At 38.7% G+C, this 64,170-nt stretch overlaps 1 protein-coding gene and 1 pseudogene across 2 annotated transcripts; one reads left to right on the plus strand and one right to left on the minus strand.

The window, feature by feature from the left end:
* Positions 1 to 6,929: 6,929 nt before the first annotated feature.
* On the minus strand, positions 6,930 to 41,015 carry CUL4B (cullin 4B). 2 transcript variants are annotated; one of them, XM_059910520.1, is made up of 21 exons: positions 40,835 to 41,015; positions 39,546 to 40,094; positions 37,267 to 37,382; positions 28,362 to 28,465; positions 26,948 to 27,017; positions 26,106 to 26,179; positions 25,143 to 25,305; positions 24,774 to 24,863; positions 24,391 to 24,473; positions 23,691 to 23,758; positions 22,642 to 22,760; positions 21,835 to 22,027; positions 20,408 to 20,512; positions 19,803 to 19,913; positions 19,262 to 19,347; positions 18,039 to 18,146; positions 17,051 to 17,164; positions 16,224 to 16,329; positions 14,937 to 15,109; positions 12,125 to 12,277; positions 6,930 to 9,647 (listed from the first exon to the last, which is right to left on the minus strand). In XM_059910520.1, the coding sequence occupies exons 1-21, from the start codon at positions 40,860 to 40,862 to the stop codon at positions 9,552 to 9,554; spliced, it is 2,709 nt and encodes a 902-aa protein (XP_059766503.1). In that variant the 5' UTR covers positions 40,863 to 41,015; the 3' UTR covers positions 6,930 to 9,551. The 2 variants fall into 2 exon arrangements, with proteins under 2 accessions (XP_059766503.1, XP_059766502.1); XM_059910519.1 differs by having other exon boundaries at positions 19,256 to 19,347.
* Positions 41,016 to 55,603: 14,588 nt separating this feature from the next.
* Positions 55,604 to 55,958, plus strand: LOC132357513 (large ribosomal subunit protein P1-like; annotated as a pseudogene).
* Positions 55,959 to 64,170: the final 8,212 nt, after the last annotated feature.

Consider the following 64,170-nt stretch of genomic DNA (forward strand, 5'->3'; position numbering starts at 1 on the left):
CAAAGGCAGAATATGATAGGTTAAAGATATATAACTATAAAATCTAAAGCAACCTCTAAAATAACAGTTATAGTTAATAAAACAACAAAAGTGATAAAATAAAATCATAACAATGCTCAATTAATATTAACTTTAAGTCTAATTTATCACTTTTTCCATTTATGAATATTTTTGATTTGATATCTAAGAACTTTTTATCATAAATCCCCATAGATTGTTCCCTGTTTTTTCCTAAAAGTTTTATATATTACATTTAAGATCATGATAAAATTTGAAAAATGAAGCCAATTTAAGAGATAACATTAAGTGTACCAACATTTGCATTGTAAGGGTCCCAGGAGAAAAGAGAGAGAAGGGGATTGAAAATGTATTTAATGAAATTATGGCTGAAAATTTCCCAAACCTGAAGAAGGAAACAGATATGTATACAGCAAGCACAGAGGGTCGCAAACAAGATGAACCCGAACAGACCCACACCAAGACATATCATAATTAAAATGGCAAAAGTTAAAGTTAACTAAAGAGGTCTTGGGACTTCCCTGGTGGTCCAGTGGTTAAGACTCTGGGCTTCCACTGCAGGGGGCATGGGTTGGATCCCTGGTCAGGGAAAATCCTGCATGCTGCATGGCAGGAGTTCTATAGGCAGCAAGAGAAAAACAAAATCATATACAAGGGAATCCCCATAAGGCTATCAGCTGATTTCTCTGCAGACACTTTGCAGGCCAGTAGGGAGTGGCATGATAATGTTCAAAGTGTTGAAAGGGAAAAACCTGCAACCTAGGATACTGTACCCAGCAAGATTACCATTTATAAAAGAAAAAGAGATAAAGAACAAGACAAGCAAAAACTAAAAGACTTCATCAATACTAAACCTACCCTGAAAGAAACATTAAAGGGTCTTCTCTAAGTGGATAAGAAGAATGTATAGGAAAGGGAAAATCCCACTAGGAAAGGCAAATATATAGTAAGAACTGAGAATCAACCACTTAAGCCAGTATGAACATAAAAAGACAAAAAACGGTAAAAGCAACTATAACTAAAATAAACAGTTAAGGGATAAGCATGAAGATATAAAATAGGACATCAAAAACACAAAATGGGGGGAGGGGAGTAAAAAATGTAGACCTTCTAGAATGTTTTTGAACTTAAATGACTACCAGTTTAAAATTAGTAGATACAGGACTTCCCTGGTGGCGCAGTGGTTAAGAATCCGCCTGCCAATGAAGGGGACACAGGTTCGAGCCCTGGTCTGGGAAGATCCCACATGCCGCAGAGCAACTAAGCCTGTGCGCCACAACTACTGAGCATGTGCTCTAGAGCCCGCGAGCCACAACTACTGAGCCCGCGTGCCACAACTACTGACGCCCGCGCGCCTAGAGCCCGTGTTCCGCAACAAGAGAAGCCACCACAATGAGAAGCCCGTGCGCCGCAACGAAGAGTAGCGCCTGCTCGCCGCAACTAGAGAGAGCCCACACAGAGCAACGAAGACCCAACGCAGCCAAAAAAATAAAATAAATTAAAAAATAAAAAAATAAAAGTAGTAGATATAATTATAGGCCAACACATATGAACCCCATGGTAACCACAAATAAAAAACCAACAATAGATACACAAAAACTAAAAAGATAGGTACACAAGAAAACTACTAAGGAAAATCATCAAACCACAAGGGAAGAAACAAAAAGAAGAAGAAATGAACAGAGAAGAACTAACAAAAACAACTGGAAAACAAGTGATAAACTGGCAGTAAGTACACACCTATCAATAATTACTTTAAATGGCAATGGACTAAATGCTCCAATCAAAAGACAGAGGGTGGTTGATTTGATAAAAAAACAATACACTTGAATATGTTGCCTACAAGAGACTCACACCATATACAAAAATAAACACAAAATGTATTAAAGCCTAAATGTAAGACCTGAAACCATAAAACTCCTAGTAGAGAACATAGGCAGAGCAGTCTTTGACATAAATCGTAGCAATATTTTTTTGGATCTGTCTCCAAAGGCAAAAGAAATAAAAGCAAATATAAACAAATGGGACCTAATTAAACTTAAAATCTTTTGCAGAGCAAAGGAAACCATCAACTAAAGGAAAAAACAACCTATGGACTGGGAGAAAGTATTTGCAAATGATATGACCGACAAGTGATTAATATCCAGAATATACATAAACAACTCATACAACTCAATATCAAAAAAAAAAACCCCAAAATGGGCAGAAGACCTGAATAGACATTTTTCCAAAGAAGACATACAGATGGCTAACAGGAACATGAAAAGATGCTCAACATCGCCATTAGAGAAATGCAAATCAAAACAATGAGGTATCACCTCACACCTGTCAAAATGACTATCATCAATCAGTCTACAAATAACAGTTGCTGGTGAGATTGTGAAGAAAAGGGAATCCTCTGCACTGTTGGTGGGAATGTAAATTGGTACAGCCACAATCGAAAACAGTATGGAGGTTCCTCAAAAGACTAAAAATAGAACTACCATATGATTCAGCAATTCTACTCCTGGGTATATATCCACAAAAAATGAAAACACTAATTCAAAAAGATACATGCACCCCAGTGTTCACAGCAGCATTATTTACAATAGTCAAAATGTGAAAGCAACCCAAGTGTCCATCAACAGACAATTGGATTAAGAAGATGTGGTATATATATACAATGAAATATTACTCAGCCATAAGAAAAGAAATTCTGACATTTGCAGCAACATGGATGGACCTAGAGATTAGTATGCTTAGTGCAATAAGTCAGAGAAAGACAAATACTTAAATGCAGAGTTACAAAAATAATACAATGAATGTACATAGCAAAACGGAAACAGACTAAGATATAGAGAACAAACTAGTGGTTACCAGTGGGGAGAGGGAATGGAGGACCAGCAAGTTGGAGTATGGGATTAAGAGATACAAACTATTATGTATAAACTACATAAGCGACAAGGATATATTGTATAGCACAGAGAATTATAGCCATTGTCTTATAATTTTAATGGAGTATAATCTGTAAAAATACTGAATCACTATGCTGTACACCAAAACTAATATAATATTGTAAATCAACTTACTTCAATAAAAACATAAGAAAATAAAGCTTCCAAGAAAAAAATATTCTTAAGACCTTGTGGTAGGGAAATACTTTTTCAACGAGATACAAAAAAGTTCTAAACATCAAGGAAAAGATTGATAAATTTGAGTAAATTAAGAAATTCTGTACATCATAAGTCACCTGTAAGAGTGTAAAAAGTGGGACTTCCCTGGTGGCACAGTGGTTAAGAATCCGCCTGCCAATGCAGGGGATACGGGTTCGAACCCTGGTCCAGGAAGATCCCACATGCCACAGAGCAACTAAGCCCGTGCGCCACAACTACTGAGCCCATGTGCCACAACTTCTGCAGCCTGCATGCCTAGAGCCTGTGCTCTGCAACAAAGAGAAGCCACCACAATGAGAAGCCTGCACACAGCAACAAAGGGTAGCCCCTGCTCGCCACAACTAGAGAAAGCCTGAGCACAGCAACAAAGACCCAACGCAGCCAAAAAATAAATGTATTTTTTAAAAAGTGTAAAAAGTCAAGCTACAGTGTATCATACAATTGTCTCTAGTCATATGCAGTTATTGAGTACATGAAATGTGACTAATCCAAATTCAGATGGGCTGGAGGTGTAAAATACAGTCTGGGTTTTGAAGACTTTGTATAAAATGTAAAATCTCTCTAATAATTTTTATATTGATTTCATGTTGAAACAAAAATACTTTGGCTATGATGGCTGTGATGATTAACTTCATGTGTCAAGTTAACCAGGACACAATGTATCCAGATATTTGGTCAAACACTATTTCAGGTGTTGTCTGTGAGGGTGTTTTTGGATGAGATTAATATTTGAATTGGTAGATTGAGTAAAGCAGATTGCCCTTCCTAATGTGGGTGGGCCTCATCCAATCATAGGCTTGAATCGAACAAAAAGGCTAACCCTCCCATGAGTGGGAATTTCCTCCTGCCTGACTGCTGTGGTGAGACATCAGTCTTTTTCTGCCTTTGAACTCCAACTGAAACAGCTCTTCTTGTGTCTCCAGTCTGCTGGTTTTTTGGACTGGAACTACACCATTGGCTCTACTGACTGCAGATCATGGGACTTCTCAATCTTCATTACTGTGTGAGCCAGTTCCTTAGGATAAACCTCTCTCTCTCTCTCCACACACACACACACACACACACACACACACACACTCACTACTTGTTCTATGTCTCTGGAGAACCTCAATAGATTGGGTTAAATAAAATATATTAAAATTATTTTCATGTTTATTTTTGGCTTTTTTAAGGTGGCTACTAGAAAATGTAAAATTACACGTGGCTCACGTTATATTTCTATCGGCCACTGATGATCTAACATATATAAGGAACTTCTGTAAAAAAAGAAACAAATTTATATCCCCCAAGTGCTTTAGATATTGGAATTAACTGATACAGGATACAAAGTTACTAGTGTAAGAAAAATATTTACTTAAAAGAAAGAACGACAAAAATGAGCAAGCAACAGCAGATTATCAAAATGACTAGGCAGATTTATATAAGAAGCAAATAAGACTTTTAGAAATAAAAAATATAAACTGTTGAACTTAAAAGTTTGGTGGATGAATTAAAGAGAAGGTTGGGCACTGAAGACAGAATTAGTTTATTGGAAAACAGTTCTAAAGAAATTACCAAGAATGCAGCCTTAGGGATGGAAAATATGAAAGAGAGATAGAGATAGAGGATAAAATAAGAAACTCTACATGTCTGACTTAGTTCCAAGCGGAGAAAAGAGAAAGAATGGAGGAGAGGCAATATTTGAAAAACAAAATAATGGTTGAGGGCTTCCCTGGTGGCGCAGTGGTTAAGAATCCGCCTGCCAATGCAGGGGACACGGGTTCGATCCCTGGTCTGGGAAGATCCCACATGCCGTGGAGCAACTAAGCCCACGTGCCACAACTACTGAGCCTGTGCTCTAGAGCCCGCGAGCCACAACTACTGAGCCCACGTGCCACAACTACTGAAGCCCACGTGCCTAGAGCCCATGCTGCACAACAAGAGAAGCCACCGCAATGAGAAGCCCGCACACTGCAACCAAGAGTAGCCCCGGTTCCCCGCAACTAGAGAAAGCCCACGTGCAGCAACGAAGACCCAACATAGCCAAAAATAAAATAAATAATAAAAATAAATACATTTTAAAAAAACAGTAAAAAAAAAAAGATGTTATGGAACCAGCTTTTAACTTGGAGGAAGGGACAAAAAAACAAAAAAAGAAAAATAAAATAAAGTAGAGGGAGGGGACATGAGACAAGGAAATGTAGCTCTAGAGGGAGTGTGGCCCTGCAAACACCTTGATTTCAGGCCAGTAAAGCTGATTTCTGACTTCTGGCCTCTAGAAATGTGAGAGAATTAATTTCTGTTGTTTTAAGCCACTACATTTGTGGTAATTTGTTACAGCAGCCACAGGAATCTAATGCACCTACTATGGCTAGAAACTTCCCTAAGTGTTTGAGGTACATCAATGAACAAAACAAAGGTCTCTGCCCTAATGGAGCTTAAACTCTACACTAGCGGAGTAAACAGACAATATGCCGTTAAGTATCGTTAACAAGTAAATTGCATAGTATGTAAAAGGTAACAAATGATATGTAAAAAAGGAAAAAGAGCAGGGTGAGTGTGGAATCGGTAGTGTATGTGTGGTGGCATTGGTGGGCAAGTTGAAATTTTAAATAGAATGGCTATGGTAAGCTTCACTGAGAAGGTGGTGTTTGAGCAAAGACTAATGTTTTAATTTGTGGTGGTCATTTTTAAAAAGAGGACAAAACTAAAACATTGGACAACAACACTGTGTTAAGTTGGGGGAGAGGTGATCAGTATTAAAGTGTTTTAACATCTTTATATTAATTGGGAGGAAAATTTAGATATTTTTGACTTTGTTAAGCATACATGCTAACATATCAAGGGTAATCAGTAAAAGAATAGAAATAGAATATATAACTTCCAAATAAGTAGTGGGGAAAATGGAATAAAAAACAAAACTCAATATATAGTTTTTAAAGCTGAGAAAGGAGAAAAAGCAAAGAAAATTAGAAGAGATAAAGAGCAACCCGTAAGATGTTAGAAACAAATGCAAATGGATATAATTTTCCAGTTAAAGGACAGAAATTGTCTTCAACTACACCTCAATAAAAAAATAAATGTATATTATGAAAAAAATGACAGAAATTGTCAGATTAGGGGAAAGATGGGAAAATCCATCTAATATGGAAGAGACACACCTAAAATATAAGAATATAAGAAAAGGCTGTTAAGCAATGAAGAGATATACCAAGCAAATACTAGACAAAAGTCTGGGTAGTTATTTTAAGACAAAATACTAAAACTGACTCAAGAAGAAATAGAAAATCTGAAAAAAACTATTAAGAGATTGAATCAATAATCAAAAATCTCCCCATAAAAGAAAGCCCAGGACCAGATAGCTTTGTGAATTCTAGTAAATATTTAAAGAACTAACAGCAATCCTTCTCAACTTAAATCTAGACTAGTTTCATACTGACTTTACAAAACTATTTGACTTTGAGGATTTGGATAAAACAATGTTTCTACTTGTGCTTGATTTTTCTAAAAGAGAACATTTAAGAATAAATACTCACCTTGAGGATTCCTGGGAATCATCCGTTACCATACCTTCCCCTCCACATTCCTACAGCATTACCATCAAACCACCACAAAAATTAAAGAGAAACTTAAAAAATAACAAAATTGACAACTGTGAATTCATTAAAGAAATCATTAGGAAGAAGATGTTAAGTTCTGTGGTTTTATAATATTCTTACAATATTTGAATTTTAAAGATCTTCTCCAGAAACTTTTTTTAAATAAAAGTTTTATTGGAGAAAAATAGAACCACCACGTACACAGGGAAAAGAGCACAAAAATTCAACTGATACAGAACTGAAAGTCACAATTATCCAATGTTGTTTGCGATTACTTCTCAATTTCTTAAACAGCTTCCCTCAATTTGTTTAATAGTCTCACCAATTTTTCAGCTGAAATAGCATCAAGTTTTCAAAAAATTAAGAGCCTCAGGGAAGGGACCAGCTTTCAAGATAACAAAGGTAACACCAAGAGTCTCCTAATGGTACCAATTCTACCTAAAAATTCATTAAGAGTAATTATCGAGTCTGGTGGAACAGTCTACGTATCTCACAGACCATCAGGGATGAGTTAGAACACTGACTTAGATGGTCCAGTATGGAGAGAGGGCAAACAAAATAGCTGCATTTCCTTGTCAGATAAGCTCAGTTAAGGAAACCAGGGAGGCTCTAAGAAAATACAGGCAATGGCTGCTCAAAAATAGTTAGGAAGGCATTCTAAATACCACATACTGTTGGACAACAGTATGTTAAGTTTGATGCAATTATCAAGAAAACAGGCAACTTTTTAAAAAAAATAGCTGGTCACAGTTCTTTGAGAACTCAAGAAAACAATCAATAGCAAACACAAGAGCCAAAAGTCTCAGTTGAGGGTTAGGACCTAGGTATTCTTCTTAATGGTTCCAAATAGTCAAGGAAATACACTGTTGCAAAAAAGCATTAAAGCAGTTCTGATTTTTTAAAAAATCAAAACAAAATTTCTGCTTTTCCTCCAAGATCAATTCCCTTCAAAGCTTCAAGGAAAAACAAACAAGGAAGCAAAACAGAACCCCAAACCCAAAAACAAAAGACCACTGATGGTAAAAGAGAAGACTTTTACTCACATTATCAATTTGAAAAACAATACTTTTGCTATTTTCTATGTATGAACAATCCTAGGACATTCCCCTGAAAAGTAGGTGTCCAGTGGCTATGAGAACTCTTTATCTTCAAGCAATTTTGAAAGGAATAAGATCAGCATAATACAGAATTTGAAATTCCCAACTAGGGGGTGTATGGGGGAAATGAGGAAGGATCTAGTTCTATCTAGGGCTTTAGGAAGTTAAAATAAGGATGATAGGAAATGCTTATATGCCAACAAAAAGGAGAGTTGAGGTGCTTCCAAAAAAAACCTTTGGAGGTATTTGTAGTGAGGTGGATGGAGTTAGAGTCTGTCATACAGAGTGAAGTAAGTCAGAAAGAGAAAAACAAATACAGCATGCTAACACATATATATGGAATCTAAGAAAAAAAAAAAAGGTCATGAAGAACCTAGTGGCAAGACGGGAATAAAGACACAGACCTACTAGAGAATGGACTTGAGGATATGGGGAGGGGGAGGGGTAAGATGTGACAGGGTGAGAGAGTGGCATGGACATATATACACCACCAAATGTAAAATAGATAGCTAGTGGGAAGCAGCCGCATAGCACAGGGAGATCAGCTCTGTGCTTTGTGACCACCTAGAGGGGTGGGATAGGGAGGGTGGGAGGGAGGGAGACGCAAGAGGGAAGAGATATGGGAACATATGTATATGTATAACTGATTCACTTTGTTATAAAGCAGAAACTAACACACCATTGTAAAGCAATTATACTCCAATAAAGATGTTAAAAAAAAAAAAACTTTGGTAGAGAAAATAGGAATGCTAAGTCCCAGGAAGCCTGTAACAATCTACAATTGGTCCAAGTTAAAGACAAAACTGTCCAAACAACATTAAAGTCTAAAGGAAGTTGAAAACTAGTTTATGAATTTTTGCTCTTGTAAAAAGTTACAAAACACGTGGGTTTTGGTCTCTTTTGCGATGTTCATATTATATTCATTTTTAATATGAAGAAAGAGTTGGATTTTTCTCTCCTACCATGTTCTTCTAGTACAACTGACCAGCAATTTTCTATTTCAGCTATTTTTATAAGTACCTGTTAATCAGCACAGTAAACTCAGGGCTGAACCATATACACACATCCCATGGGAACATTTTAGGATGTGTGTATACAAGACTATGTAAGCAACTGTCCCTCTGCTTGAAAACTTGTTTCCAAATAAAATTTTTAAAAACATCCCTTTCAGTATAACAGAACATTACTTAGTAAAATATCAATAGCTATGACAACTTATTTTTCTCTTCAAGGGAAATCACAAAACAGGTGAACAACCAAGTCCAGGGTGGTTTTTCTATTTGATAAATACATCCAGAACTCTGTACAGTAAATAAAGTTTGCATGCAGTTTAAGTATCTTTAAATGACATTTTAAGCAAATAAACCTTTTGCTTCATAATTAATGGTGTATAAGAACCCCCCTCCTCTTTTTTTAATAGCCATAGGGACCTCTTCCCCAGTTCCAAATAGGAATCATGAAGACCAGGTACTTTCTTAAGAGTTTTCTGCACATCATACTAAATAACATGCAAAGAGTTCAACAACATTCTTCTTAAAGGTAAGTATTACTCTTTAAATGGGCATGTTAACCACTGAAAAGTCACTCAACTATTTCCATTACACTGCTTCATTTGGTCATTGGTAGTATAAAAGAAGTCAAATAATAACAGGTTAGTTTATCCACTGGCTACTGCTTATGACACCAAATGCTCCAAGGCCAACATTTTATGCAATATAATTGTACTGGTTTGGATTTTCTTTATCTCTTTCCATGTAGTCCCGGTCAATTAAAGATTCTATTCTCTTCTTAAGATCAGCAGGCTGTAAGAGAAGGCAAATTTTCAGTGCAAAGCTCATAATCACTGGCTCAAGCCCATTTACCAATACCCCATGAAAAAAAAAAAGAACAGTTTTGGCTCATTGATTTAATGTATTTAATCTCCTTAATATTTAATTTTTATTTTTAAAATCTTAGTATTTTTTAATTTTTATTTTTTAAATCTCCTTGATTTTTTAAAGAGGAAAGTATAATGAAAATAAACCAGGTTAAAAAATGTTTTTAGGGCTTCCCTGGTGGCGCAGTGGTTGAGAATCTGCCTGCCAATGCAGGAGACACGGGTTCGTGCCCTGGTCTGGGAGGATCCCACGTGCCGCAGAGCAACTGGGCCCGTGAGCCGCAATTGCTGAGCCTGCGCGTCTGGAGCCTGTGCTCCGCAACAAGAGGGGCCGCGATAGTGAGAGGCCCGCGCACCGCGATGAAGAGTGGCCCCCGCTTGCCACAACTGGAGAAAGCCCTCGCACAGAAACGAAGACCCAACACAGCCATAAATAAATAAAAATAAAAATTATTAAAATGCTGCTAGGTTTTCTTTAAAAAAAAATGTTTTTACACTATACATACACTGTCACATCTTATCATATTATTTATTTATCTGTTTATCTATTTATCTACCTATCTATCTATCTATCTATATCTATCTATCTGGCTGTGCTGGGTCTTAGTTGCGGCAGCACGAGGGGTCTTTGTTGCTGCGGGCGGGATCTTTACTTGTGGCATGTGGGATCTAGTTCCCTCACCAGGGATGGAACCCGGGCCCCCTGCACTGGGAGCAGGGAGTCTTAGCCACTGGACCACCAGGGAAGTCCCCTGTCATACTGTTATACAATACTTTACTTTTCTATTTTAAAGGGGTCTTCTAAGAACCAGCTATTCTCTGCACAAATACAAAAGACTACCATAACTTCACAAAAGGAACACATTATAGTTTAAGGAAACAGAACACTATTTAGTTTTGCCAAGATAGTTTGAGAAAATAAGTAGACCCTAAATTTGGACAAAAGCTGGTTCTCAAAGTCAGGTTGCATTTTTATAAATTAAATTAAAAATGTACTATGGAAATCACTATTTAAAAGAATACTACAACAAATGGTTTGATAAGTGAAGTATCATCTCATAATTCAGATCTTCGTATTTCAGGTTTAAGGTTTAACTGTTACCCGCTATAAATGATTTGAATTTTTGAATCCTACTTGTTGAAAAATCATTGAGAAAGCTTATAGCTTGTTCTCATGATTGCATTCTTAGCTCTTGGGTAACAAAATTCCACTGTCTTTTGTATCTAGCCTATAAAGAGAATATAATCTTGCTTGCTAACAGTTTTTCAGATTGTGTAAAATGGCTACTTGATCAAGAAAGGTAAAGAGGGAAAGTAGTTTGATGGGGCAGCCAAAATTTCACCAAAGTTTGAATTCCAAGATTTGAAAATCAAAATGACTTTCTCTTAATTATGGTGAAAGACCTAGAATATCAGCACAATATTTATTACAGTGATCCTCTACCTTCCCTAGCTAGCTAGCATCAGTGATCTCTCTGGCTAGAGGTGAAATGATTGTTAAGGCAGAATATGAGGGTGAGAGTGTGGTAATGAGGAGGCAGTATTAGGTTTGGAGGAGAGAGAAAGCCTACCTTATTAGCAGTGACAGCTAATGAGCACTTATGTGCCAGGCCCAGTGCTAAGTTTTTACATATATTATCTCATTTAAGCTTCACAATAATCCTACGAGATAAGTACTATTATCATCTCCATTTTACAAAAGAGGAAACAAGCTCAAAAGGTGAAATGACTTACCTAGGCCCAAAGCTCATGAGAACCCTAACAGCCAAGAGTCTATCCAAACTTTACCAAGTGTTTATCATCACAAGAGTTTGGGAATCTTCTAAAACATGAGATACAGTCCAGTACAACACCACATTGTCTAAGGCGCTTTATTACTGGGCATTTATAACGGAACATGTCCATGTGACGACTAATTTGTTTGCCAGAACTACCGCTAAGCTTTAAAAAAGATGCCTAATGATTACTAGTTATCTGTATAGTTTTTAATGGACACTTACACAAGCTAACTAAACAGATTTAACTTAATTAAAATAACCAAATCTGTCAAATAGCTAGGTATTTCAAGGAGAAAAAGGAAATAAAAATAACAAGGAAGCTCAAAAAAATAAAGTGAATAAACTTGAAAATTTCAAAGACTCACTTAGCAGCTAAACTTTCAGGTATAGGAGCTTTTATAAATTGTTTTCCCCTTTTGTCACAACTGCCCACATATGCCAACAAAGGTTTTTTTGGAATCATATATATGAGCATAAGAAATGAAAACTTTTGTCCCTCCAAATGGTCTTGAGGTTTTATTCTATGTTTGTAAGATTTGTGTCTGAAAAATCTAATTTTTATATATAATAAACTCAATATTTTTTATATATAAGCAGCTCAATAATAAAATACAGAAGTACCTACCTTTACTGGAAATTTCAACTGGTTGTACACTTCTGAAACAAGAAGATTGTGGCTAAGTGTCTTTCTCATCTTCATAATTCGAACAATTGCAGCATCAATTTGATACTGTCTGTCTTGAAATACTCTTTCTGTGGTGCTTGCTTGTTCCTCAACCTAACAAAAAAGTTTTAAACTTAGGAACTGTACCTGAAGTGAAACTTGATTACTTATACAAATTGTACATTTTAGGGACATGATACAGTTAATGCTTTAAATATATTGAACTATCAAAAGAAACCTTATAAATACAGACAAGGACAGAAAAAACCCTACAAACATAACTCCTACCTGTCCTAATGTCCTATATCAATGAAGTAACGCCAATATTAGTTAATAGAAAAATACCATCTTTGAGCTGCTTTTCTAGAAAGAGAGACAGCTGATGCAGAATTTATCATTTTCTTTTACTCTCTTCTCAAAATCTTAATGTGTCACAAGAGGTTATTGACCAGGGACTTCCCTGGTGGCTCAGTGGTTAAGAATCCACCTGCCAATGCAGGGGACATGGGTTCGAGCCCTGGTCCGGGAAGATCCCACATGCCGCGGAACAACTAAGCCCGTGCGCCACAACTACTGAGCCTGCACTCTAGAGCCCGTGAGCCACAACTACTGAGCCTGCGTGCCACAACTACTGAAGCCCGCGCGCCTAGAGCCTGGGCTCCGCAACAAGAGAAGCCACCGCAATGAGAAGCCCGTGCATTGCGACAAAGAGTAGCCCCCGCTCACCGCAACTAGAGAAAGCCCTCATGCAGCAACAAAGACCCAGCGCAGCCAAAAATAAATAAATAAATAATTAAAAAAAAAAAAAAAAAAAAAGGTTATTGACCAGATTTCTGTATGACATTAGCTTATCTGTAAAAGTGACTGATTCTGACATCTGACTCAAAGTATGATACCAACCAGCTAAGCTAACCAGTGTCAAACTTTTTTTTTTAACTTTTTATTTTATTGTATTTTATTTTTTGGCTGCCTTGGGTTTTCGTTGCTGCACAGGCTTTCTGTAGTTGTGGCGAGTGGGCGCTGCTCTTCGTTGTAGTGTGTGGGCTTCTCATTGTGGTGGCTTCTCTTGTTGTGGAGCATGGGCTCCAGGAGCGCAGGCTTCAGTAGTTGCGGCTCGCGGGCTCTAGAGCACAGGCTCAGTAGTTGTGGTGCATGGGCTTCGTTGCTCCGCGGCATGTGGGATCTTCCCGGACCAGGGATCGAACCCGTGTCCCCTGCATTGGCAGGCGGATTCTTAACCACTGTGCCACCAGGGAAGTCCCAAATTTTTTTTCATTAATTTTTATTTTGTAATATATAAATCAGAAACGCACAGTTAAAAAAAGTCAGTTAACCAATTCTAATGCTAAACGAAGAATGTTCCTCTTTAGCACCTAAATTAAAAGAGTAGTTTGGGCTTTTTTTTTTTGCCTCATCACTCGGCATGCGGGATCTTTATTCCCCCCATCAAACCTGTGCCCTCTGCGGTGGAAGCACGGAGTCTTAACCAATGGATTGCCTGGGAAGTCCCTAGTTTGGGCTTTTTGCAGTTAGTTTCTTTCTGATACAGCACACGTTTTAAAATAACACAGTAATCTAAGGGAATATCACGCCTTTGATGTGAATGTTAACGAGACAGGAACTTGTTTGCGACCTTGACTTCTATCCCTATTATAAAACTTTTTCTCAAATACTGCATTAAACCTTGTTGGAATTGAAACCAACTGGTTTCAGGAAATGCTGCAGTTGTTGGTTTCCTTAATAAAAGTCTCTTACAAATTCAAATGGTAAAAACAAACAAAATATTCACTGTTGATCAAAGAAACACTAACTAAACCTTCCAATTTTTCACCAAGCAAGCTGGCAAAGATTAAAAAAAGAAAATATAATCTTTAGTGCTGGCAAGGGCACAGTAAGACAGGCACTCACATTAGACAGTGTAAATTGGTCCAATCTTTCTAGAACACAAAATGGCATAATGTATTAAGACTCTTAAAATGTTCACACTCTTTAACCCAAAAAATCTACTTCCATGATAAATTTGTAAGGAAAGGATAAGAGAGATTAAGATTTAGGTACAGAGATGTATCTTGCTGTTTTATTTACAATACTAAGAAGTTATGAATTTAAGTGCCCAACAATGGACATTGGCTGAATAAATTATTATAGCTGTGTAAAAGAATATTGTGTGGCCATCTGCCATTTTATAAAGATGCTTAATGGCATGGAAAAATTCTAAAGACTTGGGGCTTCCCTGGTAGCACAGTGGTTAAGAATCTGCCTGCCAATGCAGGGGACACAGGTTCGAGCCCTGGTCCGGGAAGATCCCACATGCCGTGGAGGAACTAAGCCCATGCACCACAACTACTGAGCCCGCGTGCTACAACTACTGAAGCTCGCGCACCTAGAGCCCGTGCTCCACAACAAGAGAAGCCACCGCAATGAGAAGCCTGCGCACTGCAATGAAGAGTAGCCCCCACTCGCCACAACTAGAGAATGCTCGCGCGCAGCAACGAAGACCCAACGCAGCCTAAAATAAATAAATTTAAAAAAATTCTAAAGTCTTATGTTAAACACACAAAAAGCAGGATATAAAACTATCAGGCCCAATTGTGTACACCCCCGCCCCCTCAAAACCTACAAAATCAAATACTGAAATACACTGAGCTAGATATAGGCATAGATAATGTTAATGTTAGTGGTAGTATTCTAGGCTAAAATCTTCTTTATAAATCTTTATTATGAACAAATATAATTCCAGTACATTAGAATGAGGAGAATGCAAAAGAAATACCGTTTCTTTCATCTGAATTTGATTGATCTTTATCCTGAAAAGTTTGTGCTTGAAATCATCATTACAAATGAACTTGTCACCATCTTCGATATCTTTACCCTTTGGATTTTTCGCCAGAACTCTAGCTTTGCCACAAGCCAATGACTGCAGTGTTCTTCTTAACTCTCCATCCTCTGAAGAAGAAAGAGTGGCTTAGTTATTTGTTACTTGTTACTAACTCATCAACACGCACAGCTACATTCAACCTCAATCTAGCTTCTACCCCACCCATCTATTAAAACTGTTTCCTTTTTTCCCCAAGATCATGAACAACTTCCTCTTTGTCCTATCCAATGGCTTTTTTCCTGGTCATCCTCTAAAGGCTTCAATTATCATTCCAAGTGGATAACCACCACATCTTCAGAAATGACATCTCATTTTCCCCAGTCCTACATTTAAAGGATACCTCCAGCTGGCTCTTTTACTATCATCAATTTCAGTATGTCCAACATTTTATTCATCATCTTCCCCATAAAACTGTCTTCTTTCCAATTGTTAGTTATGAAGCTACCAACCTCCTCTGGTGAGAAACCCTGGAATCATCTTTTAACTCTTTCCTCTCCTTCATCCTCCACATATCTAGTAGTTGCTTCCTTAGAGATGCTTCGTCTCTCTTCTCATTGGCCTCATTCTAGTCTAAGCTCGTTATCACTTTACGCCTGAATTATCCCATTAGCTTCTGGACTGGAATCTCTTCATCCTTCAAGCTGCCCTACTATCTATTGATTATAGGCAAGCTGCCCAAGTAAGTCACTTCCAATATGTCACACACTTGAGATCCTACAATGTATGTTTCACTTGCTAGATTTGTAAGGCTCTCCATATCTTACCTATCTAACTTTGTATCTCACTACTCTATGCTGCAGTTAAACTTTTTATGACTCCTGCCCACACTGTGCTCATTCCTTCCTCCACGCCTTTTCTCACGGTATTTCCTCTTGCAACATATGCCTTCTCCCTAACTTAAATCTGAAGGCCCAGCTCAAGTCCTACCTCCTTCATGAAGGCTTTCCCAGTTGTGCCAGTCCACAGTTATCTCTTGCTTCACTGAACACCTAACACACTCTGTCAGCACCACAGATTGGTATTTATTGGTCGTGAAATTAAGTGTCATTTCTCCCTTTCCCCATGGTTATAAGTGCTGAGGAGGGGGATTATCCCTTTATAGTCCCCCAGAGCTCTTAACCAAGTGGACTGCACATAGTGGACACCGACTAATGCATGCTAATCAAACGATTCAACACATACCTATTCCGGTAGCCTGCTTGATCTCTTCTAAACTGAACTCCTCTCCCTCATTAAACATTAGCAGCACCAGTGTTTGAAAAAGAGAGACCTGGAGTTCCTTTTTACCCTGTTGGAGAAACAACAGTGTTTAGCCATCATTTTTTTTAAAAAATGCATGAAAATTAATCAAATAACTAATCTCTTACTGGAAAAGCATTTTTCAATTAGTGGATTTAGAAACTCGGATTAACATTATCCAGAAAAGCCGGTATGTTCAGTGTAGGGTTTAGGTGTGATCCTACCTAAAATAGGAGGAAGGATTGGGTGACCTTTCTACAGGTCTTTTTTTAAGCCTTATAATTAAAACAACAAAGTAATGAAAATTAATAACTCGGTTTTATGTGTCATTACAGATATTTATCATGAGCAACAAGAAATCACTATTTCAATGCATTTTCAACTTGTCTGATTCAGATTAGTCATGAAAAGCTGTAGGATTTTTTGAAATTAGATATGAGAACTGTTCCCCTTAACGCCCACTCTATTCTCTAGCTCCCAGCAACAAGAAAAGAAGTTTCCTGTCAAGAAGTGGCAGCGTGAATTTTGCATCCACAGGTGGGGAAAGGGTGTGGGAGAAAAGGGTTATTGGTTTTGGTTTTGCAGCAGGGCCCAATCAACTGTGGAAAAGACCACATTCTTATAATATACACAGGGCTGTGACAAGCTATCACTATCTCATGCAGATATTTAGGACAAATTTGTAAAACACCTTAAACCTTCAAATTAAGAGGGATGACCTCAATATCAAAGATGAAGGTGAAAACTAAGTTTGGGGAACATCCACTTACCTCTTTAAATTCTGCCTTTAGCACACAGTGTCCTAGGGTTGACTGCCATTGAAGTTTCCTGCCACTATGTTTGCCTAGATAAAAGGTCTTGAAAATCTCCTGAAGTTTTACCATCTACAATAAATAAAACAAAGCTTTATTTAAGCTCTGTATCCAATATCACGTTCACCACTTTTTATATTTACCTCATATGTAAAAATTTCTGGAAGTTTTAAAGACTATACAGAGCAAGTCCACTGATCACTTTGATGTAAGGTAATAACCACCAAATCTAATGGCATTAATCAGTCTTTACACTCTCTGATCTGTCTGCAACATTTTATCATCCCCTCTTTTGAAACATTCATCTCCAATGTCTTCGGTGTCTCTGCAACATGCTGGTTCCTTTATCTCACTATTGCTTCTTCATTGGATTCCTTCACAGGTACCTCTTCCTACCACCTACCAAATGTGATCCTTTTTCAAAGTTCTGCCTTAGGCCTGTTCTTCCTGTTTCCACATTCTCCCTCTTAATGAGGGAGATCTGCTCCTTGGGCTTCCATGATTATCTCCATGGAGGACTCTCAGTATCTATCTCTCTAGCCTTAACCCTTTTCTAAGCTTCAGTCCTGGGTTAAGACATTTCCCCAGGAGTTAGGATGGATTTACTCAAGCATCTATCACTCAGCAGTCCAACCCCCAGGTGATATACGGGCAAGAATTTTTGAGAGCCGGGCAGAGTGATGGGTACAACCTGGGGAACTGAAGGAAGAGTCAAGGAAATTGGCCCTGAACTCAGAAACTTGGCATCTTTAGCTATGCTCTAATGATATGAAGTACAAGAGTAATATAAATAAAAGAATAAAGTGTTAAAAACAGTTGACATTTGGTGGTGGTGTGCTTACTGACAACAAACTTTTAAAAAAGTACATATTTTTCAATGATAAGCAAAATAGAAATGTCATGTATTTCTACGCTTATAACTCAAGTCCTAAACAGCAACTCTTACCTCTGGTGGTAAATGAACTTCCATAGGCACATATGTTGGCCAATAACCCATCGTCAGGATATTCACAGTTAATTCAATATTCCCAGGTACATTCTGGTTCTGCATATACTACAATAAGAACAACACACACTGAGATCTTAAAAAATAAAAGTGCATACATTTCATGCCATAATAATGACCCATTTAAGAAGTTCCCCATTACAAAACTACATGTGAATACTGACGATCTTTAAAATAAAAGGCAACTATTAAAAGGACTATAAATGAAGCCTATATTAAGTGCACTAGAAAAGTACACTGGGTAACATTTTGCTACAATGGCACACAAAGATCACATGACTCTGTTAGAGGCATTAACGACTTAAATAAATAATTTCTCACATACGACCGGGCTGTTAAAGGATTTCTTCTCCATTCTTTTCCCCATACCACCTGCAGTCCCCATCTCTGGAGACCCCTATGTGGCTTGGAAAACCTGGCAGCAACCCCCATTCCTCACCCCACCAGCCAGCCCAAGTCTCCGGTTTTTCACTTGCTCCACTGCCTGTTTGCAGGGGGTGACCTGAAATGGGGAAGGAAGAAGGGGAAAGGGCAAAGCAAATAAACCCTATTCTGTAGCTACTACAGGACCCATGATCCTACTGACCCTGATCTTTCTCTTGAGTCTTCCACTCTCATTTCCCACCGTAGCAATATAGTGGTAAAGAAGTCATTATTAAAACCCCAGGAGAGGAAAATCTACTTTGCTATCACTATTACCTATAATCTCAAATATTTCAAAACCAGCTTCTACCAACACCTGCAAAACTATGGATCTAGCTTTTCATTCCCAATGTCCCTAAAGGCCTTATACAACCACTCTATCACTTCTCCTCCCTCCCCACCACCAGCTTTGAACATGCAACTCACCAACAGTGATTAGATGCTAGAAGCCCTGTTCTCACTAGCTACAGCTTTTCTTGTCCTTATTTCTGTTCAATACATTTTATTTCTATTTTTGTGTTATCTTGGGTGTATACTGAGAATAAATTTTGAAGTAGGTCAAATATACTTACATTTCATTTGTGATATTTTTCCTCTACTGTGACTATCATCTAAGTTGCTATGAAGTATTTATAACAAATACATGTTTCTATTTATCCTCTTCAGTACAAACCAAAGTAAGGAGATAACTAAATACATTTAAGTTGGAGGAATTAAGTAAGAGTTTAACTCACTTTTACCTGTTTGAACTGAATCATGATGTCTTTAGAAAGTTCCATGTCTTTAAACATTCCTTCAAGTTTACTGGTGAAAGCAGCTCCACATTCTATTAAAGATGTTTGTACATTTACAGTATTTTAAAGTGGTAAAAACACAGAATTTAGAATTGAAAACATGAAATATAAAACTTACTTTAGCATGAAATATGATCTGTAACTATTCATAAGAACAAAAAAAATCCTTACCCCAAAGTGTATGCCCCACTAATTCAGAGTCAAATCTTTAATCCTGTAGTAACCTTATCTACTATTTAGGCATAAGATAAATGGGAAACTTTTATACAAATAATAAAAGAATAATGCTTTATTTAAAAAAAAAATCACAACAGCTCTGGATATGTAAATAGGTTGGAAACCTAATGAGCTTACTCAATTTACGTTTTTATCATACGAACATACAATGATTGACAAAAGAGGCAACTGACTGAAAGAGTAAAAATTAAGCTAACATTTTCTCTCAGAAATCAAAGAAGAAAAGGAACAGAAAGAATGACAAACATACCATGTTTAAGTTTGGACAGCATTGATTTTTCAGCATCCACAGATGCACTCTTCCCAACTAACAGGCGCTTGGCTAAATCTTTCTTATAGAAGGCCTCAAAAACATCCTTGCCTATGTTAAATAATAAAACACAACTCTCATAATACTCCAATATAAGGTTTTGACAAAATTGACTCAAAGTGCTTAATAAATCGCACCATTACTCCAAGTTATTTAAATTTATAGATTTTATCCAAGTTTGCTAAATGCAAGAAACATTAGAGGTAGATTTTTGTGCCAAACCTTTCAAAAGTTCTTTGCTGTAAAGAATTAAGACTGAATTAACTTTTCTTTAGAAAAGCTTTAGTCAACTAGTAGCTTTAGCATCAATACTCTAGAGATTAAAATAAGTAGCAAAATTCAAGGCTCTTAATAGTGGAAAAGTCAAAGCACAAGGCAATTAAGTAACATTCCTCAAGTACCCCAATAAATTAAATGCAAGGAATGTAACAGAATTTTAAATAGCTAACCCCCAAATAAATATACCTTCTAGGCTGGTTATACTTGCTAGTTTCTCTGTTGAGTGCTTTGTTTTAAAAGAAAAATATTAAAACAAAAATACATACCATAGATAAATCTAAATATAATCATAATCTTATCCAACATTTTCTCAAGTTCTTCATCTGTAGCTTCTTTGTTGCCTGCGCGAAGCTTTGAATCTACATACTTAGCTAAAATGGGGGGAAAGTTTGTTGTTTAGTGATCATGGGTATCCATGAGGTACTGGTCACTATAAATACCAAATAGGAGTATGATATACTGACATTTTCAATGTTTCACATGTATACATGCATTTTTAAAACAGTCTCCAAAGTCAGGGAGATCAAGTGACTTGTTCAATGTCACAGAGCTAAAAAATACAAGAGCCTCAACTCAAACCCAAGTCTTCTGGCTCTACATCTAACATACTTTCTACCATACTGATGCTTACTAAAATGGGATATGTGGGATATGGGTACCCCGGGGGTGGGGGGTGTATACAGCCCTGTGCTGGGGTCATCAAAGCCGTTGAAAGACACGGCACATCTTCTGGAGTATTCACTTTACACTGATGGTAGGCAATCTTAAACCCTTTTCTATTAAAACAAACCAGATACATTACAGAGTAGGAAGCAAATTTTGCAAAAATTTTAAGGGTTAAGTAGTAAACCAACAAAATTTCATCCTTTTGGGACTTCCCTGGTGGCGCAGTGGTTAAGAATCCACCTGCCAATGCAGGGGACACGGGTTCGATCCCTGGTCTGGGAAGATCCCACACGCCGCGGAGCCACTAAGCCCGTGTGCCACAACTACTGAGCTGACGTGCCACAACTACTGAAGCCCGCGCGCCTAGAGCCCATGCTCCGCAACAAGAGAAGCCACCGCAATGAGAAGCCCACGCACCGCAATGAAGAGTAACCCCCGCTCGCCACAACTAGAGAAAGCCCGCGCGCAGCAACGAAGACCCAACGCAGCCAAAAATTAAAAAAAAGAAAAAATTTTATCCTTTTGGCGAAGGACCTTCTCAGCTACCTCCTCCTCGACATTAAGGGGTACCCAGGTGGGAGAAACTGAGAACTGAAGTATACCACACCTTTTACTCTAAATGAGCCCAGATTATTAGGTTTATTTTCATCCTGGACATTCTACCTTTCTCACTGGCAACTGTAATTTTGTGCTATCCTTTCCTGTAGCCCTATGTGTGGGCCTCAAGAAATGGCACCCTGCCTCACCTCTAAATTGCAGGAGGTTTGTAAAACAGCTATCAAGCTTTTTATAAATAAAAGTAAATAGGGTCTTACAAAGAAAGACCATGTTTGACATGTGGGTTTTGAGATATTCTTTAGCATGAAGGACTTATTCCTTGCATCCAGCTTCTTAGAAACCACCAAGCATGCAACTCCAAATAAATTAGGTGTTAATATACAAAACCTTGTCAAAATTTCAGGTTAACTGGAATTTTATGAGTAAAAGAAGAACATTAAAGAACCGGGAAAAGGGACTGGAGAAATACCTATAAGTTCAGCAGGTTTGTTTGGTCTTTTGTTAATGAATGTTTCAAATGCTTCTTTCATGGCGTTGATAAATTTTTCATTCTTCAGGAAACAGATATCAATTATATGGTCAACCTTATCTTTAAAATCCAGCAATTCTTGAACCATGGTTTTATCCTTTTCAGGATTAATTACAATAGTGCTACCAAATGCCTAAAGAAACAAAAATGACTTTTTATTAGAATTTAATTATCTGCAATGAAAACAATCCCCCAAATCATATTTTAAATAGATACACATACTTTAAAATCTCAAAAAATTAAAATAAAATAAAGCTGGCTTTGAAGTCAAGACAATAAAAAAATAAAGTTATAAAACATCCAGACTGATACCATTCATCTATAGTCATAAAATAAGTAATGGCCACTGGCTATATAATATCATAATGGGGCATTATTGTAGAAGTCTCTAGGGTCTTTTTCCTACTTTTAAAGAAGTCGGGTTGAATTTTTAAAAAACAGCAATCTGCCTTCAGTGTAAGATCAAAGAAAGCAAAGAAATTTGGATCCAAAAAAAGCCCTCTTCCTTCTTCCACATTCACTGCTATAATTATTGGAGCTAGAAATCACATCAGACATCAAGAAGAGAACTGTTTTATTGCTAATTTGCCACACAGCTATCATTCTCAGGTTGACTGTTCTCAAAATGCCCATTACTTAAAATAAAAAAAAAGGATCTAACAAATAAGAAATTCTTGCTGATATGTACTCTAGATGTATAGATTATAAGCCATGAGAGAGAAAAAAAAAACAGGTTAATGTTAATACCTTAATGTATTCAATCCATTGCTGCAAGAGAACCTGAACGCCACCTCGAACTCTACTGAAGAGCTGATACAGGAGAGATAAATCTTGAATTCGGTTTTCATCAAGGAGGTTATTCAAACCTGAATTTTGAAACATTTGGTATTAAAAAAGTGAACAAAAGTGTCAGATATTTTAATGAAAAATAAGTTATTGTGATACTGGTCTGAATTATGACTAGCCTGTGATTTTAATATAAAGATGTGCTTTGAATTAAACTCAAAGAAACAATCACCTTTCCAAGTGAAAACTAACTATAGGGAACTTTACTTTATATAAAAACAAAAATTGTGTAATGGTTTGTACCATTTAGCATAGTAGATGAGATGTATAAACCAACTTATAAAAATTGGTTTACATAAATACACATTATAAATACCTCATATGTGCAATAGCCACATATTTGCATTAGTATACACATATATATATTTCAGAGTATTGGATATGGCCTGTGGTATATCAAAAACCATGCATCAATAGGCCAAGTTTAAATGAAGTTCTAAAGTATTTGACTTTCAGAATGAAATAAAAGTGTAACTGCATTAATGTACTAAAATACCTTAAACAAAAGAAAAGATGGCTGGAGAGAAAGGTAAGACTTTTTTGCCTATTTGTAGCATTGTCAAAGTAAAATTCAGGGTATACTCATACATCACTTAGGATTAATAGAAATGCTTGGTTTTATATGCTAGAAACAAAAACATTTTAGTGCAAAAAGGAACGCATTTCCTTATTACTGCAGTCTTAAAAATTAAATCAAGAATCCCCCAATTCCCACTGTTTCTTTACTGGAGTTGGTAGTCTCCTCTCATCTCACTCCCTGTACCTTTAAGTTAAGGAAACAGGCACCTCTTGAAAGTTTACTGTGATGAATAGGGAAAGGGGGTTGTGTCCCGCCTCAGAAATGCAGCCACACGCTACCAAACTTTTAAAAGGGCAATCTTTAAAAATTTTTCTACTTGTTTGCTGCTACCATTTTAAAAGTAATCTCTTATTTGTAAATTACCAAATACCTTTCTGAAGAATCGCTGTTAAGTGTTCACCTAGAAGTTGTTTTTCCACAGTAGCAATTAATGACTTTCTACAAGGAAAAAAAAAGTTTAGAATTATTGACTTTGACTTTGCTGAAAATTTATAGTCTCTCCTGGGGGGGGGGAAGTCAAATAGCTCATTATATGTTAATTTCAATATTCCTATTCCTATGTATAAATTTATTGTGCTCAGAGTTACTCTACTTTATGCCTAGAAGGAAAACATTGCATATTTCAGAATTTTGTTACATCACGAAATAAATATTTTAAGGGTCTTGCTATGGCTGGCTTTGCCCAAATTTCTCTGCTTTCACTAGGAAAGTAAAGAATTTATCTGTGCTGCTTACAGGAACTCCTTGGCTGGTAATATTTAGGAAAGCACAGAAATACTTTCTCCTATGAACACCCACTGAATTTTAATCAGCCTGAAGATTTCAAAGATCACATCAGCTTGTAATACTATTTTTTAATTACATCCTAAACATAGACAACCAATTATCAAATCCTTGATTAAATCTAATTAAGTAGGGAAAATAACTCGAAGGTTGCATTATGAAAACAATTGTTAAAGACTCAAGACACCTGAAAATAGTTACTAACAACATGTTTGGGGATGCCCAAAGTGCCTTAAGTGACTCAAAAACACAGGTTAAGGCTATTAGGCTGAGCATGTAATACTTACTGGGTGGTCTGATCTAAGTAAGTAATAAGTCTGTCTGCTTCTTCTTCTAGACGTTTGTTAACATGATGAAGATATTCAGGAACCTACAAAGATAGTTTTTTATATTATTGTTTTCCTCCCCATAAATCATTCAGAAAATGTCAAGTCCAAAAGATCCTGGGAGCAGCCCTGTCAAATGTGACAGGGTTGAATCATATGTAAAATTATAGGTAGAGTTTACGATCCAGAATTCTGGCCTTTAAGAAGAGAGAAAAGAAAGGAGCACCTAAGTGAGAGAAAAGCAGCATAATGTTGGGAAGATAAATGCAAAGGGCAGCTTATGTTCAATAAAGTAGGGTCTATTGTGAGACACAGTGGATTTATTAATCATGATTTTTAAATACCTCTCTTTCCTGCATTAATTTTTGGCCTTCGGCTGCGTAGAGTCGGTTAGTTTCTTCCAAAAATCGTTGTTCAAAAGAATCCTGATAAATCTGGGAAGGGGTAACAAAATAAAGGAGTTCAATTATCCAGTAAATGTTTATTGAATGCCCTTAATGGGAACAGCACTATGAGTTTGGTTTTTATTTTTTTGGTCATGCCTCGCAGCTTCTGGGATCTTAGTTCCCCAACTAGGGATCGAACCTGGGTCCTCAGCAGTGAGAGCGCGGAGTCCTAACCACTGGACCGCCAGGGAATTCCCTGAGCTTGCTTTTTAAACATCAAATTAGGGATAGCAATCAGCTCTGTAGTAAGTGAAGTAGTTGACTTACTTGCAAATCAGAGAGCATGCTTAAAAGGCTTCGGAGTAAACTTCTATCAATTGCTTCACCATTCCTTTCCCTCTCAATCAAAAGAAGAATGCCATCAATTGTCTTATTCTGGACTTTCTGATCACTTATAATATGAGCCCTAAATAACTCCAGTCCCATATCCCTAAAATAAAAAATATATATAATCTAAATTAATTGACGACAACACCACTTCTGGAGAGGCTTGCTTAACTTCTCACCACATGTTAATTAGGGTTCCAGGCTTTGAAGCAGCAATTGTAAAAGTATAAAATCCACACATTTAATTTTAAATAACATTATTAGATTAAAGCATACAGGAAACTCATTTTGTCTTTAATGAAAGCTGAAGCTAAATTCCCATCTTCCTCCATAACTAAGTTTTATTGTATTATTTTCTTTGGTAGATTTCTTCCTTGGTCAAATCAAGAGACAAAATTAGTTCAAAGCTATAAAATGGTCTTCACTGTACTGGTAATGAAGGCTTAATTGCTCATTTGTCATCTGGCTTCAGTACTCAAAAATCAGTAAACTCTGATAATTGCTGTAGGTAGATGCTAGGCACATGGTGGGGGGAAGAGCTCATTATACTCTTCTGTTTTTGTGTATACATGGAATTTTCCACAATAATGTTAAAAGATAATGAGTGAACTCTTGATCAGCAACAAAATGATGCACACTCAGACAATCCAGAGCAAACTTTAGTCCCCTTGGCTAACAAAGAAACTTCTTCATAAGTTATTATATGCCCAGGGAATGTTAGTGATCTCCAATATTAGCATAGGCAAAACATAATTAACAAGGTAAAACTGCTATAAACAGAAGTCTAGAAGCCAAATATGAGTTTTTAGGAGAATATTCACAGTATCACTCTCTATTAGTGTAATTAAGATTTGACTATGATTTGTTACAAATCTTTTCATAATTTTTTTCTGGTATCCTTACCAAATGGAGGGTAGCATTGAATTTTGAAGAACGTAAGTCCTATCCAGAAACAAAAAAATGCTCCTGATCATGATCTGCCAATGAAAAAAAGAAATCAAACAATTTTTTATATTTTGTGAAGCTTAAATATTTTATAAAATAAGATTGCAGGGTTTACTTGTATATATACTAGACTACTAGGATCAAACATACAGATAAACACATCTACCTGAGAATATGCCCACACCATTTTTATTAAACTATTAATAAACCTTAATTCTTGCTGCAGTTTCCAGAAAAAAAAGAAGACACTTAAAATGGTCTATGACTTCTTTGCAATCTGAGAAGCAACTAAAAATAAAAACAGAATCAAGGGGCATACGATTTTTCCTCAGCAACAGTCCTCAGGGTGAAACTGCCTTAAACTGTATACGTGGGATTTTGGGTGGGTGGGATGGATTTTAAGATTTTTAATTTGCAGAATATAAGGTTTAAAATAATACCAGATTAGGGAAAAAGGAAAAGGTTGTGATCCGAATAAGCTAAAATGCAGAACCATCAGGCACCTTCACAAGTAACCAAATAGCGAGTGGGATAGCCATCAAAACTGACAGGCAAAATGTAACTTTTTTAATGAGATAAATACTTTTTGCTTACGTGTTACAAAAATAAAAATGATCATAAGGTGCAAGTCATTCTAAAATACTGGTTTACCTGTAACTTGCAGTTTTAAAATAGAAAACTCAACCAAAATTAGTTTCAGTCCCCCCATTGCAAAGCTTTTAAAACTAGCATTCCTGTATTTGAAGAAACTTATTTTAACTACAATATTTAGCTGAAATGTAATGCTTTTTCCATCTTACCATTTGTCTGCAATGGTTTTGCCAACATCTATCGATCTTCTTTAGAAAAAGAACACTATCCAATGAATCCGTGAGATATACGTTAAGGATATTTTAAAAGTGCTTAGTACAAGTAATATATGCAACGTAAGAGCACATTTGTCTTAAATACGGAATGCCCTACGTACTAAATGAAACTAAACAGCACTTAATTATGAAACAATATGCTACTTCTTAAACTGTAAAAACATGTTAGATCCCACTAAAAAAAAAATACCTCTAAAAACAAGTCTTAGTGGGACTTCCCTGGTGGCATAGTGGTTAAGAATCCACCTGCCAATGTAGGGTACACGGGTTCGATCCCTGATCCGGGAAGATCCCACATGCCATGGAGCAACTAAGCCCGTGCACCACAACTACTGAGCCTGCGCTCTAGAGCCCGCATGCCACAACTACTGAAGCCTGCGTGCCACAACTACTGAAGCCCGCGTGCCTAGAGTCCATGCTCCGCAACAAGAGAAGCCACCGCAATGAGAAGCCCGAGCACCGCAATGAAGAGTAGCCCCCGCTTGCCACAACTAGAGAAAGCCTGCACGCAGCAACAAAGACCCAAAGCAGCAAAAAAAAAAAAAAAAAACCCAAACAAAAAAACTGTCTTTAAAAAAAACAAAACAAACAAACAAACAAAAAAAACAAGTCTTAGGGGACTTCCCTGGAGGTCCAGTGGTTAAGACTCTGCACTTCCACTGCAGGGGGCACAGGTTCAATCCCCCGTCGGGAAACTAAGATCCTGAAAGCCACTAGGCCAAAACAACAAAAAACAAGTCTTAGACATAACTGAGCATTGCGTTTTCAGTTTATTATTTCCCAATTATCTTTCCTCAAAAAGAGTAAAGACATAAACACATTTTATTTATTTACATTAATAGTACAATGTAGGGCTTCCCTGGTGGTGCAGTGGTTGAGAATCTGCCTGCTAATGCAGGGGACGCAGGTTCGAGCCCTGGTCTGGGAGGATCCCACATGCCACGGAGCAACTAGGCCCGTGAGCCACAACTACTGAGCCTGCGCGTCTGGAGCCTGTGCTCCGCAACAAGAGAGGCCGCGATAGTGAGAGGCCCGCACACCGCGATGAAGAGTGGCCCCCGCTTGCCACAACTAGAGAAAGCCCTCGCACAGAAACGAAGACCCAACATAGCAATCAATCAATCAATCAATCAATAAATAAATCTTTAAAAAAAAAATAGTACAATGTAGATTTGGACCCTAATTAGAGATAAAAAGTCAAATTTTGCATCTTCTTACTCTAGAGGCAAGATGAACAAAAAATAAATCTACAAAACACAGGCATTCCATTTTAAGCTGGGTTTAAAAGTGAGGGACAGAGAGGTAGGGATAGATGAAAATACAAGGTTTTTTGTTTTTAAAAGGATATTCTCTGAACTGATGAATTTGTGCTTTGATGTGATCTTCACAAATCTGTCTCAGCTGTTTGTACAAGTTTGCAGAAATCTTGTAAGAACAGAGATTTTCCACAGCCTGCAAAATTAAACACATACTTTCTTACGGAGTGAATGGGGCGGGGAGGGGGGATTTCTTGATTACTTACATCAAATTCCTATTATTTGTTATTTCTACCATGTCGGCTTATTAAAAAGGATTATTCGTCCATTTAAAACACAAGGTAAAATAGCAAAATATCAACATGGGTAGTGAACTTTTTTCATAACCAGTGTACTATACCAACCCCCACACACACAAATTAATACATTTATTGTGGCAGTACAGGTTAAGGATGGAGGGAATCAAGCCAAATTCTCACCTTGTGAAGACCAATTTGTAACAACTGCTACATATAAATTGTCTTGTTCTTAAAAATGTTAATTGTTTTCATAAGCAGAATTCCATTTTGAGTTTGAAAATAATTTCACCAATTGTTTATTAGATGGGTTGGGTGGTCCAACCACCACTGAAATAAAATTTATTTATACTTTCTTTGGTTTTCCTGAACAGAGCAATGCAGAATTTATTGCTAGCAGTATTATAATGAGTATGATATAATTATACACAAGGATTTTTCTCCAACATTGCAGCTTAAGAATATTTAAATAAATAGAGGTTTTAAAATTTGCACAATGGAATAAACGTTAATTACTAAAGAAATACTGAATTTTTACTTCATTCTAATAGTTGAATTGGTCTTTTATACTCAGATCCCAAAAGGACAAACTTGAGATTTCAGTGAGTTTCTTCTTATGTGCATGAAAAGACTTTCAAATTTAATACAACAGGCATGGTAAAACTCTTTGGATGAACTCTGATATAATCTACAATTCCAACTAGTAATGACTTAAGTATAACACCAGGATTTTTTTCTCACCACAACAGAAGGCAAAAATTCCATTATAATTGACTCTAAGGGACCATCCAAGTCCTGTTGGTTGGAGTGGAATTTTATAAATATGTAGTTGGAAGTCATATTCCCAGCATGCAGGTCCAGCAAATAAACTAGCAAATGAAAAGAAAGCCTAAAGGAAACCACTTATACCAAAGGAGGAAAGGCACTACACCTTACCAGGAAACAGCAGACCACTTAGATATAGCAGCTAAGGAGGAATAAGAAGGCTAAGTCTCTGCTGGCCACCACTTTCCATGGGGCCTTGGGTCAGGCCACAAATGCCTAAGGGTGTGTTTATGTTTATTTCATGTGCCTGACTGGTTCACGTTAGTCCTCTATGGACTCTCTCCCTTCCTCCTTTAGTAGTCTTCTCATTGTATCTTGGTGTTCTTTTTGAGTGACTAATTTTCTCAGCATTTCTCGTTTTCCTGCTTAGATTCTTTGTATTTCACCTTCTCCACATTTCCCACCTGCAGTACTTTTCCGAGTCCTCCTTCACCATTCCCTTCTGCTCTGTTACTCTTTCTTCCATATATTAGTTCTCATCACATCTATTTATCTTCTTACACAAGATACCATATTCCCTTACTACTCAGCTAGGTTCCACTTCTTCCAATAAGCTTTCCTTAATTGCCTTGGCTACCAGTGACTCATTTGGCACTATCACCAATCATACGACACTGACTTGTCCCTGAGTCAATACTGTATCTCTTAATGTGTATAACCTGTCCCCCAACTCTCTTTAATGACAGAAAGAGACCATGTGCTCATGTACCTATATGTTCTTTAATACTTTTTGGGCTTTGAACCAGGTGAATATAGTAAATATTCAAAAAACTAATGTACCTATAACTAGCAATGTGTCCTGCACACAGAAGGGGCTTACAGCATAAGGAGAAAACTGGTCAGAAAACATATAATTACAATACACTGTGTTGGGTGCTATGATGGAGATAAGATAGAGGTGAGGTCCCTAACCCAATCTTTAGGGCAGAGGTAAGTCAGGAAAGGCTTCCAGAGCACAAGTAAAGAGGTGGAGTCCCAAAGACCCAGGGGGAAATAGATAAAGAACTTATGGGAATAGTGAGAAATAAGAGAATTAAGCTGGTCTTCATATGCATACAGCTTCACCTGTGTTTAGTTGGAGAGTGGTTTAAGATATGAGAAGCAACAACAGAAGGAAAGGAAAAGGCAGGAGGATCTAAGGTGAGTTTTGAAGGTCAAGATGGAAAAGAACATCCTGCTTCTCTAATTTAGCCTTGACTGCTTAACATATAGACCAGATTTAGTAATTTCCATTCCTTAAGAACTTTTCCATCAAGCTCTTCAGGTACCATTATGGAGAAATCCCATAAGTGGTATAAAAAAATACAAAGGACTGAATGGTGTGGTGCATGGTCTACTATCATTTATGTAAAAAAAAAAAAAAAGAAAATTAATTTAAAAAACCTCCACACAGTTGTTTTTACACACATGAACCATTTCTGGAATGATACCCCCAATTATGTTTGTCGAGAGGGGAATTAGCTGGGGGAGCAGGGTTGGAGGATGGAGTGGAAGTGAAACTTTTTACTACATGCTCTGTAATACTTTTGGGACTTTGAATCAGATGAATATACTAACTATTCAAAAAACTTCAGTACTTGCCTCCCCCAATAAAACCCTATCTTCCCCACCACCGTACTTTTTAGCATGGCATTCAAGGCTCAATATTACCATTATTTTACTCTCATGTCTGTCTATAATCTTCCATACACCCCGTGATCTAAATACTCTGCTTTGCTCACTTTCAAGCAAGGTTTGTTTGGAGCAATCATGTGTGCCTAAAACAGTGGCTTCCAAAAGTTTTTGACAAGCCACAGTAAGAAATACATTTTATGTCACAATCCATTATACATAAAATTTATGTAATTGAAACAAAATCTTCATGAAACTGTACTTACCATTACTATGTGTGATGTACTCCGATATTTTCTATTTTACCTTTTTTAAAAAATGCTAGTCACAAACTACTAATTTCATGAACCTACTAAAATATAAGTGCCTTAGGGGCAAGGACTAAGTGATCTCTATATGCCCATGGCATTTGTCCAGCTGTGCACACAGTAAGCAGTCACGCAGTCACTGATTCAACAAGAATGGGGTGTTTACTAAGTACTCTGTCCTGTTAGGTGCTGGGATAGAAACATGAATAAGTGTTAAATCACTACTGAGGAGCTTGAGGTAAACTCTATTTTATTCCAGATCTTTGAAAAGCACTTTTAGAAATGTATCATTTTACATTTCACTAAACACTCTGGAAATCCCTGGAAGTTTGATCTGGTATAATTATTACTAATATAACCTTGTTTCACAGGTAACTATTTGTATTAAACATTCTGGATAATTCTAGAAGTCTCTTAAATAAAACTATCTTTTTTTTACTTAAGCTCCCAATCACTACTGGTTAAATATGCTGCCTTAAATCCTTTTTGCAGGTAGTCGGATATAAGATAAGAACATTCTAATAAGGTTTTAACTTTTATTCCTCCAAATCCCAGCCCCCTCCCTCCAAAATTCATACACTGCATCAAACACATGTTTGTCTGAAGAAAAAAAAGAACTCCTAAGAAAATATAAACGTGTAGCAAATGAAATGCAAAACTATAGTTCCTGAAATTTGCAGAATATAAGATTTAGAAACAGCAAAGGCACATAAGCTTGCATTTGGGATGAGGAAAAGAGTGGAAATGAGGGTAAGAAGACTAGAATAAAAAAATGAAGAGGATTAGAATAAGGATAAAAAATACAAAGAATGCGAAAATAAATGGTAAGGGAGGAAATCTGGAAAATTTTCTGATTTAGCAACAACAGACACTTAAGAAAGATAGTAAATTCCCACCAGGGTGCTGAACTCTGGTCACTGGCCTAACAGGTTGGGGCTTATTTTTCAAACCATAATGTTTAAAGAGAGAAAGAAAAGCATACCACAAAACTTTTCAACAACTGATACAACAATAAAACTCAAAATTATGTCTTTTTACATCTAGTAAAAATGCCTAAAATAAGATAATCAAAATATATCAAAAACTAAGAATTTGCAGAAAGGAAGCCGAACAATGAAACCTAAATTATTTCTCTTTTTACATCTAGTAAAAAAGAGCTTAAATAAGACAAATTATCAAGGACTAAGAATTTGTAGTTGGGATAAATAGCAGGGATAGTATTAACAATTCAGTAAAAAGAGGAGTAATAGTAACGTGACAGACTAAGCTTAAACACATCAAAGGTTAAACTTACAGAACACAATACCTAGTCATCAATATAATAGCTTGTCACCTCTGCTAAGAATCTACTACCTGCTCTCCACTGACTGCTTAAGAAACCCGATTTTACAATGGAAAATAACCTATACTCAGATGGATGCACTATTTGCTTCCAGTCTTGCGGTCATGTACTTGATGAATGAATCATTAATTGAAAGGCTCTGTTATTTAAGATTTATTTCACAAAAAGCTAACCAAACAAGAGTTCTCATTATTAATGATGAAATTATTTTCATCGGAATTGAAGTATGGACTAAGCTTACCTTCAAAGATAATAGCTAAAAATTTATACTAAGAATAAATGTAACACTTTCATACAGAAACCAGCCAGCTCCAAAAAAGGTAGCTGATTTAAAAACACTACACAGCTATTCACACAAGGCTGAGAACATGAGGAAAATAATCCCATTACTTAAAATATCACTTAGTAAAAAAGTCACACGCCAAAACCAAGATTCCAACTATTAAGATACCACATATAAAAACAAGACACATTCTTGAGCAGTGCGGAGGGACACTGTTCCTAGAGAGTTCTCTTTTTCTATTATTTTTTCAATTTGGCTAATGATGTTTTCTGATGCATATTTGGGATGTAATCTATTTATCAGCCAGCTGTTCTGGCCCAGTGTGATTTAGAATTTAAAAACATGTGTGGTTTTAGAGCTGTATAATAAAACATAATCTTAAAGATACCTTTTTTAAAGACTCAAATACTACTTATCATCATCATCACTGATGACACGGACATACAGCAGGCAGTGTAGTAAGTACGTTTTGGCAGTATTTTATTTACAACTGAACAACCCTGCCATATAGGTAGTCTCCCCATTTTGCAAATGAGGAAACCAAGGATTAGAGAAGTAACTCACCCAAAGTTATCATGAGTGGCAGATCTCAAATCTAAGGCAGGCTGATCAACTCAAAAGTCAGTGCATTTACCATACCCCTATCTGTAGTCAATCAAAAACAAACAAGCAAACAAACAAACAAAAAAACCCAAACCAAAACAACATGAACCACTGCCTCACTCTTAACAGGATTTCAAGGTTGTGGAGGAAAGATAATTTTTAAACTCAGGTACAAGTCACACTTTAAATCACTTTTGAAAGACAACATTTACTTATCGCAAATATACTCAGAACAGCACGTTCTTTTCTAGAAATTAAAAACTTATGAGGTAGTATATGCAATCCACACTAGGGAAGACTTCCATGCTTAAGCCTTAAAGCAAAATGGTTTTTCATTCATAGAAAAAAGTTCTGCATAGACATATGCCAAGTTAAGTGTTTACTTCAGGGACGGGGGTGGGGGGGATGGGGGGTGATGAGGAGTTTGGAGAACTTTTGTTTGGTACACTACATACTTCTATATTGTTTCAATTTTAGAAGAGTACTTTTAAATTACATTTCAACCTGTTAAAAATCAAACAAGCACCTGAAATCCAGATGGTATGAAATAATTTTACTCCCTTTATCCTTTTATCCTCTTTTTTGAACTTGAACACCTCAAAATAATCTTTCTGAGAACAATCCCAAGGAGCATTTATAAAATTAAGGTCAAAAACAGTAAAAGAGCTAGAAACAAATGCTTTTGAATTTATTATCACAGAAGTAGTAAAGTACTATGAAAAATGCAAAGAGTGAAAAGTTGTAACACTGACTTTAGGCTAAAGAAAGGCAACTGAACAACAGCAGGTAAAAATTCTGAAGTACAAGAAAGGAAAAACACAAAAAATGTGAGCTGTGAGCTCTTGAAACACAAAGGGATTTAACAGAATCAATTTATCAGAAAAAGTATTTTTTTTTAACCCAAAAGCTCTAGAAAAATATTCAAGGTAAAGTAAATAGGGTTCATTAGCAACTACAATCAATATGTTATAAATATGGGGACTTCCTTGTTGGCGCAGCAGTTAAGACTCTGAGCTCCCAATGCAGGGGACCCAGGTTCGATCCCTGGTCAGAGAACTAGATCCCACACGCATGCCACAACTAAAGAGCCCGTGAGCCACAACTAAGGAGCTCGCCTGCCGCAACTAAGACCTGGAGCAACCAAATAAACAAGTAAGTAAATAAAAATTTTTAAAAATGTCATAAATATGAAATATGTAAAGTAACACATTACTGAAATTAAAGATGCTGTACGCCAGCATATCCAAAGAAACACCACATACATGCACGAATGCAAAAAAATTACCTTTTTTAAAATTAATTAATTAATTTATTTATTTATTTTTGGCTGCGTTGGGTCTTCATTGCTGCGTGCGGGCTTCTTCCTAGTTGCAGCGAGCGGGGGGCTACTCTTTGCTGCGGTACGCGGGCCTCTCATTGCTGTGGCCTCTCCCGTAGTGGAGCATGGGATCCAGGCATGCGGGCTTCAGTAGTTGTGGCACGGGGTCTCAGTAGTTGTGGCTCGTGGGATGTAGAGCGCAGGCTCAGTAGTTGTGGCGCACGGGCTTAGCTGCTCCATGGCATGTGGTATCTTCCTGAACCAGGGCTCAAACCCATGTCCCCTGGGCTTCCCTGGTGGCGCAGTGGTTGAGAATCTGCCTGCCAATGCAGGGGACACGGGTTCGAGCCCTGGTCTGGGAAGATCCCACATGCCACGGAGCAACTAGGCCCGTGAGCCACAACTACTGAGCCTGTGCGTCTGGAGCCTGTGCTCCGCAACAAGAGAGGCCGCGATAGAGAGAGGCCCACACACCGTGATGAAGAGTGGCCCCCGCTTGCCACAACTAGAGAAAGCCCTCGCACAGAAACGAAGACCCAACACAGCCAAAAATTAATTAATTAATTAATTAATTTTTAAAAAAAAGTAAGAAGACCCAACTGTCTTTTAAAAAAAAAAAAAAAAAACCCGTGTCCCCTGCACTGGCAGGCAGATTCTCAACCACTGCGCCATCAGGGAAGCCCCAAAAAATTACCTTCTTTGATGACAGAGTTTTTTTTCCTAAAGTAAGACTATTTGCTTCAAACACTGCACTACAGAGGTATGTGAAGTGCTGTGGTGTATTAGTGAAAGTGCACTGGACTAAAAACTTGGGCATCTCGGTTTAAGTCCCCTGCTCTGCCAATACGCGACTCTAGACTTCGGAGTCCCTGAGACTCCATTTCCTCATCAATAGAGTAGGGATAACTACTACCTTATCTACTTCACAAAGGGTTTCTATAATGCTTAAATGAGATAATTCTACTTTGTAGGCTGTCACATAACACTATATGAAGAAAAGATACTGGACCACATAATTGCTTAAGGCCTTTCCAACTGTAATTCTACTTTTATTACTGTACAACTCAGGAGCCACATGTGTAATATACCAACATAGCCAAATGAGGTGGGCTTACCCTTAATACCTTAGAACTACTACTGACTACTACCTGACACTTACATAGCATTATAATGCTTATAATATTACACAGCATCATTACTATGTATTTGGCACCGTTCTGAGTGTTTGGCATGCATTGACGCATTATATTTAAACAGCAACAGAAACTGGTGATCTCAATTGACATATTACAAGTGAAAAAGTCATACTGTGCCTTATGAAAAAATTTAACTAGTGATAACATCAACTTATATTTCTATCATAGTGCTTCAAGGTGTTTTTCACAAACATCTTATTTGAGTCTTATAAGCAACACTGTGAGGTAGACAGAGCAGGAGTTCTTCCCCCATTTACAAAGGAGGAAACAGAAGCTGAGAGGTTTAGTACCTTGCCCAAGACCACAAGGGTAATAGAGCCAAAACTAGATCCCTTTGTCTTTTGACTCCTAATCCACTGTTTGTCCATCACCATACTATCTCTACAACTAAAATGAATAGATGAAAACTATGAATTCTGATAAACTGAACCAACATAATTTCTTACAAAGTACTCATCAATACAAAAACTCAAGCCATTGGATTTTTTTTTTAATATGAAACTGCTGACGCTATAATGGAAAGTAACTTCTTGAATTGGTTGTGGCAAAAATACAGTAGGTCAAAGTATCTTGGTAGCAAGAAGTCTAAATCAGGAATTGCCCTTAATTGTATATTTAAGTTCAACACTTCAAATACAGATCCATTTGTTAAGCAAAAGAAACAAACCTGAACCTCAGACCAAGTTGCTGAACTACAACCTGCTGATCATTTTTGGGCTAAGGTATTATGTCTTGTACACCAGGAGAAAAGACAAACATAAAGAACAAGAGAAAGAAATGGCAAAAGTATTCTAACAGCAAAGACGCAGAATAAAGTATATGGAGAATATCTGCATTTCTTGAGGGCTTTCCTATATAGGTAACATCACTTAGCAAGAAGTATCACAACAGAATGACATGTCACCAGAAATCATCTTTGGGATCCAGGCTATAGGATTCTATTATAGGTCAAACTTATTACAGCAAGGTACTCCTAACTGTAAATCCTAATTAGAAGGGTCCAAGATAAGCCCAATTTATACCAATAAGACTGTACCCATAGTTTATGTCAGAATATATGGTCTGATTATAAAACAGAGTGCATACATTAATCAAGAAATTGTAATTAGAAGGGAACCAAAAATCTACATAAGCGCCCATTTCAGAAAGTAAAATCCATATACATTGCACCTCAATTTACGCTAACCAAATCTGGCAATCCAAGTTAATACATACCTGATAGAGTTCTTCTAAATTGTACTTAATCGAAGTACTATTCTGGATAGCTTCCACTGCTTCTTTCAGTTTCTGCCATGTTTCATCTGTGTAGTTTTCCGGTAATTTAGGCTTATCTAGATGATATGTAAAAGGTTGATAATCAGAATAATATGTAGGAATAATATGTATTACTATTACAGAATAATTACTATACAGAATAATATGTATTACTATTAATAATATGTATTACTATTAATGAAAATATCCATAAAATACTAGTATTATTGCTCTTTAAGGGTAAATTGTTGTAAGTATTATATCTAACTATTAAAGTAACCATTATATTTAGGCTTAGTATAAAGTATAAAATTTGAAATGCCAGGATACTGTGTAAGTCATTTTGACTCACCTATTAAAACTGAAGGTGAGGGTTTTTTTCTGCTATTGACTGAATTGCTTCAAAAAATAAAAATTCAAGAATGACAAAAAAATAACAATCCTGATCCTATCCCATCATGTGTAAACCAAAGTCAACATGAATTTTGTACCTGAAATTTAAAATACTGAGTGCCTACTATGTACAAGGTACTTTATAAACATCTTAATTTTCCTAATAATGTCCTAAGGAAAGTATTATTATCCCTATTTTGCAACTGAGGCTGGAAGACTCATTTAGTAAGGCTTGCCCAAGGTCACCATGGCTAGTCAATGGTAAAACTGGGATTCTAACTCAGGTCTGTTTGACCCCCTTATTTATGTAGCATCTACAGAAATGGAGAGAAACATCTTAATTCATGTTTTAATTTAAACTGCGTTTATGAGCAGAGTGAAATATAAAAAAATTAAAACATCCAAACAACTCCAGAACCTATGTAGCACTTTCAGAATGGAAAGGAACATCTTAATCCAGGCTTTAATTTAAACTTTATTGACCAGCAATGAGTATATTTTTTATTAAAACATCCAGATACCTTAATAATGTGTTTTTATTTTGGGAGGGGGAGAAAAAAACCCAAACCAAATCTCTGAAACCAGTATACAAATGCAATTAGGGTCATAGCTCATCTCTTTAAAAATCCTTGGCTATTAAATTGATATATTTTAAATAAAACAGTGAACAAATTAGTCAATTACAATTCATATTTACTTCAGAAAGGTCTACTATTAAATCAGAAAGATTACAACACTTGAGAGCCTGGAGGTGGGAGAGGAGTGATAGAAAAAAGAAAAGGTTAAAAATAAACAACACTATGCTCTGCTTAAGACAAAATAGAGCATATTACTGATTTCCACACTAATGTTGAAAATACAAGCATGGAGAATCTAATTTTCTCAATACTAATATTTAGCCACAAGGCACTGATCTGGTAAATATTACTTTAGTTCATTCATTTTACTTGCCCATTTAATAAACATTTTAGCATCCACTACTTGCCAGTTAAGGGTGTCGAAAAAGTCAGAGAAACAGAAACACACTCAAGAGATTAAAAAGTAATTCAGCTCAATTACATTTTAAAAAATTGTTGATTTTACATTTGCATCAATGCATTCACAATACTCTCAAGCACATATCTCAAAAACTTGAAATGAACAAATTTTCCTAAAAGCCGCAGGTCAGTACTTTAAGACCCATTTCAGTGATTAAAAAAAAAAAAGATGTAGTAATTGTTCCTATCTTTAGACTAGTGGTACACAGAGTTACTACTGTGTATACACAGTATTTTCACTTCCAAACCCTACCTTTGGAAAGAAATGCAGAGATCATAAATACTTTTCTCCAACTATTGCTTCCACAATGAGTTTCAAGAGTGTAGTATTCAACATTATAAATCTAACTATAAGTCTTCTTTGAACATGAAAAAAATCACTAGTCCTACCTGCATTTCTAGGGACTAGATAACGTGGCCTACTGAAGGATAAAAATAAAAATCCCAACAGTGCCAAGGTTCACTATGCACCTGAAATAAATAAACCTTTTTAGAATACAAATTTCTCACCTGTAAAATCCGGATCAATCATATCGATTGTCAATGTTATAAGGAATAACAGATTAGATACTATAGGGTGAGACAGACCTCAAAATACTGCACAGAAACACCTGGTGTCTGCTTCAGCACAAGGATACTAACCACCCCCGGAAAATGAACCCTCCACCCAAAAAGGACCTCCCTCCACCTCACTGATTATGCATAAAACATTAGGCCACCTCTATACTGTTTAATATATTAACATAAATAGAGCACGTGACCACTCAAGTGTCAAATCCTTAGATGATTATGGATTTTGGCCTTGGTTACCTTTAAAGTTCTTGATCACTAACTTCTTAGCAGAGCCAGGCTTGCTGTTAGCAAAGCTAGAGACGGTGGTAGAAGATTTGGCTAGGCCGTTTGCGTGATGCACCGAAGCCACAGAAGAGATTAATATACTCTTATTTTTAAGTTGCTGCTGCTGAGATGTTGCAGCAGTTGGTGAAGATGAGGAGGAGGAGGAGGAGGATTCCTCAGCCATCTTCGCATCAAACCCTACAAACTCCAGGGTGTCTTCAAAACGCAGCTTCTTCTGTATCGGTACGTGGCTGGGAGCAGCCACTGAAACCCCCAGGCAGGAGAAGGACGAGGTTGAAGGGGATGCCGAATCCCTGGGTTGTAAAGGAGTGGAAGAGGAGGGAGAGGTGGAATCAAAGTCTTCTCTCTCGTTACTACTGTTACTGCCGCTACTGCTGCTGCTGCTGTTTAACTTTCTCTTCTTGGCAGAGGTGGGCGGAGTGGTGCTGGTATTACCATCAGTGGCAGATCTGACCTCCTGAGCAGCAGCAGCAGCAGCTGAGGGATTGGGGGAAGAAAAACCTGTTGGAAACATGAAAATAGCGGGGTCAACAGGCAGACGAGCATCAAAAACCTACGTTTATATGCCTGAGTGCGTGTAGGAGAGAAGGTGGCAATGCTAGAGGGGGAAGGGAAGAAAGAGAGGAGAAACACAGAGGACGAGAAGGAAAGTGAAGGGGGGGCTCCACCGGGGGAATGGGAGGGTTTGGGAAGGAGGATAGGCTGACACCAGGAGTGAGCAGAACAAGGGGGGGAGAGCGAATGAGGAGGCAGACAGGTAAACGGCCGTGCCGTCCCCCTCCCCTGCTTTTCGGTCTCTCTCCCCCCTTTCTGCAGGAGCGACTCAGTAAGTCTGTGAGGCTGCAGCTCCTCCTCCTTTTCTCCCTCTCTCTGGGAGGGGAGATGCCGTGGTTGGGGGGAGGGGGGAGGGGGAGAGAACCGGAGCTTGTTATTGTCAATAGCACAAGAAGCTAAAGATGGCGCCACTTCCGGTCACGCGGCGGCGAAGGAGGGGCGGTGTTAGTCCGCGAGAGTGGGGGGTGGAGAGCAGCACTGCAGGCGGCCGGGGGGCGGGGGAGCTGGCTTGTGGGGAGGCGGCGGGAAAGGGGCCGCTGAGGCGCTCGAGACGCTCGCGCTCGCTCTCCCTCCTCCTCCCTCTCCCGCTCCCCTTCCCAGGCAGCACTCTCCGCCCCCGGCCCACCGGTTACTTCCACCCCCTCCTAAACGGTCCCGCGGGAAGCTTCGCGCCGCAACGCCCTTACCGGAAGTGACTGAGCAGACACTTTTCATAGCGCCCAGATCCCGAAGCCCCCAGGTCCGCAGGACTTGAGTGGGGGTGGGGTGGGGGAGGGAGAAGGGGGGGTAGAGAAGTGGAAAGGGGGGAGGGGGCGGGCCTTCGAGACACCTTCGGAGCTCCTGATTGGAGCTTCCCGAACGCGAGGCGGGCAGGGAGGGGTGGTGGCGGGAGAAGGAGCGGGAAGGAGCCTGAAGGGGAGGGAAGGTGGTGACGGTGAGGGGCGGGGTGAGCTAGCTGGGAAAAAAGAGGGAGGGAGTAAAAGTAAGGGAACGGAGAATGGAAACTTTGAAAGCGATAAAGGAATAAGGAGGGGTTGCAAGGCGAGAGGAATAACCCGAAATGGAGGAAAACATAATCATGCCATTATGCCTAATGCTAGGGAGGAATGTCATGATGTTAAGATAGGAAAGGAAAAGAAAAAGAGCTTATATAGAAAGAAAAATGAGTTTTTCATTTGGTTGAGCTATAAATTGTTTCTTTTATGTCAAGGACACAGCTGACCCAATACTGAGTGTTTTGATACTTTTCTCAGTAATGTAGTTGCAAATCCTTTTACCTTCCTACCAGGAGCATTTTCTAAGATGGCTGGCTAGAGTTAAGGGTGCATTCTTTTTTTAAAAAAATTATTTATTTATTTCTTGGCTGCGTTGGGTCTTAATTGACGGTGGTTTCTCTTGTTGCGGAGCACGGGCTCATAGGGACGCGGGCTTCAGTAGTTGTGGCTCACGGGCTTAGTTGCTCCATGGCATGTGGGATCTTCCCAGACCAGGGCTCGACCAGGGCTCGACCAGGGCTCGACCAGGGTTCGACCAGGGTTCGACCAGGGTTCGACCAGGGCTCGAACTAGTGTACCCTGCATTAGCAGGCGGAGTCTTAACCACTGTGCCACCAGGGAAGCCCTAGTTAAGGTGGTATTCTAAGGCCAAGAAACAGGAAGGTAACTAACACTTCTCCCTAACACAATTCCCAGGACCAACCCCAACCCCCATCAGTCATTAACCCAGTAATTTACAGACTAAACAAAGCCACTTCTTTTACCAAATCCTGGTTCATACGTTTTGTCTCAAGACATTTTAGGAGAACAATATTGGCAAAAGTCAATCTTTTCTACCAATATAGTACATGAGCGCAAATTTTAAAATGAAGTAATCCTAAGAACAAACCTCTAAATTTGGTTAAATTAGCAACAATAAACCGTGTAAATCCCCTGTTGGGAGTTTTTATTTAACCTGAGGGTATTGGGGGGGAGGGGAGGTAGGAGAACACAATGCCAAATAAAACTAAATTTGCCAACCTGTTGATCTTTCTAACTGCGGAAACATTCAAGGAGCATGTACTGAAAGACTCTGTATGCCACACACTATACCAGGTCCTGCCATCAAGAAGCCAGAGGGAGAAGAGTCTCAAAACTAATTTCTATAACAGTACTATAACCAATGTACAAAGTGCTGGGGCAACAGGTGAAACAAGACATTTGAGAGAATTCTGGAATAGTCAGAAAGAGCTTCACAGAGGAATTGAGGTTTATGCTGGGTCTCAAAGAGGAAGTTTCCAAAAAGACAAGAGGAGAGAGGGTGAAAGGCATCCTGGGCAGTGGAAACAGGGGCAAAGCAGGGAGTTGTGAAAGGTCCTGGCCTGTTTATGGAAAAATGGAAAATGCAGTGAGGCTGGAAAGTAGTATGTCTGGTTGAAAGTAAGAAAAATGAGGCTCAAGGATGCCTGGAACATGAAGCCAAAAATTTTGGAGTCTACCCTGTAGGCTAGGGTAGACGGTATGGAGACCAAACTGGGCTTTTAAAAGCAGGGTAGTGACAGGATTATGGATGGAGTAAAAGCAGTTTGTATTGTATAGTTTGAGATAGACAAATCAGAACCCTAAGAATAAATCAGTTTTCTTAATTTTGTTTACACAGGTCCACTTTTTATTTTTTATTGTCTTGAAAAGTCCTTGGTTAAAAAGCAAATCCTCCTAGAAAAGGCACCAACTTGGGCCACTATCAGCTTTGTGCTGTTTGATGACAACAGGCTGAAAGCAAGGCTCTAATGGAACTAAGGCCCCAGGGCCACAGAGAAGAGAGATAAGAGGCCTCAAAGGGGGAAGATGGACTCCTACCTGTTTTGAATGTACCGTGTTGTTGTTCCTGTCCAAAATGAGACTGTAAACTCTTAAGGCCAGGGAAGGTATCCGAAAATATTAAACCCTCTTTTATTGTGTCTCACATTTCACACGGTGCTGAACAACTGTGTAAATGCAGAGTAAATACTTACTGAGTTGAGTATTTCATTGATTGAGAATAAAATAATGCCAAGTCTTCATAAGGGAGGATTAACTGGCTAATTTTCAGGACAATGATAAAGGTCATTCTAATTCATGTACTTATATTCCTTAGAAGGGTGTATGGATGGGCCAGCTGATAACAGCCCACAGTGGTACCCTTTCTAGGAGGATTTGTATTTTAACCAGGGACTTTTCAAGACCAAAAAAAAGAGAAAAAAAGTGGGCCTTGTTCTAATTCATGTAATTATATTCCTTAGAAGGGTGTATGGAAGTGCTAGCTATTTTAAAAATTACAAAAATTAGTGCCATACAAAGATAAACTTTTATGCTAACATACAGGATAGCTGAATCCTGTTAATATCCAACTACGTGGTAGTAATAATAGCTCCCAATCTGACACGGTTATCTAAGCCCTTCAGTCTTCCACATTACATGTTAGCTCTAAAAGCACAGATACTTGACTCTTGAGCTCTAGCTCACTTTGAATGACCCAGTAGTCTAACCTACTAGTTAAGTTTTCCATGAAATATCCTTAAGTGAGTTTTGTAGGAAAATATTTTTTCTTTTTTTTCTTAGTGATTAATAAAAATCTCCCTTTTGAGGACTTCCCTGATGGCGCAGTGGTTAAGAATCTGCCTGCCGCTGCAGGGGACACGGGTTCGAGCCCTGGTCCGGGAAGATGCCATATGCCACAGAGCAACTAAGCCCGTGAGCCACAACGACTGAAGCCTGCACGCCCTAGGATCCCGTGCTCCACAACAAGAGAAGCCACCACATTGAGAAGGCTGCACCGCAACAAAGAGTAACCCCCGCTCGCCACAACTAGAGAAAGCCCGTGCGCAGCAACAAAGACCCAACGCAGCCAAAAATAAAATAAATAAATAAATTTATATAAATAAGTAAATTAATTAATTTTAAAAAATCTTCCTTTTGACATTTTACAGTCTTAATTTATTTTGTGCCAGGTCAATTCGCACATATTTAGCACATCTTAATATGGATACGTAATTTATGTAATTTTTTTAATTTAACATTTACATTTTGTGGCACAAACCAACTTAGATATTACTATGTGATGTATGAAGACCAGGACTTTGTGTCTTTTTGTAACTTTGGACCAATTTAAAAGGAAGAAAAACCCACATTGCTTTGTAAAACATCTTTTACATCAAGAATCGACTAATTGGGGCTAGCTAAAACATAAGCTTATGTTCTATATACCCAAATGTTTGCCAACCAACATTAAAGACATTCTCAGCATTAAAATTCATTTTTCAAGGTTAACTCAATGAAACCACAATAATCAAGTTGTGCAATATAGGACACCATACAATTATGGCCATTATCAGACTAAACCCGATTGGGCACCTAACATATTCCATATATAGAATCTTTCATCTTGTGAGTTCAACTCATATCTTAGAAACATTAATAAAACTTTACAATGCTGCCAGATGAGGTACAGTTATTATTGGCCTTCTTTTAATCAAGTAAATAAATAAATCTGTAGCTATTTATAAAGGTAAGTATATGCATAAAGGAAGAGATACAAATAAAGACAGAGGACTATCTAATGTCCATTCCCCTATTTTTGTAGGCATCTCTCTAAAAAGGCAGAGTGTAACCAGTTTCCCTTTTTTGATCGTGGAGATTCCCCAGGGTGCGTGGTTTGGGGTCTTCTCCAGACATCTCTGAGGAGGGGCTTGTCAGTGAATAGTCACTCCTTGAAGCCTTGTTATCCATGGGTGGGATTTTCCTTAAAAATAGGAGATACTGCTTTCTCAGAAAGATGTTCCTGCAGCAAGCATTATTTAAGAATGTGTCCAGAAAAGACAACTGCTGGGTAAAAGCTGGTCCATGTTCTCTACCCACTTTTCGGAAGGACCATCTCTGAAGGAGGGAAATACAGAGGAGTCAAACCTAGCAGTGGTGACGTAGTAAACATTATACCATAATAAGGGTTTTGTTATGCTATCAGTAGTAAGGGACCGCTAGGGGATGACTGAGGAGGCCAAAGCTTAAGCAATGATGATCCAGCTACACAATGTGAATTCACCCTTTGTCCATCCTGGAGTTGCTTTATAAAGCAAGGAAGTTAATAACAAATCCTGAACCTATGGTGTTCAGTAAAATGTAAATAAATGACACAGATCTCATGTTTTTAACAAAATCATTTCTCTTCTATGTAAAGTTAGCAACTGAAGATTTACTGACTTGGGTACATCAACCATTAGAGTACTTATCTCCTTATCTCAGAGATTTTATCTACTGTCATAACCTGTGAACCATCTGGAAAGTAGATTTTTAAGGACCAACAGTTAGGGGCAGGCAGTTTCCCCTGGGGGTTTGGGAGTGGCGGACAGATCAGTCACAGATTACTTCTTCCTTTGGTGCTGTCAAGCACTTGCTTATTAAGGAGTTGCTGGGCCTATTTTTAACCTTCTGTTCACTTTATCAATGCCTCTCACAGCCCTTCCACCCCCACCCTGCTTTAAGGTTTGATCTTCCAATGGCATTCAGCTTTTCTTAAGAGCAGGGCCAATTTACGTTTAAATCAGAGGTTCCCAACTCTAACTGCACAACAGAATTGCCTGGGGAGTTTTTTAAAAAACACCTTTGCCCAGGTCTGCACCTAGTCCAACAGAATTAGAATCTCGGTGGGTGAGTAGGGCCTCAATTATCAGTTTTTTTAAGAAGCTCTCTGGGTGATTCTACATAACTCCAGGGTTGAGGCAACAGCTGTAGGTGAAATAAGTACCACTGTGATCTGAATGAGGCTGATAAGCCTTTGTATTCCTTTTAATGCCTGAAATTTCACAATTATTTATTCACTCCTTTTGATAAAAATAGCCACCTTCTCTAGAAATCCTTTTTTCAAATGCAAATTAGCCAGGGAGACTTAGTTCCTGACCCTTTTAGGTGAATGCTTCTTGGGAACAAAGGATAATACAAAAGTCCTAAGTGCCTGGAGGTAAACAGAACTATGTGTAGGCACTGCAATGTGGGTAGGGGAGGAAAGTTACCATCATGGGAGGAAAGATTTCTGAGAGTACATTTTGCTGACCTCACAGTATTGCCTGGGGCCAACCCTGCTTTGAGAGGACTGCATATTGAGCATCAAGTCAAATTTGACAGCTTATCTCAGCTGCCAAAATCATGTTAAAAGAAAATTTAAATTTTTTAAAGAAGCAAAACAAAGAGCAGACATTGGAAATGTAGGTTTGGAGCTATCCATAGATGCCCAACTTTTGAATTATCACTCACCATATGGATGTTTCTATTGCCAAATGATCTGTTTTTCCTGATTCTATTAAATGTTCTTTATTCCCACAGATAGCATTATCTCTCTTGCCAATTCATTTGGTCATTCAACAAAAATGTATTGAGCAAACTACTCTGGGCAAGGCATGGTGCTAGATGTCATAAGGGAATACAGAACTAATACGAAATTCCATTTGCAGTTGATTTTACAGTTTTTCAAAGCACTTTCACACACAATCTTATTTTATCCTCATAACCACACTGTGAAATAGGTCAAGTGTCATCCCCATTTTACAGATGAGAAACATGCTCAGGGCAGGAGGTTAAAATGACTTGCCAAAGTCACAAAGCACAGACTTAAACCAAACCCAGCTTTTCTCTAACTCCAAATACAGTACTTCCCATAGTTTATAATTTAGTAAGGAGACATGCCATAAAAACGTTTCAAGTAATAGACAAGTTAGGAAAAAACGTTCAGAGCCCCACTCACCAGGAGGAAAAAATGAGGAATAATGAAACAACTCCTTTATGGAGATGAGCCAAATCACAGTGCCCAAAAGGAGCCCAAGCTTGGATTTAGTTCAGGCCATCATCAAGCACACAGCACACAGCACCAAGCAATGCACCTTCAAAGAGAGAGTGGCAATTTGGTTATAGAAAATCAGTCCATTCCCTGGCTGGACCCTCAGCCAGTGGCTGATCCTCACCAAAGGTTGAATCCAGCTCCTCCTAGCCAAATCCAAGCAAACACTGAACAAACCTTGCCCGAGGACCCATCATGATCCAGTCACTGAGTATACAAAGACAATCCTTGCCCTCAAACAGTTCTCAACTGGCCTAGTGGGCGAGGCATACAACTACAGGACAGAGCAGATAAAGGCTGGTAATAGGAACACACAGGAGAGACACCTGCACAGCCTAGGAAGGTAGGGTGTGGTGGGGTGGAGAAAGGGTAGGGGTGGGGAGTTAAGAATAGCTTCCAGAGAAAGTAAATTTAAATCCCAGAGGGTAAGTGGGAATTAGCCAGGAAAGGGGAGTGGGAAGGAGTGGGGGGGGGCACAGAAAAGAAAAATGGGGAGCACAGTTAAATCCTGAAGGTGAGAGAGAATAAGGCATATTCAGGAAATTGCAAGGAGACTAGTTCTCGGGAGTAGTTTCAGTCTTAACCAGAAACCCTGGAGTGCTCAGGACAGAAATCAAGGCAGCATCCCAGTCTCAAATCTGGTACAGCAATTCCTAGGCCTCTTAGCACTGGGCCTTACTTCTATACCCTACTTGCTGTTGGAGCTGTGGCTACTGATAATAATTCTTGCTTTGAGCCACACTGGTTCAGGAATTGGACAAGTTGGGCTCATCATTACATATAGGAGCTCAGAATCACAAAGGGCAGGAGGAGGGGGTGATGAGGCATGGGAAATAAGATAATGAGAAAGAAATGAGATGACACAGATGCACGTATGACTGCAATATTGGACAATGCTACAGGAATTCAGACGAACTAGAGCAGGGTTTGGGAAATGATGGCCAGTGGACCAAACTCAGCCAGCTGCCTATCTTTATAAAAAACGTTTTATTGGAACACTGCCATACTCATTCATCTACATATTTTCTGTGGCTGCTTTTGTGCTAAAACAACAGAGTTCAGAAGCTGCAACAGACCATATGGCCCGCAGAGCGTAAAATATTTCCTACCTAGTCGTTTACAGAAAAAAGAATTGCTGGGTTTCCCTGGTGGCGCAGTGGTTGAGAGTCTGCCTGCCGGTGTGGCGGACGCGGGTTCGAGCCCTGGTCTGGGAGGATCCCGCATGCCGCGGAGCGGCTGGGCCCGTGAGCCACAACGACTGAGCCTGCGCGTTTGGAGCCTGTGCTCCGCAACGGGAGAGGCCGCAACAGTGAGAGGCCCGCGCACCGCGATGAAGAGTGGCCCCCGCTTGCCGCAGCTGGAGAGGGCCCTCGCGTGGAGGCGGGGACCCGGCGCAGCCGTAAATGAATAGATAAATAAATAAAAATTTAAAAAAAATTGCTGACCCTTGCTCTTAAATACGCTAAGTGCTAAAAAAAGATACATGGAGAATGTTTAGTGGTGGCACAAAGGACGAAGTGATTCAAAACATGCTAAGGATTTTCTGTTCCTAGTCTGCATCACCTTTGACACAGACTTCAAAGAATGGCAAGAGAATATTCTTCGACAGAATGACTAAATGTGGTATATTCACACAAGAAAATACTACACAGCATTGAAAAATAAATTGCAGTTACATGCATAAATCACAAATAATGTTACATGAGAAAAGCAAATCACAGAATACATACATACAATTTGGTAATTTTTTGGTAAAGCTCAAAAATAAGAAAACTCATGGATATATAATGTGATAAAACTTAAAATATAGAAGGGAAATAATAAACACAAAATCCATGATAGGGGACTGCTTTAGGGGAAGCAAAGGGGGAGAATTTAGGTAGATTCAAAAGCATTGGTAGTGTTCTAGTTCTTAAGCTGATGATGGGTTCTTGGATTTTTGTTTTATTATTATGCTCCATAAATTACATGTCACACATATTCTTATGTATATATTAAAATTATATAATAAAAAATTTTAAAAAGTATAAAGACAGCAAGTGGTGATCAGTTGAATGCTAGAGCATAGCAGTTTGGAGAATGAATACCTGGAAGAGATGGCAAACGACAACTAGGGCTGATTTTTGGAACATTTAAGCATTTCTCCTGGATTCCCTGAAATTACTCAGGAGCTGGAGGAATCGCCATCCAAACTGGTGGAAGAATAGACTTCCCATGGTCCAGAAGATGGGGGCTTGGAATTGTTATTTGTATATTAATTATACAAATATGAACTTAATTTGTAGTATCAGGATGGTGAGATCTGGAAATCTACGGGTTACCTGAAAAAGGGAACAATGTGTACAAAGACATGGAAGTATGAGGAAAATCATGGCCCATTTAAGCAAATGCAAGCATGACCATGCTGTGTGACTGATGTGCAATAGGCCTACAGGACGGATGGCGGGAGACGAAGACAGGCAGGGTTCAGATCATGACGAACTTTGTACGTCATGCTCCAGAGTTTGGATTCGCTCCATTAGGTCATGGGTAACCCACTGAAGGGCTTCAAGCAGTGAAGGGAGTAATACGATCAGCTGTACATTTAGATATGTCCAGGTCTCAACAACCTTTGACTACAAAATGAGGTGACAGCTCCCCCCAATCCCCAAAGGTAATCTCAGTTAACAGTTTGCTAATTAAAGATCTTTTTCTATATATTTAGCTATATACAGAGTTTTTGCTTTTTTAAAAAAATAATTCACACTGTGTGAATTGTTCTGTGACTTTTATTTCGCTTAATATTATATCATGGACATATTTCCGTGTCAGTATTCATAGATTTACCTCACCATTTTTGCGGGCAGCATAGTACATTTAGCCCTCTGTATCCACCAGTTCTACATCAGTGGATCCGGAGGGTGGAATGTACTATACCATTTCAGGTAAGGGACTTGAACATCGGGGATTTTGTTATTCCTGCAGGGGGTGGGGGGGAGGTGAGGGCAAGGGGGAGGGGGGAGGGGGGGAGGTGGCGGGAGGGAGAGGGGGAGGGAGAGGAATGGGGAGGGCGGTGGGGCGAGGGGGTCCTGGAACCAATCCACGGTGGATACCAAGGGACAACTGTATATGGATGTACATATTCCTGTCATTTTTAAAAAATTCTAATTATCACACTGTCTTGTCCCTTTTTCCCCTTTCCTTACTTTTGCTGGACCGACTGAATTTCCTTTTTTCCTTCTTTTTTAACTATTAGTGGCTGGGAAGTTCTATGAACTATTTATATTCTATTAATGGTTACCTTTCGGTTTTGTTTACTTATACAAATGACACACAAACACATTTTTGTAAAAAAGAATACAAAAACAATATAGAAGAACATAGGATAAAGAGAAGAAGTGTCCCTTCACTGTTAAGTTTGGTGCACAGCCTTCCTCAGCATTTATGTACATATATATTTATATTTATACAAATAAGCTTTACTGTCTTTTTAAAAAATGGTATCATTACTGTACATATAGTTCTACAATTTGCTTTTTAAACCTAATATACATTGGAGATCTTTTTCATGATAGTACATGGAGATCTATCTAATTCTTTTTAAAGCCTGTACTATTTGGTAATAAAAACATACCACATTTCATGTAATCATTCCCCTATTTTGGGACGTTTGGTTACTTCCAATTTTTTGCTACTACAAACATGCAGCAATGAACATCCTGTAACATATATCTTTGTGCATGTGTAAAAGTATTTCCGAGAAACCATATGATCATCTCAATAGATGCAGAGAAAGTTTCGACAAAATTCAACACCCATTTATGATAAAAACCCTCCAGAAAGTAGGCATAGCGGGAACTTTCCTCAACATAATAAAGGCCATATATGACAAACCTATAGCCAACATCGTCCTCAATGGTGAAAAACTAAAACCATTTCCACTAAGATCAGGAACAAGAAAAGGTTGCCCACTCTCACCACTATTATTCAACATAGTTTTGGAAGTTTTAGCCACAGCAATCAGAAGAAAAAGAAATAAAAGGAATCCAAATCAGAAAAGAAGTAAAGCTGTCACTGTTTGCAGATGACATGATACTATACATAGAGAATCCTAAAGATGCTACCAGAAAACTACTAGAGCTAATCAATGAATCTGGTAAAGTACCAGGATACAAATTAATGCACAGAAAACTCTTGCATTCCTATACACTAATGATGAAAAATCTGAAAGTGAAATTAAGAAAACACTCCCAATTACCATTGCAACAAAAAGAATAAAATATCTAGGAATAAACCTGCCTAAGGAGACAAAAGACCTGTATGCAGAAAATTATAAGACACTGATGAAAGAAAGTAAAGATGATACAAATAGATGGAGAGATATACCATGTTCTTGGATTGGAAGAATCAACATTGTGAAAATGACTCTACTACCCAAAGCAATCTACAGATTCAATGCAATCCCTATCAAACTACCACTGGCATTTTTCACAGAACTAGAACAAAAAATTTCACAATTTGTATGGAAACACAAAAGACCCCGAATAGCCAAAGCAATCTTGAGAACGAAAAATGGAGCTGGAGGAATCAGGCTCCCTGACTTCAGACTATATTACAAAGCTACAGTAATCAAGACAGTTTGGTACTGGCACAAAAACAGAAACATAGATCAATGGAACAGGATAGAAAGCCCAGAGATAAACCCCCGCACATATGGTCACCTTATCTTTGATAAAGGAGGCAAGCATATACAGTGGAGAAAAGACAGTCTCTTCAATAAGTGGTGCTGGGAAAACTGGACAGGTACATGTTAAAGTATGAAATTAGAACACTCCCTAACACCATACACAAAAATAAACTCAAAATGGATTAAAGACCTAAATGTAAGGCCAGACACTATCAAACTCTTTGAGGAAAACATAGGCAGAACACTCTGTGACATAAATCACAGCAAGATCCTTTTTGACCCAGCTCCTAGAGAAATGGAAATAAAAACAAAAATAAACAAATGGGACCTAATGAAACTTCAAAGCTTTTGCACAGCAAAGGAAACCATAAACAAGACGAAAAGACAACCCTCAGAATGGGAGAAAATATTTGCAAATGAAACAACTGACAAAGGATTAATCTCCAAAATTTACAAGCACCTCATGCAGCTCAATATTAAAAAAAACAAACAACCCAATCCAAAAATGGGCAGAAGACCTAAATAGACATTTCTCCAAAGAAGATATACAGATTGCCAACAGACATATGAAAGAATGCTCAACATCATTAACCATTAGAGAAATGCAAATCAAAACTACAATGAGATATCATCTCACACCAGTCAGAATGGCCATCATCAAAAAATCTAGAAACAATAAATGCTGGAGAGGGTGTGGAGAAAAGGGAACACTCTTGCACTGTTGGTGGGAGTGTTAATTGATACAGCCACTATGGAGAACAGTATGGAGGTTCCTTAAAAAACTAAAAATAGAACTACCATACGACCCAGCAATCCCACTACTGGGCATATACCCTGAGAAAACCATAATTCAAAAAGAGTCATGTACGAAAATGTTCATTGCAGCTCTATTTACAATAGCCAGGACATGGAAGCAACCTAAGTGTCCATCATCGGATGAATGGATAAAGAAGATGTGGCACATATATACAATGGAATATTACTCAGCCATAAAAAGAAACGAAATGGAGGTATCTGTAGTGAGGTGGATGGAGTTAGAGTCTGTCATACAGAGTGAAGTAAGTCAGAAAAAAAAAACAAATACAGTATGCTAACACATATATATGGAACCTAAGGAAAAAAAAAAGGTCATGAAGAACATAGTGGCAAGATGGGAATAAAGACACAGACTTACTAGAGAATGGTCTTGAGGATATGGGGAGGGGGAGCAGTAAGATGTGACAGGGTGAGAGAGTGGCATGGACATATATACACTACCAAATGTAAAATAGATAGCTAGTGGGAAGCAGCCGCATAGCACAGGGAGATCAGCTCGGTGCTTTGTGACCACCTAGAGGGGTGGGATAGGGAGGGTGGGAGGGAGGGAGACGCAAGAAGGAAGAGATATGGGGATATGTGTATATGTATAACTGATTCACTTTGTTATAAAGCAGAAACTAACACACCATTGTAAAGCAATTATACTCCAATAAAGATGTTAAGAAAAAAAGAAGGTATATTTAAATTTCGATAGACTGCCATATTACCCTTAAGGAATGTTGCACATACACATCCACCTTCAGAATGACCACTGATTGCCCACACCATTAGCAACACTAAATATTATCAAACTTTAAAAAGTTTTTGTCAAAATACTACATGAGTTCATTCTCACTGTAAAACAACCACAACACAGCAAAAGTAGAATTGCCCACTTGACCACCATCCCCTGATCCCTCTCAGGAAACTGATTTCCACCTTGCTATTAATTTTTTATAATGGTTTCATTCTGCTTGATCTTCTTAGTAATAGCTTAATAATTTACTCAAGCTTCTTAGACATATTCTTTCTTTGTTTCTTTGTTTCTTTGTTTCTTTGTTTGTTTGTTTGTTTGTTTGTTTCTTTCTTTCTTTCTTTTTGGCTGCGTTGGGTATTCATCGCTGTGCGCAGGCTTTCTCTAGTTGCGGTGAGTGGGGGCTACTCTTCATTGCAGTGCGCAGGCTTCCCATTGTGGTGGCTTCTCTTGTTGTGGAGCACAGGTTCTAGGCGCGTGGGCTCAGTAGTTGTGGCTTGTGGGCTCTAGAGCACAGGCTCAGTAGTTGTGGCACACGGGCTTAGTTGCTCCGTGGCATGTGGGATCTTCCCAGACTAGGGCTCGAACCCGTGTCCACTGCATTGGCAGGCAGATTCTTTTTTTTTTTTTTTTTAACATCTTTATTGGAATATTTTTGACCGTTCTAATTATTCTTTTTTTTTTAAATTAATTATTTTTGGCTGCATTGGGTCTTCAGGCTTCCTCTAATTGCGGCGAGCGGGGGCTACTCTTCGTTGCGGTGCGCAGGCTTCTTGCTGTGGTGGCTCCTCTTGTTGAGGAGCACAGGCTCTAGGTGTGTGGGCTCAGTAGTTGTGGCACGTGGGCTCGTGGGCTCTAGAGTGCAGGTTCAGTAGTTGTGGCGCACAGGCTTAGTTGCTCTGCGGCATGTGGGATCTTCCTGGACCAGGGCTCAAACCCACGTCCCCTGCATTGGTAGGTGGATTCTTAACCACTGCGCCACCAGGGAAGTCCCCATTCTAGTTATTCTTTTCTAGTTATTCTTAACACACAATCCCAAAATTTAGTGGCTTAACACAAAAATGTAATAATAATTATTATTATATCTCATGCTTATTTGGGTCAAGAATTTAGACAAAGCACATCAAGCTCATTTTGGCTTCATGATGTCTGGGGCCTCAGCTGGGATGACTTGAATGGCTGAGAACTAGAATATTTGGGGGCGGGCTGGACACCTTCTTCTCCAGACAGCCTCTCCACGTGGCAAGCTTGGGTCTTCTCACAGAAGGACGGGCTCAGGGTAGGCAGACACATTACATGGTGCTTCAAGAGTCCAAGAGTAAGTGTTCCAAGAGGCCTAAGTGGAAGCTGCAAGGCTTCTTATGTCCTAGCCTTATACATTCCAGAATATCACTTCTGCTGCATTCTTTTGGTTAAGGAAGTCACTAAGACAAGCCCAGATTCAAGGAGAGAAGAATTAGACTCCAGAGAGAGGTGCTGAAGAATCAAGAGAGAAAAGGGATAATTGATAAGGCAAGGTTTCTGAGAAAATGGAAAAGAATGGAATTCCAAGGGCAGGTGGAGAAATGGGTCTCAGAAGGAGGGGTAGTTCTTCTATTGTTAGAAGAATGAGAAAAGTTAAATGGAACGGGATGAAGGTAGACAGTTGCAAGTTGTATGTTTGGTACCAGGCAGATGAAGGCAATCCCATCTTCCTTTCCATTTTATGTATAAAGTAGGATGTGATGGTTAGGGGAGGGGTGGCAAAAATTTGAGAAAAGTGGAGAAGGTTTGAAATAGTTCAGAATAACTTAATAAGAGATAAGATTGGGGTTGCTGGCCAGACTTTCAGGCATATTTGAAGTAAAATATTTCTCTAAGAAATCATCAGATCATGTGAATAAGTAAGGATATACAGAAGTTCATAACACTACTCAACAAGGTTGAATATATATATATATATATATATATATATATACATATATATATAAGGTATATGAGATTACCCTGTCCAAACATAGAATGTGTTTTCTTTGCAAATACGCATAGAACATTTGCCAAAATGACTCATTTATTTGCCTGCAAAAATGCAGAAATCATAGGAGTAACAGTCTCTGATCACAGTGCAATAACATTACAAATTAGCAACAGAAAGAGCCCCCAAAATCAACACCCTTAGATAACAGCTTTCTTGAGATAGAATTTATATGCCATAAAATTCACCCCTTTAAAGCATACAATTCAATGATTTTAGTATATTCACAGAGTTGTGCAACCATTGCCACATTCTAATTTTAGAACCTTGTCATCACCCCATAAAGAAATCCTGTCCCTTTCCTCAGCTGCCACTTAGGTGGCTAAGGCCACGTTGGGGTGAGGCCCTCACATCATCGGGCGACTAGAACCACGCCAGGCAGCCCCTGCCTAGCACTCGCCCGCACCATGGCCTCCGTATTAGAGCTCGCCTGCATCTACTCCGTCCTCATCCTGCACGACGATGAGGTGACGGTCACGGAGGATAAAATCAATGCCCTCATTAAAGCAGCTGGTGTAAATGTTGAACCTTTCTGGCCAGGCTTGTTTGCAAAGGCTTTGGCCAGTGTCAACATTGGGAGCCTCATCTGCAATGTGGGGGCTGGTGGACCTGCACCAGCAGGAGGTCCTGCCTCCTCCACCACTGCTGCCCCAGCTGAGGAAAGTAGAAGCAAAGAAAGAAGAATGTGAAGAATCTGATGATGACATGGGCTTTGGTCTTTTTGACTAAACCTCTTTAGTAACACGTTCAATAAAGAGCGGAGCTCTTTGCTGACAAAAAAAAAAAAAAAAAAAAGAAATCCTGTGTTCATTAGCTGACACATCCTATTCCCACCTTTCCCCATACCCTGGCAACCACTAATCTACTTTCTGTCTCTATGTATTTGCCTATTCTGGACGTTTCATATAAATGGAACTATACAATATGTGGTCTTTTGTGATTGGCTTCTTTTACTTAGCCTAATATTCTCAAGGCTCATCCATGTAGTAGCATGCATCAGAACTTCATTCCTTTTTATGGCTGAATCATATTCCATTGTATGGGTAAGCCATATTTGTTTATTTCACCAGTTGAAGGATATTTGTGTTGTTTCTACTTTTTAGCTATTATGAATAATGCTGCTATGAACATTCATGTACAAGTTTTTGTGTGGGCATATGTCTTCATTTCTTGGGTAGATACCTAGGAGTGGAATTGCTGGACCATTTGGTAACTCCATATTTAACATTATATGGAACTGTCAAACTGTTTTCCAAAGAGGTTGTACTGTTTTATCTTCCCACAGCAATGTGTGAGGGTTCCAGTGTCTCCACATCCTTGCCAACACACGATATTATTTGTCTTTTTAATCATAGCCATCCTGATAGGGTATTTTTAAAACATTTAACAAACTCTTTTAGGATAGTTTTACATTTACAGAAAATATATAAGAATATTACAGAGAGCTCCTATATATCCTGTACCCAGTTTTTCCTATTGTTAGTATTACTATGGTACATTTATCACAACTAATGAACCAATATCGATACACTATTAATAACTAATGTCCATATTTTCTTCAGATTTCCTTAGTTTTAACCTAAATGCCCCTTTTTTCTCCTCCAGGATCCCATCCAGGACACCACATCATCTTTAGTCATATCTCTTTAGGCTCCTCTTGGCTGTGACCATTTCTTAGACCTTCCTTGTTTTTGACTACCCTGACAGTTCTAAGGAGTCCGGTCAGATATGTTGCAGAATATCCTTCAATTTGAGTTTGTCTGATGCATTTTCCATAGTTATACCAAGTCATACCAAGGGTACATGCTATCAACATGATTTATCATTGATGAGGTGAACCTTGATTGCCTGGCTGAGGCAGTGTTTGGCTTGTTTCTCTACTGCAACACTACTCTCTTTCTCTCTTTCCAAACTCCACTGTTTATAAGGAAGTCATTATGCACATCCTACACTTAAGGAGTGGGCAGTTATGCTCCACTGGCTTGAGAGAGTATCTACATAAATTATTGGGAATTCTTCTGTACAAGAGATTTGTGTACTCTCCTTTAATTTATTTATTCAATCATTTATTAATATCAGTATGGATTTGTTGATATTTATTTTATACTTCGAATTATAATCCAATGATAATTTTGTTGCTCAAATTGTTTCAAATTTGGCCATTGGAAGCTCTTTCATTTGGCTCCTATATCCCTTTGACATACCTCTATAATTGCAGGGGGTTTTTGTTTTTATGTTTGTTCAGATTTTTATAATTAAAAAAAATTTTATGGTGCTCCCGACTCATCTTATATTTTCCATGCCCCAGTCCTAGAGTCAGCCATTTCTCCATGGAGCCCTGATTCCTTCTATTGGAGAATGGAGGAAAATTTGGTGCTATCTACTAAATTAAATATCCACTTAACCCTCAACTCTGCAATTCTGTTAGGTATGTAGCTTAAAGAAATAATGGCATTTGTTTTGAAAGAGGTATGTGCAAGCAATTTTTTGTGTGTAAGCATTTAAAATGCAGTATTATATGTATTGATAATTCACTTAAATATTTATTGCATGCTTATTATGAGTTCAGCCTATTCTAGGCCTTGGGGATATAGCAGGGAGTCAGACAAAGTCCCTACCTTCTTCTTTTATTTGTTTTTTTTTAAATAAAATTATTTGTTTATTTATTATTTATTTTTGGCTGCGTTGGGTCTTCATTGCTGTGCGTGGGCTTTCTCTAGGTGCGGCGAGTGGGGGCTACTCTTTGTTGTGGTGTGTGAGCTTCTCATTGCAGTGGCTTCTCTTGTTGCAGAGCACGGGCTGTAGGCACACGGGCTTCAGTACTTGTGGCTCGCAGGCTCTAGAGGACAGGCTCAGTAGTTATGGCGTACAGGCTTAATTGCTCCGCGGCATGTGGGATCTTCCCAGACCAGGGCTCGAACCCGTGTCCCCTGCACTGGCAGGCAGATTCTTAACCACTGCGCCACCAGGGAAGTCCCAAAGTCCCTACCTTCTTTTTTTTTAATTTATTTTATTTTAATTTATTTTATTTTTGGCTACATTGGGTCTTTGTTGCCATGTGTGGGCTTTTCTCTAGTTGCGGCTAGTGGGGGCTACTCTTCATTGTGGTGCGCAGGCTTCTCACTGCGGTGGCTTCTCATGTTGCGGAGCATGGGCTCTAGGCGTGCAGGCTTCAGTAGTTGTGGCATGCAGGCTCAATAGTTGTGGCTCACAGGCTCTAGAGCGCAGGCTCAGTAGTTGTGTCCAACAGGCTTAGTTGCTCCGTGGCATGTGGGATCTTCCCGGACCAGGGATCGAACCCGTGTCCCCTCCATTGGCAGGCGGATTCTTAACCACTGCACCACCAGGGAAGCCCCTACCTTCTTGAAGCTTACTATCCACTGGGGGAAATAGACAATCAACAACAAAAAAAATAAATAATTTTAACGTCAGGCAGTCCTGTCACTCAGGGTACTGGCAGAAAAGAGAGGTGCATTCAAACAGAAGGATTGATAAGCATTTAATGAAGGAGTATTTACAAAGTTGTAAACAATGTTAAGTGAAAGGACAAGAAATGATTCAGCAGCCACAGGTGGGAGGGGGATGAGAAGACATTACCATAGCTTGGCCCTGAGTCAAGCTGGAGAGAAGTATGGCAATAGGAGAGAGTCACCGGACAGGAGTGTCACAGCTGCTGGAAAATCGCAGCAGGGAGGGAGCTGGGGAATAAATGCTACAACTCCAGTCTCTCCCACCCTCCTGTCTCTTGAGGGTATCTCTCACAGGCAAAACCAAAGGGGAAACCAGAAGGCAAGGAAGCTATTATTTCAGATCATAAAGATCTGCTGCGGGGCACAGAGCAGGGTGGAAAGGGGGAGAGTGGATCCGGAGAGGCAAAGTGAGAATATTCAGCGCAGTAGTGATAAGTGCTATGGGGAAAAGTAAAGAAGAGTAAAAGAGAGAGGGTAAAATGGGGCACTATTTTAGATAGTGTTAGGATGATGTGGCATTTGAATAATGGCGTGAGTGAAGTGAAGGAGGGAGTCATGTGGATATCTAAGAGAAGCACATTCTAGGCAGACGGCAAAAGCGCCAAGGCCTTGAAGTGTTATTCACACAATGAAATATTATACAACAATCAAGATGAATGAACAACAGCAACATGCAAATATACATGGGTGAATCTTAGAAAAGTAAATATGGAGGGGGAAAAATTAGGTTCCCAAAGAGTACATACAGCATATAGCTGTATAAAGTTAAAATACATTATAATAAAAATTATACTTTTAAGAAAGATATATATATATCCATATATGTATGTAGGCACACATATCTATATATGTATGTGTATATATATGTATATATATCTATATATGTGTGTGTGCATATATATGTATGACATAAAATTGTATTAAATGGAGCACCACAAAATGATGAACACACGATTCAGGATAATGATTCTTTGCCAGGGGGTTGGGGGAGACAGAGGAATGAGATTAGGGCCATATGGTTAGATTTAGTTATTAGGTTCATGGATACTTATTACATTATTTAAAAAACTAACTAAAAATGAACCATACTTGTATTAATAAAGAGAATGTGCCATGAATCAAAGTTTATGATCAATTTAATTCTATTCATCCAAGAACCAATGGAAAAAAATAAGACTCTGAGAAGCAAGGGACCATGCTTGGCATGCTTGTGGAATAGCAGGAAAGCCAATGTGGCTGGAGCAGAGAAAGGGAGAGTAGTAGTAGATGAGGTGGAGGTGTGGATGGGGGCCAGATTGTGTAGAGCCTTCAGGGCAGGATGAGGACCTTGGATCTTATTATAACTGAGATGGGAAGCCACTGGGGGTTTTGCGCAAGGGAGTTACATGATCTGACTTACGTTTTAAAAGGTTCATCCTACCTGCTGTGTAAAAAATAGACTGCAAGGCAGCAGACGTAAGAGTGAAAGCAAGAAGCAGAATAAGTAAGAGACGAGTTTGGTAGTCAAGGTGACAGATGATAGTGAATTTGACTAGAGTCATAGTGTTGGAGGTATGTGAGAAGCGATCAGATTTTGGATATATTTTGAAAGTAAAGGTGATAGTATTTGATGATGGACTAAATGAAGGATGTAAGAGAAAGAGAGGGCTTCAGGGATTTTTGATCCAAGAAAATAGGTGGATTGGACTCCCATTTATTGAGATGAGGAAGATTGCATGTTGGGGAAGGGGCGGAAATCAAGAATTCTATTTTGGACATGTTTCATTTCCAGTGTCTATTATTCAAGTGGAGATGTCAACTTTGGATAGTTTGAAGTGTAGAGGAGATATCCAGACTGGAGATTTCAAATTGGAAGTTCATGGTATATAGATGGTATGGAAAGCTATGAAACTGGCTAAGGAGAATCAGGAGAGGGTGGTGTTAAAGAAGTCAAGGTACCAAAGTGTTTCAAGAAGGAGATCATGGTCAACTCAAATACTACTGAGAGTTTGAGTAAAATGAGAACTGAGTATGATTTTTGGTTTTGGCAAGGCGGAGGTCATTATTAACTGAACTGAGTAAAGGGATGGCGGGGGGGTGGTAGATGGCATTTTAAAATACTTATTTATTTATTTATTTTGGCTGCGCCGGGACTTAGCTGTGGCACGTTGGCTTTTCGTTGTGGCACGCAGGATCTTTACATGCATGCGGGGATCTAGTTCCCATACCAGGGATCAAACCCGGGCCCCCTGCATTGGGAGCGTGGAGTCTTACCCACTGGACCACCAGGGAAGTCCCTAGATGGCATTTTTAAAAGGAGGGTCTATGGCAATACCTTATTGAGAAGGTAACATTTGAGCAAAGGTCTGAAGGAGGTGAGGGAATTGGTCATGTGGAGATCTGGGGTAGTGCTTTCCAGGTAGAAGGACCAACCAGTGCAAAGATCCTAAGATGCGGTGTGTTGGAAAATAGCAAGGCGGTCAGTGTGACTGGAGAAGAGTAAGAAAAGGGAAGGAAGAGTAGTAGAAAATGAAATTGAAGAGGTAACAGGAACCTAGACAATTAAAGACCTTGTAAGCTATTGTACAGATATCGGTTTTACTCTAGTTGAGATGGAGAGCTGTTGGAGAGGTTTGAGCAGAGAAAAGACTTTACTTTGAATTTCACTTTTAATAGGAAAATCTGGCTTGTGTTGAAAATAGATTGTGGTGCGAGGCAGAGGTAAAAGACCAGTTTGGGGGCTATTGAAACAATCCAGGCAGTAGATAATGATGGCTTGAACCAGGATGGTAGCTGTGAAGGTCATGAGAAGTGGTTGAATTTTTGATATATTTTGAAGAATCAATAGGCCTTACCAATGACTTGGGGGTGGAGTGTGAGAGGAAGAGAGGAGTGAAGGAAATGCCTAAGATTTCAGGTCTGAGCACATGAAAGGATGGAGTTGTCAATAACTGACGACTGTGGGTAAAATAGGTTTGGGGACAGATGAGTGTGTGAGGGGACAGAATGGAGAGAGTCTAGAAGTACAGTTTTAGACATGTGTTTGAGATGCTGGTAGAAGTGGGTAGATGGGGTGGTGGGAGTCTGTGAAAGGTGTTGGGGGTTGAAGGAGAGAAATAGTCATCTAGGGGAGACTGAATGGCTTATGCTGAGCTGTCCAATACTTAGCCACTAGCCACATGTGACTACTGAGTACTTGAAATGTGGTTACTATGGCTAAGGAACTGGTTTTTCAAAGTCTATCTAATTTAATTATTTAAATGTAAACATAAGTAGCCACATGTGCTAATGGCTACCGTTTTGGTGAGCACAGATTATAGAATATTTCCATCATTGCAGAGAGTTCTATTGGACAGCACTAGTCTAAGAATATATACTATAATTGCCAGGCAGCATTAAGGGCCCACTTGAGATTAGTGATCATGAATTTAAAATGAAGCTGGTTAGCATGGTTGTGTGTTTTTTGTTTTTTTGGTTTTTTTAAAATTTAATTATTTTTGGTTGCATTGGGTCTTCGTTGCTGCACGGTGTGCGGGCTTCTCACTGCGGTGGCTTCTAGTTGTGGCACGTGGGATCAGTAGTTGCGGTGCACAGGCTTAGTTGCTCCGTGGCATGTGGGATCTTCCCGGACCAGGGCTTGAACCCGTGTCCCCTGCATTGGCAGGTGGATTCTTAACCACTGCGCCACCAGGGAAGCCCTGTGTGTGTTTTTTTAAAAAATTTTTAATTGAAGTATAGTTGATTTAGAATGTTGTGTTAGTTTCTGGTGTATAGCAAAGTGACTTTATATATATATATATATATATATATATATATATATATTTTTTTTTTTTTTTTCCAGATTCTGGTACTTCATAGCTTGGTAATCTTGGGCAAGCTACTTTACCTCTTTTTTCCTCAGTTTTCTCATCTATAAAATGGAAATAATAATAGTATCTACTTCATAAAGTCACTCGGAGAATTAAATAAGTTAATACATGAAAGCACTCACAACAGTGCCTGACATAGCATAAGTAGTCAGTAGATGCTAGCTATGATTATGGTCATTATACTTCCGTGTTGTTTGAATGTTATACGATGCGGGTGTATTCACGTATTTCTGTTGAAAGAGCTGAGAGGAAGGAGCCAGTAGAGAGGGAGAGGTTGAAGGTATAGGACAGAGGCAATGACAGCTTGAGTAAGGTTACTGAGGACCTGTACATGAAAGGGATCTGGAAGACAGATGGAGGAATTAGACCTAGCTTGGAAGAGGGCTCTCTCTCATTTTAACAGTAGAAGGATGGCTCTGAATATATTCCTAGTTTGGCAGTAGTAGGTAGTAGGAAGTTGGTTTCCCACATGGAGACATCTATCTTATCTTTAAGAGGTGAGTTATTTGGTAGATTGAAGGGGCTGTTGAGGTGTTGGAGTTTTGAGGAAAATGGGCAAGCTTTGAAAGAATCACTGGGGAGAATGAGAGAGTGACCTGAAAACATGAAAGGATTTCCCCAGGAATATTGAAGGTCCACTTGAGGCTGGTGACTACGAATTCAGGGTGGTACCTGTTTATTTAACTGTGATTTTTCTCTTGCAGTGTTTAACGACTCTAGGGTGGAGAGGAAAGGCTGTGAACCAGGATCTTCAATGAATGAGCAGAGTACAGCAAATAGGAAGTCGAGGTGTAACCAGATAGTATGAAACTTAGAGGAAGAAGAATCAGGGATTTGTTTTTTTTTACCTGAGGGTGAAGGAGGAATTGTCTAGAAGTTGTAGTGTGGCTGGAAGAGGGCATCACATCACCTCCTGACTCCCTAGTACATGCAGCATCTTGGTGTAAATCACTTTCACTTGAAAGGGCTGTAAGGGAAGCTCCAATCTCATGGGAAAGCCAGGAATATCAGTGGACATTCAGGGATAAGTTGGAGGATGGGTAGGAGAGTTTGTTAATCATGGAATTGTGTTCCAGGGAGGCGTAGCAGAAGCACCTGGAAATTAAGGTAGAAATGAGAGGTCAGGTGGCAGGAGAAGAAGCACAGAGGAATATGAGAATGAGATTAGAAGAGAGGAATAACAACGACAACAATAGTAATTTAATAATAACAATACTAATAATTTAACAATGCTTTGCCTGTATTCTCTCATTTAATCCTCATAACAACCTCATAAAGTAGAGCCTTTATTTTTCAGATGAGAAGACAGGCACACGAGTTTAAGTGACTTGCCCAAGGTCACATAATAATAGATTGAACTGGGTGCTTACATATTGGGCGATGACAAAAGAAAATAGGGATGTGAGTGAGGCACAGTGAGTTCGGCTTATCATAAATTTGTTAAGATGGTTACTTCTGACAGTCTTTTGATAAATAGGGGTCTCTCAGCTTTCTCCAAATTTAGCTGTATTTGGGACTAGAGGTGGATGATGCTGTTTGGTTGGTGTTCCTTATATTGCTCTGTATGGAAGGATCCAGGCCGTGGCCAATGCATTTTCTCACCTGTGCTCTGCACAGTGATTGGTGGTG

Source organism: Balaenoptera ricei, chromosome X (genome assembly GCF_028023285.1).
Source record: "Balaenoptera ricei isolate mBalRic1 chromosome X, mBalRic1.hap2, whole genome shotgun sequence".
NCBI classification, from domain to species: domain Eukaryota; kingdom Metazoa; phylum Chordata; class Mammalia; order Artiodactyla; family Balaenopteridae; genus Balaenoptera; species Balaenoptera ricei.

What these genes read in the sequence shown, in the direction of transcription:
- CUL4B (XM_059910519.1), bottom strand. Translation starts at nt 40,862, where the DNA reads ATGAAAAGTGTCTGCTCAGTCACTTCCG. An exon ending in ATTTAGAAGAACTCTATCAG is followed by an intron (nt 28,466 to 37,266) that starts GTATGTATTAAC and finishes TTAATTTTGCAG; the next exon opens with GCTGTGGAAAATCTCTGTTC. An exon ending in GCATGCTCTCTGATTTGCAA is followed by an intron (nt 24,864 to 25,142) that starts GTAAGTCAACTA and finishes ACCCCTTCCCAG; the next exon opens with ATTTATCAGGATTCTTTTGA.